This window comes from Harpegnathos saltator, unplaced genomic scaffold, assembly GCF_003227715.2.
Source record: "Harpegnathos saltator strain DR-91 unplaced genomic scaffold, Hsal_v8.6 scaffold343, whole genome shotgun sequence".
Lineage (NCBI taxonomy): Eukaryota > Metazoa > Arthropoda > Insecta > Hymenoptera > Formicidae > Harpegnathos > Harpegnathos saltator.
The window spans coordinates 798,419-852,890 of NW_020230143.1; the positions used below are offsets into that span (position 1 = coordinate 798,419).

The 54,472-nt window shown below is 49.3% G+C and overlaps 2 protein-coding genes across 4 annotated transcripts; both read left to right on the forward strand.

The window, feature by feature from the left end:
- The first annotated feature begins 14,577 nt into the window (after nucleotides 1–14,577).
- On the forward strand, nucleotides 14,578–38,745 carry net (atonal bHLH transcription factor 8-like protein net). 3 transcript variants are annotated; one of them, XR_003113117.1, is made up of 2 exons: nucleotides 14,578–15,047; nucleotides 37,597–38,745. XR_003113117.1 is itself a non-coding variant. In XM_025300263.1 (2 exons), exons 1-2 carry the CDS (start codon nucleotides 14,996–14,998, stop codon nucleotides 30,781–30,783), a joined length of 1,416 nt encoding a protein of 471 aa, XP_025156048.1. In that variant the 5' UTR covers nucleotides 14,578–14,995; the 3' UTR covers nucleotides 30,784–33,004. The 3 variants fall into 3 exon arrangements, 2 of the variants coding, with proteins under 2 accessions (XP_025156048.1, XP_025156049.1); XM_025300263.1 differs by lacking the exon at nucleotides 37,597–38,745 and adding an exon at nucleotides 29,420–33,004; XM_025300264.1 differs by lacking the exon at nucleotides 37,597–38,745 and adding an exon at nucleotides 29,420–33,004 and having other exon boundaries at nucleotides 14,578–15,017.
- A 5,906-nt stretch (nucleotides 38,746–44,651) lies between these two features.
- On the forward strand, nucleotides 44,652–47,843 carry LOC105181702 (ATP-binding cassette sub-family F member 1). Its single transcript, XM_011138695.3, has 5 exons — nucleotides 44,652–45,146; nucleotides 45,377–45,602; nucleotides 45,822–46,467; nucleotides 46,550–46,728; nucleotides 46,947–47,843. Exons 1-5 carry the CDS (start codon nucleotides 44,785–44,787, stop codon nucleotides 47,439–47,441), a joined length of 1,908 nt encoding a protein of 635 aa, XP_011136997.1. The 5' UTR covers nucleotides 44,652–44,784; the 3' UTR covers nucleotides 47,442–47,843.
- Nucleotides 47,844–54,472: the final 6,629 nt, after the last annotated feature.

Sequence of the window (54,472 nt, forward strand, 5' to 3'; positions counted from 1 at the left end):
GGGGCAGCGCATAACTTCTAAATGAAGATTTTACCGCGGCGATTCCACCTCGAAATAAAAAAAAGGACAGAGACGAGATTTCGCGTTTCACGAAACTTAATGCCGCTTAATAACACGGCGATTCGACAACCCCTTCAATCTCCAGCGGCTTCTCAGAGACCGCCGACAAGTGGACGCCGTTAAAACGCATACCTTTCTTCTCATCTCACCTCCGTTCGCTCGGTGCTTGGAGAATGCCGAATTCTTTCGGGACACCCCGTGCATGCCGACGCGGCGAATCCGACCGAAGCGCGCGCGATCGCGTTAGTATTCACGGTGATTTGTCGTTCGTGCGACGGATAGCGTAAACAAAGGGGAATGTCATCGCGCCGCGTTGACAATGACGACCATCGTCAATGGGCACCCCGACGTTTGTATGTACGTGATTGCAAACAACCGCTGGCCCCAGAGGTAAATTTGATGTCCCTCGCGTGTGCGATGCATCGTCCGCGCGGCGGTGTACACGGATGCGGCTTCTTCCGATTAATCGCCGCCCGGCGAATCCCGCCGCCGTTATCGAGCAACCCCCTGCTTGCCTCCCACCGCCAAACCATGCGACGGTTTCTCCATGCAGGTGACGCCTCGCAGGTTCGAACCTTTTTTGCGACTGCAAGACTTTCGTCCTCTCGCGACGGCGTCGTGTAGTTTGCGTTCACCTCGCGATTTCGACGTCTAATTCTAACGCAACAGCATTCTCACGACAAGCTATTGATCAAAAGCGTGCGAAAGTTCGTCGAGAATCTTCAGCCGTTTCCCTTACCGATAATAACGAAACAGTGTACACGCCATATTCATAGCACCACTGTCTCTTCATCATCTATTATTTTCCGCCACCGTTCGAATAATCGTCCAATTTCGCGTCGGTGCGATGACTCATCGACGCAAAGGGTTAACAAGGGCGTATCAAAGATCGCGCGTCGCGGACAAAAGAAAGAGACGAAGGGGTGCGCCGCACCACGTGAGTGATCGCGGATGTTACGTTACTCTCGGAGTAACACGCCGCGACATCGCATTCGCATTTTCGGATCGCCCTCGCGTAAAAATAACTGCAGCTGTTGACTTCGCCGGGACGAAGGAGTGCGAAACAAGTCTGGGCTCTCTCATCTCTTTCTCTTTCTCCTTAGGTTATCCCGACGAGAGGTCACCACGTGTCATTGTACCCGGCTGAAAAAGGGGGTTGTGAAACTCACCCTGCCTCTCTTACTACAGCCCCGACAAATCCCAGCCCTTACAGTGCTGTAATTGAAACAGCACGTGTCTCCCGACACGCGGCGAGCTAATGGCGGCATCGCGAGCTATCAAGGGCGAAGGAGAGCCGGCGGAGTTGGGGAAAACTCCGGGGAGAAGCAGGGCAGCAGAAACAGAGAGAGAGAGAGAGAGAGAGAGAGAGAGAGAGAGAGCGCAGGGAGGAGAGCGGGCGCTTCTCCCGTTGTACATTTCTGTTGCTCGTCTTTCTGCGGGTCGAGTCGATAATAATGGCTTCTCATTGCGGCGCCGGAATAAGGCAGTCGAAACATCGACCCCGCGTTAATCTCACGAATGACTGACTGTGATCCGAATGAAGTAGCTTTCATTGAAAACAATGGAAAGTGCAGACGAGCGCATATTTATATTATAATTTCGTGAGGCTTCGCTCAGCCATTAACAGGAGAATCCTTAAAATCCCTCCCCTCCCCCAACCTATCATGTGTCGAGATTGCAAGTGTCGGGGAAAACAATGATGCGCCAAAGGGAACAGGAGAGAGAGAGAGAGAGAGAGTTTTGCAAATGCACGTGAAAATCTCATACCAAGACTTCTATCGAACATCCGCACTGCGTTTTATCGACTTTCGAGGGCGTCGTATCGGCATGAAATCGATCTAATGCGCGATCTAATATCGGCGAGCTTATTTTTCTGGGTCGGCGAGATCTCTCTCTCTCTCTCTCTCTCTCTCTCTCTCTTTCTCAAGCGGCAAGACACGCGCGCAGCGGGCGGGTTATCGGAAGCCCGTCGTCGTTCGTCGCTATATCTACCGCGAGGTTCACAACCGATACCCACATATATCTGGATCGCAGATAACGAACGTGGCGTGGCGTGGTGTGGCGTGGCATGGCGTGGCGTGGCGTGGCCCCGTCGCGCGATACCCATCTCTTCGTTGTCGCAATCGCGCGCGAGCGCGCGGTCCTATCGCACGCGGATATCGCGTTACCCGAATTAAACAGCGACCGCATGTGCGGCTAGAGTACGGGTACGTGAGCACCATCCGATCCGACCGCGCGTCCGTTCGTCCATCCGTCCGTCTATCCATCAAATCCGATCATAATTACACGGCGTATAGTGATACAGTCGACCGGCCCGACCAAAGCGTATCCACTGTCACGCGAGCTGTCGGACGCTACCCTTCCCTCCTTCTCTCCACCTGTTTATCTATCTCTATCTACCTCTACCTCTACCTCTCTCTCTCTCTCTCTCTCTCTCTCTTTCTCTCCCCCCTCCCTCCCCTTCCGGCCCCTCCTCTCACTGCCGCAGCCCTGATTTACGAAATTTCGTGCACACACCATGAATCTGCCGGCCGCGGTACGTGCCACGCTGAATCGCGTTACACCCTCGATCGAGAACGGGGATGATAAAGAGATTTCGACCCGCCGCGATTTTCCGTCGTTATCCAGAGTGCGAACGTGTCCACGCGAGGTGGGTATTTCCGAGGTGAACGAGGTGGAGTAGCGCGCGGTAAAAATCGGTCGCCGGGAAAAATCGACCCTGCCGCCGCACTTGAGACTTCGCGACGGCGCGGCGCGGCGCGAGGGTAAAACCACGGAGATTCGTCGGACTCGCGTACGCAATCACGAGTACAATAATTTATCTACAATGACGACGCAACTCTTCGCGCGCTCGGCGAGAGAGGCGCATGCGCGATTGGCACTCGTGTCGATGCGTGAATGCTAATTAAGAGATCAATCTGCGAAGTGTAGAGATGGCAGATAATCGCAAATACAACAACAGAGACGTGCGCGCGATAACCTGATGGCGCTTGAGCAACGCTCGATTCAGCGTAATAGGACACTCTCGCGATTACACACAGCGTGTTCCAGAAGCGCCCCGGCGCTCCTTCGCTCGCCGCCTTCCGCGCCCACGCGAGTCCTCGGGGGAATCGCGAAGAAGGGAACGGCTGGCGGCAACGACGTAGTCGCGAACGCGCGGGTGAACGGCGCGGGCGAGGCGGAGATGAGAAAGGGTGAGGGGAACAGAGGCAGCGAGAGGGGGGGGATAGAGAGAGAGAGAGAGAGAGAGAGAGAGAGAGAGAGAGAGAGAGAGAGAGAGAGCGGGTCGGGTGTAGGACGGATTAGATACCCGGGAGAGGACATATGGCAGAGCTTTAATAATTGAAGCCGACACCGGCGCAGATGCGACCACCATTCGTCGGCGCTTGGGCGCGCTATCGCGCGCCCAAGCGCGGTCCGCCCATCAAATATTTAGAGATTATAAACTACACACGGCGGGTGTGCATGCACACACGCCGCGCCACCGCCTCCTGGCCGCCCGCCGCTCGCGTCGTCCTTTCCGCGTTTTCCGCCGCGCACATGTGCGCACGTCCTGTCGCGTCCTGCTCGGGAACGTTGCGCGCCCGCGCGACGGCAATGCCGATATGAGCAAGAATGCGCGAACAGCGCATTTTGCGAGAGCGTCTTGGAACCTGAACTTAAACTCTGAACGCAGGAGCGTAAGTACGCTCGCGCGAAGGAACGGATGTGTTCGATGAATAAACAGCGAGTATAATAATGAAATTAAATTAGCGGTAAAATTAGCGACGATTAACGCGTACTTCTCAGCCGGAGCTCTCGTCGAAAAGACAGGCTTTTAGGAAGTATATTTGCGAGAGCAAAAGTGTCGCTTCGTTTCCCTTATAGTTTTGTTGAACGTCCATTAAAGATATAAAATGATAATTGTATAAATTCAATTGAAATTCGCTTTCATAAGAGATTGCAAACCGCTCCTTCTCGACCGCTTTGGTGCTTCCAGTGCTGAGGAGTGTTTTCCAGCGTAAGATGTTATTTGGATTAGAATTAGAAGACAGACGTCGAATGGAAGTTTTCGTTGAAATCGGAACTGCGGATTGATGGTTTGAAGGTTACAGAAAATAACGACGATTGTTCGCTCGATGAAATCGGCCATTGATTTTCTCGTTTTCTCTTTAATGAGTGTCGGATTCAGCGTGGGAATTGCCGTCGAGTGCGCCGAATAACCACGAGAGACGCGGCGCGATCGAAATATGAGTCTCTGTATATTATAGCCTCGGAGAGAGGGACATAATGATACTCGGGAAGAATGCGTTAGAATGCCGATGTTACGGGGCCTAAGAGATTACGGTCGTTTCGAGGGCCCGCGGGTGAGCGACAAAATTTATTAAGGTAACGCGCGGGCAGATGAGAAGCGAGCAGGTGTGCCTCGACCATAGCAACCGCGGCTACCGGACGAATCACGACGCATCGGAGACGTAATACGTAAGCGAAATAGCATTGCGAGATCAGACGAATTCGTCATCGCGTAATTTAGACGAGTCGGCTGTACGAATAAGCGAAAGATATATGCGTTCGCGTCCGCGAACACGTTCGATGCTATCGGATTTGCGTTAGTCGTCGATCATGCCTTCGTGACATTCATCCTCGCTCTCATGCTCAATTTTAACTTTTCCTTTCCTTTATTTCTTTTCTTTTTTCAAATAACGCGACGTGTGAGCGCGATTTAGACTTTGACGACACGGCACGGTGTCTTTGAGATTTCTCTCGAGATCCGCGAAGTAAGCACGGCACTTTCGTCGAGAAGATAAAAAGGCAGCGACGAAGAGTTTCGAGCTGGCGAATAATTTCCTACGGACACGTCATTTGACGTAAGCTAATAAATCTGCTCAACTGCCGACCGAGCGTTCGAGAGAGGCCTATAATGAATATCCAGCCGCTCGGCCTGGCCAGAGACAGGTTGAGGGAAGAATACACGAAGCTGACGCTGAATGTCAAGCGGCTACGGGATTAGTCAATCGGCGTCGAGGAGTTGCCATCTGGTTACCCGAAGTTACCCGGTTGGATTAGCATGCCGTATCCTTCACGTGCCACTCGCAGGAGGGTCGTCCTGGCCGCCCGTTCTCGACGCAGGACGTCGCGAACGCGACGCGAATGGCGCAGAGGGTGGCGGGACAACGGGATAATAGAATACGAATGCCGCAGCGGGCGAGCGGCACCAACACGGCCGCGGAATGTCAACGTGATCGAACTTGTTAAAGTACAATACGTCTACTCGAAGCGTAGTCATCGCGGAGACCAAGTTATCTGAACATCCTTGTTCTCTCCGAAGACACGCAGAACTCTCGACGGTGACGACTATACGGCTAAATTGTTATCGGATAAAAACAACCAGGTACCAATGTATAAAAGAATAAATAGAGAATATCGGAGAGAGATTCAGGACCGAGCAAGTCTCACGATCACAAAACAGAACTCAGATGTGAAGCAGAGAGCGGTTTCTTTTCTTTTCTTTTTTTTGCGAATGTCAAGCAACGAAAAGGGTCCCGGGGAAAAAGACTCCTTGCTTCCTTTCTCTTTCCTCGGATGAAAACGAAGCCCGAATGCGCCGAAAATGTCCTCCAAAGGAGCCAACCGATGGAAGAAGGCGGAATTTCACGGATGCGATGTACCTATGATGAGCGCGAATGCCTCACGGGGCACGGCTTGGCCGGCGGCGGCGGCGGCGGCAGCGGCAGCAGCGGCGGCGGCGGCGGCGGCGGGAACGAGACGAGAACAGAACCCTTGGGAATTTCCTTGGCCCTTTTTCGGGAACATCTGGCTGGCACACATCGGGCCGCCGTGCCTTGCTTCCCTGATGGCTTCGGCGCACCCCTATCGATGCATATGTTTCGCAGATACCGCGCGCCGCGAGAAGGGATTCCCTCGCGAGAGCCCGCGCGCATACACGCATTATTGCGCCAACTGTCATTCGCAGCCCGTCGAAAAGGCCGCCTCCGCGCCGTCTAATCGCGCCTACAAAATTGGATTTCATTAAGCCTAGTCTAATTTCATCGGGACCAACGCACCGACAGCCGGTCGGTCGCCCGCAGCTCCGCCGTTCTGGCGAAAATATCGAGACGACTCGGAACAAATGTCTCTCTCCTCTCACAAGCGGAGCCCTCCAGTCCAGTCCAATTTCTCTAATATTCCGTCTCAAGCGGATGACTCGTGTCATCGATATCCTGTTAGTCGCGCTAAGGGACGAGAGAAACGAAGGATTGAAGAATCGCGGACGAACGGCTGCTGCGGATTTTTCCCTCAGCGGCCACCGTCGTCGACTTCCGCCTCCGACGGAGAGCGCCTATCGTCGGGGTTGGATTCGGAAGCGGAACAGCGGGGAGAGGCGCCGTACCAACGTACGTAGGAACGAGCGACATGGGACTATACCGAAAAGGAAGCGGATAAACGAGCGGACGAATGCAGGAAGCGCGTGTCGCGCTCGCGCGCCGCGCGCGACAGTTTCGCGGGGTGAATGCACGCACGCGCGCGCGCGCGCATCGTTACATTACGACACCGTAAATATAGAACGACACCCTGCTGCGGCCGGCTACGCCATAAGGCACCGACGTGGCTCTATATGGGGCCGAGGCCGGGCTGCTACCGCGCGATGACACGCTAACGACCCTCTGTCACGCCGAGTCGATCGCTCGATTGGCTCGTGATCGCGTAGGTCATGCGCGCAACCCCCATCGTCGAAAAACCAGCGGCGCCAATTAACATCGCCGCCACTGTCCGAGCGACCGGCGGACACCGGCGGTACTCTCCCGTAAATTTCACCGCGCGCACGCCGCCGAATAACATTCCGAATTGGTCAGCTTCGCGTCGAGAAATATCGCCCGCAAAGTAGACGCAACACGCACACGCACACACGCGCGCGAGCGCGCGCGTGGATCATCTCTCGAGGCTCTCGAGAAACGTTTAACATGTTCGACCGGAGGCCTGTGAAAGAGGGTTCAGTTCGGGGATAACGGGACAAGAGTCGAACAGAGGTATATCGAGTGCAATACCACGAGACGAGACTAAAAACGACGGGCAGACGGACGCGGCCGCGCGCGCTCCCCGTTAACAGTGATTCCTTTCATTTCGTCGTCACGCCACTCGTCTGGGAAAAGGGAAAACCCCTTAAAGCAGCCCAACTCTGCTCCAACTCTAATTTCTTTCTCTTCTCGGAACAGAAAGATGGATAGATAGAGAGAGAAGGAGAGAGAGAGAGAGAGAGAGAGAGAGAGAGAGAGAGAGAGAGAGAGAGAGAGAACACTGATTCAAGGTCGGCGCAATGTTCCCCCCGCGCTGTTTTCGAGCGGTTCGACATGTACAAATTGATCTAACCGATTTGTCACGATGCGTCACGATGATAACGTTTTACGACGGCAAATACTTTTCTACGATGTTTTCAGGGACCGTGCGGTATCATCGGCGGAGAGATAAGGAGAGACTAGAAATGATTCTGTAAAACGGCTGTAACACCGGCCGCGAGAGACCAAAACATCCTCCTCCCTCTCGAGCTTGACTTGACGCGATAGCGAACGCAAACAATCGGCGTCGATAACGTTTTCTGATCACGAGCGCGGATCGCCGTAATGAGAACAGATTAGGCGCTGGCGAAGGACAATGACGAGAGATCGTTATCCGCAACTCGCGTGTGGCACGCTCGCGTCCGAGAACGCCTGTACTCGCTCGCACGAATTGTACGTTTTTCCGATCGCCGTTGATACCGGTTATCACGTAATGCGTATCGAGCAGATTGTACGCGTCACGCTTCCACAATGATGACCTTATCGCGGACGCGTGTAAAAGAATTGACGCCGATAAGGATCGCCGGGAGAGATCGCTCCGCGCGAGGAAAAGACGCGCGCGATCGCGCGGCGACTTTCCACCGGTGCGTGCACGCACTCGCGTGAAAATGCGCGTCATTCGAATGCGGTGTTTTTCGGTGACAGGGGTAGCGCGTCAGGCACCCTACTCTTGTCCCTACGTCATTCTCTCTCTCTCTCTCTCTCTCTCTCTCTCTCTCTCTCTCTCTCTCTCTCTCTCTCTCTCTCTCTCTCTCTCTTTCGCTCCGTCTCCCCTTCGCGAAATATTATTGATCATTAATATGGAAATATTTTACATCCCGAAGGTTTACTCTGCGAGAATAAATTCGCGTCCACCGTATAAATATTCATCCGAATGTTACGTTATTTTTATCGATACATTTTATCAAGTATTTTATTGAAATTTTCGCCGACATGCACATATATTAAACGGGGATATTTATTTATCAAAGTGATACACGCGGGCTAACTTCCTGTAATGGCGCATGACCCAAAAAGAAAATACGTGGGGGCCACGGGAGATAAAAACGCCGCGGGCATCCCAGGAGCGATCGGTGACGCTCGACGATTAATACCGTTTCGTATTCGACAAAATGACGTCGCGCGGAGGCGGCAGGGCGGCGACAGCGACGGCGGCGGCGACGGCGGAGGAGTAAAGAGAGCCGCCTCTCGCCGAGCGCGTTCGCCTTCGTGTCGACTGCTAACGTAAATTACGCGGCACTCCCCAAGTTAGTACACCACCGCCGTGCCTTTAACGCGACCATCTTCGTCATCGTCGTCGTCGTTCTCTCTCTCTCTCTCTCTTTCTCTCTCTCTCTCGCCGTCCTCCCCCACAGTCGCCAGCTGTCGACCGACTTCCGTCCCCGAGTACGCGACTTCTCTCTCTCTCTCTCTCTACTTCGTAGCTGTTATTATTATTAGAAGGATGCTCGTCGCCGAGATTGAGGGGAGCGAGAAAAAGCCGCTGCTGCGGCGTTATTTTCCACAGTGGCACAGGTCAAAGCCTCAAACACGATAAATTCCCGTGAGATACGGCTGTCACGTTTTCTCTCCCCCTCGCCCCTCGGCCGGTCCTCTGTCCGCGGATCCGAATCAATTAACGTAAATTGTTCCTTCGAAAGAGTCGATGAAACACGTGCGCGCATTATAAAACCCCGACCGACCGACTCCAGCGCAGTTTGTTGCCGAAGTAACGCGCCCGAGGCCGCGACCCAGACGAGATTAACCTCATCTCCAATTAACAACAAGTGTCTCTCTCTCTCTCTCTCTCTCTCTCTCTCTCTCTCTCTCTCTCTCTCTCTCTCTCTCGACACTGGTGTTTTGCGCACGTCGAGTAAAGATGCAAATAAATCATCGTCGATTGAATTATTTCCGTTCGGGGCTCGCTGCTGCATCTGCACCGGCGGGCGGAACGTCGTTTCTTGCACGAATCGACGCCCGGCGCTCTTCGCAGCTTGAGCTTCATCGCGTTCGAGTCCGGCGCGAATTAAAAGGCGACTGCGCGCCGCACGGGCGTGTCTCCCGCGACGGGGTTATCCCGTGCGATTGCACGCGAAATTGCCGCTCGACCGAAATAACAGTTATTAATGCTCTCTTTTTGACGCGCGCGACCGATATTCGCCAAGATGACGCGCTCTTTTTACAGTCGCGGAGTGATAAACAACACACGCGCGCGCGCGCGCGCACACACACACACACACACACACACACACGTACACAAATGTCGCGAAGGAGTGAGATGTCCTTCCGGTGACGGAATTTATGTTGTTTATACCGCGGGAGAGATCTGATAGTGTCGAATTATCGCGGTGAGTTTCCGGTGACGGCGGATGATTGGCGGATTAGCGATCGATCACTTGACGTGATCGGTGAATCGACGAGAGAGAGAGAGAGAGAGAGAGAGAGAGAGAGAGAGAGAGAGAGAGAAAGAGAGACAAATTGTGACTCGTTATCGGCGTGTCTTCTCACTTCTTGGCTCCTATGCGGAACTAACGTGTGATTAATGAGGTCTGTAATTATGTAATTTAGAGAAGTAATTCAGATGTTAAGTTATAGATTCGAAAAGTGAGAGAAAGAACGCGAAGCGGAAGAGGCAACGTTTCAATCGGCGGGACAATTCGCAACTTATTCATAAAATATATGTCTACGTGTCGTGTCGACGAAAATATTTACACGGCACTCTCGTCGTCGTGCAGACCCCGTTCATGTCGATACTCGATCCGCGATTTTAATCAACGATGACTCGAGAATAAGTTAAGGCAAAATGATAGAACGATAAGGCCCTCGCGGACGACAGCTGACGGGTGGAATTTTATCTCGATTAACATATCTTATCACGGAAATCTCGATTGAAGTAATCTAGCTCTCTCTCTCTCTCTCTCTCTCTCTCTCTCTCTCTCTCTCTCTCTCTCTCAAGTATAATACATATACCGTAGATTACGCGTTTCTCGTAGGAACCGTCGCTCGCGCGTAAACAACTGTGCACCGGCGCGAAAGAAGCTCGGTGCATCTTAATCACCGGTGACGTCAAGTCGTACGAGGGAGCAACAATATGCGGAACGATATTTTTCACGTTCCAGATATCAGATCGAGAAATTTACCAGTGATAATCGCGCGATCGTACTTATTTCACTCGCGGCTGTCGTTCCCCCCGTTTTCCTCGCTCGGTATTTTCACGGATTTGGCATCTGCGTAGTCGCGGCGAGTCGCACGTGTGGACCCGAGGAAGGGTGGTGTAATCGTCGCTCGAAAGTGACTGCGTAATTTCGAAGCCTGGCTGATTCTGATGCGTCGTCGGGGAAGAGCGTGAATCACGCTCGGAGATTATCGCGGCCAGAACCCACGGTCGTTTCAGCGGCGCAGGTGTCGAGCATTCCTTCGCTCGTTGATTTCCATGCCGATGGGAAGTTGTCGGTGTTCGAAGAGGGGACTGACCAGAGCGCTGTGCAATAGTTGGGCGAATCTCACAAGTCAGAAACGCGAGCGAAAGCCGGATTTCGGGTGAGATTTTGTCTTGCGAAAAGAAAAAAAAAAAATTAACGAGTGCAGACAATCTTCGCGAAGCGATTAAGGGGTAAAAGTAGCAGTATCGGGACTACGTGTCCAACCTAATTTTGGAAATTTTTATTATTTTGGTTTTGAACGATTGATTTTTCAATTTTTAATTTTAATTTTTGAAATTTTCAAATTCAATTCAATATTTATTTAAATTCTTCTCGGCATAGAACACACATGTGTATACTTTCTATGTTGAATATCTAATTGAAAGACCAAAACAATACAGAACATTGAAAGTTAGTCATGTCCCGATATTAATATTTTTATCACAAATTCCTCCGCGAGGATGAAAACGCGTGTCAAATTAGTCGCTCGAGCAATCACCGAGTCGATCGCTATCAGAGACTGCGAGCCGATAAATGCCGTTGTCGTGTTATTTATTTTGTTTTCTCGTAGATACGTTACGAATACCAAACAGTTTCGCTTATCGCACTCGTGTGCTCACGACTCTCCCTTCGACTGGTGGAGGCAGATAAGTCGATATGCGCGTTTGTTTCGTATTTGTAAAACTCGGCAAACTGGACGAGGACTCACGGCTTTCGATCGAACAATCAACCGAGCGCGAGCTCGCCGCGCCGGTTGATTGTTCCACGGTAAGGCATCGTTTAACGATTCCGCGGGAGAAAATAATTGCGCACGGTTAAGTAAAAATCCCCGACGGCCTTGATCGGTAACGCTTCTTGATGCGCGGCCGATTTCTGGTTTGACAAGTCCGACTGCCTCTCGGACGCAACCGAGAGCGGGCAGCCTGACGAGCGTGCGACGCGCAGGAATCGTGCAGTCCGACTCGAAAACAGCCCGACGGAAGAGAAGCCCGCAGCACTTTCGAAACCACATGGACGGGCTTGTTGAGAGGGAACGAAATTGAAAAGGAAAACCTCTTTAATGGTCTTTCCCGTCTGGTAAGTCTCCGCTCGCGCGCGCCCCAACTTCGCAAAGCGAGACCCTGTGATTGACTTCCCGGAGCGGAGGGAGGGGGGAGTGTTAGTCGAGTAACACGCATTGAGAGACCAAAGTCAATTTGCTAATTTTGCTTTGAGCATTTCCCAAACAATGGCGACAGTCGTCCGTGATTTTCCGCCGTGAAGCTGGCGATTCTTTCGCAAGAAGCACGAACGTGCGAAATGCGAAGAACACACATCTTGGAACATCCAGTACAGATGCTCGCCAAGAGAATACGAAGAAATCAGGAGTTCATACGACCTCTCGAAACTTTCGAGAGACACTATTTGTTTAGCCTACAGTAATCCTAGTCGTGCAACATAAGGTACGTTTAGCCGAGGCAGATTGGCGACCGCTCGGGACACGACTATCTCTTTCTTTCTCTCTCGCTCGCGAGAAATCGGAGTATACGGTCGTGTGCAGCGCAGATGGCTACCAGCGAACAGCACGTGGCGACTGCGTAGGTGGACCGAGAGCCCGACGAAATGTTTTCAGAGTCGTAAATCGTGCCCGAAACGGGACTCGTCTTGCACGGTTAGCTGTTACTTGACCCGCATGTGCTTCGAGCGTACACGTGACGAGCCGTGGTCGGGCTCAGCTGGCCGTTTGGCAAATTTTGACGCAATAAAACCGACGTTTCCCCGAGACGAGAGACGCGGCGGCGTGTGTCGGTCCTGCGTCGTCAATGTGCAGTTTAGCGTCCCGCTTAAATGAAGCGATTATGGATGACCCGCTGCGGCTCAACAGTCACCGAAGACGTTTCACAGCCGCGATGAGGAAAGCTGCTTGACTGAAAACTCGTACCGACCGTTCGACGCGTCGGATCCATAATAAGACGAGAGTCGAACGATACGTCGAATAGGCGAGTCCTACTCTAAACTGTAACACCAGGCTCTTCCTGCGCAATTATCCTGCGCGCCCGTAACTGGCAACTGGTCACGCGGTGCGAGCTGTCGTTGCGTTCGCACGGAGCCGCAAGTATTTACGATTCGGCGGGCTCCGATATTAGCGGTCGCTTCGCCGCCCCCGAGTGCCTCTAATTCCCGGGCGAATGCACGCCCCCGGGTGGTTCCCATGGTTTTGGCGTAGTGAGAACATTCTTCCAGGAGACAGGGACGTTGCACCGCGGCGCGGCGCGGCGCGGCGCGGCATACGGCGAGAAGAAGCGCCCTGACGGATCGCGGCGCGGGAGGAGTGCAGGACGATGCAAGGGCGAGAAGCAGGGAGTTTTGGTCGGTTGGTCGGTCGGAAGCGACGGCTTGGTAAAAAGAAGAAAAATTCGGGAGGTCGAGTCTCCCGGAGATCAACGCCGGTAAACGGCCTCCTCGAGACCAAGGAAAGACTCCCGCGGTGGTCAGTGAGTCCCATAAACTCGCGATTCCTCTCGTCCGCCCTCGGCTCCTTCGCACGCACACACGCACACACACATATTTACGGACGAATACAGACGCTCGTGTATTCGCACACGTGCGAGAACGCGCTACCACCACTAGTGGGTGGGCAGAGAGCGGCTATAAAGCACGACGAAAGAGAGACGAATGAAGAGAGAAGAGTGTATAGGGTCAGCAGAGAGGAGACGAAGTGGAGAGAAGGCACGAGGGAGAGAGAGAGAGAGAGAGAGAGGGGGGGGTAGGAAAGAGAGACCAAGGGGAGAGCAGGGAAGAGAAGGAGCGGGCGACTGGTACAGAGAAACTGTGAGCTAAACTCTCGGCCGGCTGGCGCCGCTCTGTCGGCCCCCGCTGACTCCCGCCGCCAACAATGCGTGCACCTCGTCTCCTTCTTCCCGCCGCAACCGTCGACGCCAACGCGCGCGCTGCGTCGCTTAACATCGGCTACCAATACCAGTGGACGCCGCGACACCAGTACGATTTAGCGGCGCCAACGCTGCGTCACCCAATGACGGACACCAACGTCGATCATCAATGTTCCTCCGCGAGCATTCGAAGCGCGTCGGGGCGCTGCTGATCGGGGCGCATCGGGAAATTCAAAATCAATAAGAAGAACGAGGCATCAAGAGTCGTTGAGTCGTTCGAGCCGCAGCGTCGACTACCAATCATTATCGATGACATCGTGCAGCAGCTAGCTAGTTAGCTAGTCGACTAGACCGCCGACAACAACACTGCTACTGTTACGCGTCGCGTAACGTCAGCCAGCGCCGTCCATCAGGAGCAAACGGGCAATACTGCCGATTCCACCACCACCACCACCACCATCGTCGTAGTTCGCGTTCTGTCTGTCTGTCTGTCTATCTATCTATCTATCTAGCATCGGCCATCAGTACCAGTGCCGGACAACATACCACTACCACCAACGAGCGCGAGCGCCAACGCCAACGCCAACGCCAACGTCGCTCTCTGTCACGGGATCTTTTCCGGCGGTCCCCACCACACATACCGGTGCTCTCGCATGCTGTTTCGAGTTGGGGCTTGTTGGTGGGCGAGAGAGAGAGAGAGAGAGAGAGAGAGAGAGAGAGAGAGGGGGGGGGGGAGAGCGAGAGAAGCAACGTCAGGCCGTACGCTGGTGGTAGTAGTAGCTGGTGATATGGCGGCGGTAGTAGTTCAGTAGTACTACTAGTGTTGCTGCGCTGATGGTAGTGGTGGTAGGTTGGACGGTACTGGCGGCAGCAACAGCATAGCTGACGTAGCTGGTGGAAGTGGTGGTGGTGCTCGTCGAGGTGGTGGTAGTGGTGTCGGGTTGGTGGTGGTGGAGTGCGGACCAGTCGAGACTCCCTCGCACACGTAAGGGCATGAAACGGAGCCGGGAGTACACGAGGCGAGTCAGTGCGCTATCGACTGCGATCGGAGGAGGACGACGTGCGTCGAGCCGAGTCGACGAGTCCTCCGTCGAGTGCCCGAACTGAACTTTGCCGAAGTTCCTCCAAACGTCGCCGATGACACGGAGGAATACGTAATCTCCGTGGCGGTGAACGGAGTTCTGGGATTATATCGAGCAACGGATCTCTCAATTACACGTGCCCGGACGAGCGGATTTGTGGATTATACCTGTCCCGTTCAGGGAAATACAAGTGTATTTTGTCGTTGAGTGCGTGCGGGGGTGCGTGAATCGACGGGGAGAGTGAGCCGGTGGTGGTCCATGAGGGGAAGATGAGCGACCACGTGGTGAAAAGTACGTGCGAGCTTTCAGCCTACGTGACAGGTGAATTTTAGCGTCCGTGGCTCGGACTCGGACGGACGACAATAACTCGCCGGGAGACCCGGCGAGAAGAAGGCTCCGAGTCGGCGCGAGCCTCGTCAACATTTGACGTTTGACGTTAATTCGCATTATTAGCCCGGTCTCCCGTCTTAGTCTCCGTAAAGCGCCGAAAACGACGTCGAGAGCTGTGAAGGCGCGTTCGCAAAAGTTCTCCTCGCAAAACTGATAATAACTCGCATTGATTTGCTTGTTGCGGCATCGCGAGCGACCGTGTTGTTTGCACGGAAGGAGTAACTCGCAGGCATTGATGCTGCCGGATTAACTCGATTTCTTGCGAGCACAGCTCTCCTCTCGTCGTTTTCAACGCTTCCACTATAGATAAGACCTCGACATCGACTCTGGACCCTGAAATTGTCGATTCCAACTCCCATTTCCATACGAAAAAGTGTCTTTTCCCACTCGTTCTCTCTCTCTCTCTCTCTCTCTCTCTCTCTCTCTCTCGCTCTCTCTCTCTCTCGCTCTAGCTCTACCGCTCGATGACATAGAATGCAGACTCATTAGCAGTTGGACTGAAAATTGATGTCTTATCGCGGCGCGAAAGACTCGTTTCTCTCTATCGATTCATCCGGTCGTCACTTTACTTCGCGTTAGCCCGAGAGATACAACCGTAATCCTCCTCCTGCCACCCGCGGCTTGTACGTACATCACGAACCGCATCGCATTCGCATTTTCTCACGTAGTTCTGCTCTAAGGATCCCGTGGCATCACGAAATGATACTCCGAGGATCCGCAAGCAGCGACTCGACCGGATATCTCGGAGCTGGCGTGCTCCAAATTCGTTCTGCCGTAATCTCGATTAAACGCGGCGATATCGCGATTGACATCTCGACACGCGTAGCGGGCACGAGAGCACGAGAGAGATTCGCGCGGCACGTGGACGCAAAAATGCGCTCACGTGCATCGGTGCGCGAAATACTTCGCGATTGTGCAGCTCCTGATGCATCGTGAATCGCGTATGTGGTCGCGTCCGTAGCGCTGGCCCGATTGACGCGCTCTTCAGCCGGGAACAATAATTATCGTTATCGAGCGGCGCCAGCCGCGAAATGAAAGATCCCGCGCGACCGGTCGGGATCGCCCGGAGGCGATCGTGATGGACGTATGAACTGATGTTGAGGATTAGGCAAGCGGACGCACGCCGCGTAAATGAAGCGCGAGAAGATCGCTGCCTTCATTAGCCGCGTTTTCCGCTCTTTCTCTCTTTTTTCCCTCGCCGCGTCGCCTTGTCTTTCGCTCAGAACGAGAGACGTCTCGCGAGAGTGACGTTTCATTCTGTGCTTAATTGGGGATCGAGTCGAAATATTCGACTCGCCGACAGGGCGATATTTTCAGATTCGAAGCGATACGCGCTATTCGAGCGAAGAGGTCGAAAGTTTTGCGACATATACGGTTGCGATGCTCGGCGAAGCTTGTCCGCTGGGAAATCGTCGTTCTCGGAAAAAGTTTACGGAAGAATCCGTGAGTTGAAAAGTCACGGCCGCGGGCCATCGTGTACGCAATCTCTCGGTTTTCTGCGCGATGCGAGATAGCGATTTATCTCGCACGCAATTAAACAGTTGTATGGGTCCGATGAGAGGCTCGATGCGCAGGACGAGAGACTAGGAAGTCGAGTGAGGCGGGAGGAATTCGGCTCGATCTCGAGCATGTTTGCATCAATGATGCGAGTCATCGGATGGGATCGACGTAGCTTGCATTATTAAAGACCTACTGCGGCGACGACAATCGGAGGTCGCACAATGCGATCTTTCATTCGTCGGAACAGTCGTCGGGATGCAGCAAGCTTACCTGCCTACCAACCAATTTAATTTCTGCTAACCGAAAAACTACACGCGCTCCATTGTTGTTCACGTATAGTTGAACGCCGGCGACATCAAATGTCGGACAATAGTCGGCATTTTTGCCAGACACGGCCACCGAAGGTGATACAGCGACTCAATCCAACTGAGGCATGGGGAAAGAACGTAGGAAAGAGAGAACGAGACAGAAGGCGGCGGCAACGACGATGGCGGTGGCGGCGGCTGCGGCTACGACGGCGCCAGCGTGGGTCGCCGGTACGCACACAAATCCACACACACATACACACACGCAGTAGCCAGGCATCGGGCACATACATGCGAGGAGCAGGCGACCCTCTTTGACCGTGCTTGAAATCGGTGCTGGGCATCTCTACGCGTAAACAACAATGCTCGCCACGGCGGAAATCGCCGCCGCGCAATTTAAACCTTAGGCGTCAGCAGGTCCAGACTGACCTATAACATGCGGACAGAGATCCCGCCTGTGAACTGTGAATCATCCACCGCAAAGAACGCGTCCTTTCGATTTGGGGATGCCACCGTGTGTGCGAGCCAACGACGATGATTCATTGGTCGCGAAGCGATACCGCGTGACCGTGGTTGTCCAACGATGTTGGGAATCAATAAGGCCGATTTCTCGCGACGATTTCGGCTAGTGACTAATTTTCCAATCAACTAATGCCGCAGCATGAATAATCAATTATCGGCATTTTACGCACGAACACTTGCGCGTTCGACGTAAGTAGCGTCGATAATTAATATCTCATCGGCGACACCTCAGTAATGATCAGAAGTGAATCATACCTGAGCGCCGCCGATCGTTCGCGCGGTTGGTACCACGCCGGCTATCCACGAGGACACGGACAACATACACAGAGAGAGAGAGATAGAGAGAGAGAGCGCGGCTCTCCCGGCAAATGCAACGTTTATCGAGCTCGCAAACAGCAATCGTCAAGTCCGGCAATCGGACGAGACGAAGCGTTGCGGTTCCAGCTTCATCCGGCTATCGTAATCGGCCGATTGATTCGACACGAAAGCGTGCAGACAACGAGCGTTTTAATTAGATCGTTCCCTCGGACGCGCGATAAGTGTAATCGAGAAGGCTACCTATCGACGACGAGACCACGAGGCCGCCGCCGCCGTCGCCGCCGCTACCTACGTCTACTCGCTCATTTACATATCTCATCCTCGCCCGACCACTTTTACTCTCGAACCTGCCCGCCAGCGAGCGTCCAACGCGCGCTGCATCCAATCTCGAGACCGAGGATGGTCAGATGGACAGACGATGGAACGGCAACGTGGAAAACCGTTCCTCGCGCGATTTCCATCGAGAGCGCGCACGGTCGCTGCGGAGATCACGAGTTCGCAATCCTTATCGCGTCCCGCCGTCGCTCTATTATCGCATGCCACCAGCGAGTATTTTTATGTGTCGCGACTCGCGCGTCATTCTAGTTTCCCGACGTCATCTCGAGGCGACGCGACACGACGCGTCGCGTCGCATGTCTCTTTCACCACTGGCCTCTGTCACGCGCTCGCTCGCGCGATCTCGCACTCTTGAAATAACCGCGACGTTTATGCACGCGCGCGTCAACAGCAAAATAGACAGCCACGCAAAACATCTTTGAAGTATCCGGCGCCCGAGAGGGAGAGAGAGAGAGAGAGAGAGATATGAAGGGTCAACATCCGTTTCCTTGCACTCGGAGGAGTCTAATCACGCGAGAATTAGAATGCGAGAGTTAAAACCGGCGCGTCGGGGAAGAGGCACAGCGAGCTACGCTTGGAAACTGATCGGCACACGGTCTCGACGACTCCGTGGAAATGTCGCCCCGGTCGCAGTCGCGAGCGCAATGTTCGGTAGAAATGTCGGCGCGTGTTTGTTCGTTGCTTTACCCCGGCTTTGACCTCGCTCGAGAGCGGTACGATTGACACACACGGCCACTTCACCGATACAAAGGGTGTCACTGGGCGAAAGCTCGCTCGTCACCCACTTGCGCCTTACGCAGTAACCCGCACCTGCGCTACCTGCGAGGCTCATATCCTGCCGATGAACCTGCCGAGGCGACGGAGCGTGTTATCTTTCGACAAGCAGCCGCGCGCGATCACCGTCGTCTCTTTTTCCGGAAACCACGTCCCGTTCGGCTGTTCCGCAGCTACTAACTCGCGATAGCCGCATAAATCTGAATAATTCGCGCAATTACACGGTGAGAGGGCCAGAAAGGACGTCCTCGACTCACCAGCGCGACCGTGACAATTAAAATTAACAAACTTAATTAAAAACGATTAAATAAGTCTGTCCTCGCTAATACCTCCTTTAGTCGGTTAACGTCGTTTTTTCTCTCAATTGTTTTAAAAATTGTATTACATATTTATAAAGTAACGATGGACGTTGCATCGTTTCAAAACTGTAATATTTTACATGTCTGTGTCATATTATCTTAATATTGTTTTAAAAACTGATCCAGATATACATCATCCGACAATTTCGAAACAGGCTACGTGCGCGCGCGCGCGTATGTGTGTATGTGCAATCAATAATACACAATGAGAGCGCGTCGCGCGATGTACGCGACAGCGAGCCACTTGTCCCCCGCGTTCTCGATCGTCGAGCGCGCGCGGTTGACGCGATTAAACCGGCCGGATCGCTCGTCGGCCAAGGGATGCTGCTCCTGTCTGAAATAGTGGCGGGGCGGAAATTCCTCGCTCGCGAGAAGGGAGCACAGCGTAATGTAGACGCTATAATTAAAAAGCGGACGAACACACTTGCTGCCTGCTCGCCTGCGTGCGTGCGCGCACGCGTTTTTGGAACGCGCCGCATGCTTTTTCGCACGGAGCTTACCGGAAAAGAGTGCGCATCTCGTCGAGAGGATACGCACAACGACACACACACACACACACACACACACACGCATGTACACGCGTCGACTCGCGATTACACATTATTGCTCGCGATTTTATATTGATTTAAGTACACATGGATAAATACGCGCGAGGTCCCGTCGGGAACGAGTGTGCGTGCGCGCGCCCGCTGCGGCACGTGGAGCGCTTACACGTGTTTATTACCGGATTGATACGCGCCGTTGCACACGCGTAAAAAGAGAAGCAAATATTGAATCGCTAAATACATCGGTAGTCTCGAAGCTATGCTGGACGTCCCGAAAGCGCACCGTATATTTTAAACTCCGACCGGCGTGCACTGAACATCAAGAGGAAAAAGAGAAGGAACATGGAATGAGAGGCGAAAAAGAGAAAAAATAGCAATTCGCTTCGATATCGAACTAATGATATTTTTGGAATTACAAACAACTGCGAATATCGAGCTTGAATGTAATTTTCGGAAACCATATATTTAATTGTTACGATTAAATTCGCAGAATTTTCGATGCGTAGCGAGCCGGTGGATAACGAAGCCTTTGGCTTTCAGAGAGTTTCACGATTCGGCAGAATTTTAATTATTAAAGTGTGTCTGACATTAAAACTGAAAAAAAATGAAAAAAAAAAAAAAAAAAAAAAAGACTTAAGCAAATGCCAGGATTCACCAAAATCGTCGGTGCGGAACTCGCGCTTGTCTTACAGCTTTGTGTGCTAATCTGTGACAATAATTCGCGAGCTGTTAATAACTGAGAAAATGAACGTTAAGCAGGAATTGTAATCGGCAAATATTTGCGACGTCGGAAACACGATAAGCAATTCGAAAGTTATTTTGATCGTCGTGCGAAACACGTAAGGCCGCCGAGGAATGTCATCAGACAAGTTCATTCTCAAGTTGAATAACTTAGAAAGCGCAGTCTCCGATGTCGTAATGATTTTTTGCAGTTCATTCTTTATCGTCTCTTGTCGACAAAGAGAGAAAGAGAAGGGAGGGGAGGACTGTGCCCAGACGCAGTGCACACACACACGTACGCGTAGATAAGCATGCGAAACCTAATATATAACTCTTAATTAAACATATCTCGTTATCACATGACTGGTCTTACCGCAAATTATAAGGGCATTAATTAAGGTTAATACGCGGAGAAATTTCAATAATGAAATATGGACTTCTGTCGTACATCTCGCGGCGAATTGTCGCGAAAATTTCACGAGCGACCTGTCGTCGAAATTATTAATAGTCAAAACTCTGGCGTGCCCGAGAATCAATACTTTGAAGTTCGATATCGGTGTTGCCGGCCGGGGACGTACTGACAAAGGTCAAGACACAAGGTCAATGAGAGAGGAAGAGAGAGAGAAAGAGAGAGGGGGGGGAGAGAGAGAGAGCAAGAAAGAATTCTTTTATTGTGTATGTCCGATCGATATCTCTTTTTGATGCTATTAGTGCTAGTGTACTCGGTTGTTGACGCTACGCATTAAGAGGCCCTCCTCCCCTCCTCCCCTGCTCACGGCTCTTTATCATTTCTTCAAAAAGAAAGCATGCGGAGAACGCGGGATTCGAGATGGCCGAACGGAATAAAAATGTCAAATATTAGAAGTTTGTCGGCATGTATTAGTGTGACGAAACAATTGTGCAAGGATTCGAGCTTGAACGATTTCCTCGTCGTAATTATTCGCCGCGTGACCTCTTCTTGCCCCCGACAAAACGTAATTCACACATATGTACACACTCGCTCAGCCGAAGCGATGACTCGTGCGAAGCAAGAAAAGAATAAAGAAATAGAGAAAAACAAGCGAAAGAGGAAGTGAACGAGCGGGAAAGTCGCGCGAAACGTCATCCGCGTAGGTCATGTGCGCAAAAGGACGTCGCAAACAGATTACGCATTCAGCTTGTTTAGCATTGTGTTTACGCGAGACCGCCCAACGTCTCGGCCGTACCTCGCCCGTAGAACAGTCATGTGCGTCGCACAACGCGCGAAGCGGCGGCGACGGCGACGGCGGCGGCGGCGGAAGAAGCGCGAGAGAGAGACGGACTCGCGCGTTCTCGCGAACCGGAGAGCCGTGCAAACGGCGAACCGACTCGATGCATCGAGTCACGCTCGCTCTCACGACCATCTGGCTAGCGCCATCCATCGCGCGCCTCCTTCTCTCTTGCTCGTCTTCTAGCCTCCTCCGACTCGCCGCGAAAACGTGCCTTCCCGTCGTCGCTTTCTCTTATCGCGCCAACATTGTCGGAGTCGCGTCGCAGCGCAAGTTCCGCACCAACGCGCGTCCATCGACAATTACACCATTTCCGTTCGACGATCGATAATAAACTTCTCCTTCCCCGCGATCCCCGGATCCCCGCAGAAGCAGCGCGGCGAAGGAGTTTCGGCGGAAATTCGACGGAAAGGAGGAAAATATTGATGACGTTTTGCAAATGTTCATTCCCGGAACCTGCCTAATCGCGCCTCTGAGAAATAAGCGAGATAAGAACTGTAATCCTCGAAAGAAAGGGGGAAATGTGCGAAAGACCGGAAGGGCGAAGAGACACCGAGAGGAAGAGGGGAAGAGAAAGAGGAGAAGCGAGGAACCGCGCGCGTCACGACGAAGAGAGCTCTATCCCTCGGCGCGCTATTATATTCCACTCTCGTGTGGCGGCGCGTCGCATTTCCGCCGGAGGCTTTCCGCGAAGCGGGCCCGCGGAAGAGAGAAGGAAAGGAAAGGGGAATAAAAGAAGGAAAAAACGAACGAGACTCGCCGATAAATCTCGCCGGCGCGACGCCGCGCCGCGCCACGTCGTGGATGCGCGCCGTTTCCTGTCCTGATCCTACGAGCCGCGGCATTTATCGCCGCTGCCAATATACTGCCACCGCTTCCGACGAAGGAGCCGGCCGCGTTCCTTCCGACATAAATAAATCGCGAACCAGCTCGTCGTCATCGTCGTCGTCGTCGTCCTTCTTGGCCATTTCGATCGAGATAATAAAGCGACATTAATACTTCAGCGGTTTCGATCTCCGGGACCCGACCGTTGCTCACGTCGCGAGCGAAATATCGCTCCCCGCGAAGCGGACGTGTGATTCACCGATGCCCGCAATTGTGCGACGACGCGGTCGTTCAGTTGTCCTTAGTCGGGCCGCAAACTGGCCGATGAAAAATCGCTCGCTCCGGGGAAAAGACCGCCGAGAGCATCCCCCCTTTTCCCCGAGAATATTTATCTTGTCGATTATATCCAAACATTGTAATTCTGACCGCGACACGACGCCCACCTGAGCAGTCTCGCTGCGAACCGGTCGCGTTGCTCCGAGACGCCGGCTATTTTTGCGCGCCACGAGTCGCCACGAGGGGGCCCGTGAGAGAGCCTCTCGTTCCGTAAAAGAAGGAGAGGATAGGAGGATGGAGGAGAGAATAATCAGACGGTTAATTCGGCCGACGTACGCTTTCGCGCCCACGTACGCGGTCTTAAATCAACGCACGACTCGCATAATTCTCCCAATAACATTCGAGCCACGAACGCTCGAGTGCGCCTTTACGGTAAACGCCCACGAGCGGCTGCGAAACGCGCTGCGGCGCGACTTTGGCCGACCCTAACGCGCGCGCGTTGACACGCGTGAAACGGTAATCAACGGGCGCGGAGAGACCGCTCGTTAGGCAATCGTTAAGTGCGCGGTATCGGCGTCATTAGGCATTCGTATCGGCCGATCTAAGTCATCGCTGGCCCGATCGAACCTCTCGTATTACGTCGCCATTACGGCGCGTAACAGGTGATTACCGGGGCCCTGGCGTCGGCGCCGGATGCAATTGACGTCGCAATTACACGAGCGCTACACAACCGATACACCGGCCGATGTTTTATAATAACCACGAGAGGCGGCCCTCCGCGCGCGCGCGCGCGCGACGGAAATCGTTGGCGAGTGATCGACGATCGAGCAACCTCCGACCTCATTCTCCTCATTTAGCCCGAGAGATCCACTTTGCTCAGCCGAGCCGAGTCGAAGCAGCGATGAGAGAAGAGAAAGTGACGTAGAAACTCGCCGAGAAATGACGAGTCGCAACCCCTCGGGTGCGAACGCGGAGTCGCTCCCAGGTCATCCCGCGACGCGTCGTCGTCACGTGCCCCTCTACCTTCTGTTTGAATCGCAAATCTTTCGTAATACTAGGGCCATAGATCACGTTCGAGTGTCGGTTATCAGCTGCCGCGATTTTCGACGAGGAAGAAGCCGGGCGGTCCGTTTCGCGCTTTCGCGACGACGGTGATTCGAATCACGACTGTACCTTCGAAAGCCGTCGCGCGGCTGATCAGATTTCGTTGGCGCTACAGGGAGAGGAAGAGAAAAGAGAGAGAGAGAGAGAGAGAGAGAGAGAGAGAGAGAGAGAAGCGCCCGCGTATTCTATACTTAGCCACTTGAGTTCTATACAAAGCTCTCGGAAGTTTCCCGACACGTCCCACGTGTTCTCGTCTTTGCCTCCCCTTCGGCACTCCACGTGGGAGGCTCTCTCCCTTAACGCAGCCTGTTTTCCCGATCGCGGAAAAAAGGAAGCGAGTTTCTCGGCGTGCTTCTATTTTCACGTTATCTTGCTCTCTTATTTTTATCGACGAAAGCCCTTATCTTTTGTAAATAAGAGAGAAGAGCCGCGGGGAATCTAGCACTTCGTCACTCGGTGCACGTAAAATATTCCGATTCTCTTGAAACGTCTCGAGTCTGTCGAATTGGTCGAGCTCTATTGCTTTCTTCTCCTGATTCATAATAATTGATTGATAATAATTCGCTGTAACTATTAAGATCTTTGCCGGAGCGATTGGCATTGTTTGCCATAAGAGAGAGAGAGAGAGAGAGAGAGAGAGAGAGAGAGAGAGAGAGAGAGAGAGAGAGAGAGGGAGAGAGAGAGAGAGAGAGAGAGAGAGAGAGAGAGAGAGAGAGAGAGAGAGAGAGAGAGAGAGCGAGAGTCAATCGACGAGAAGCACTCGGCCTGTCCGCGCCAAAACGATGATACATTAATACATGATGATTTCGGTGGACAAATACAACTGTGCGTCAGCAGACACGTAACGTTCGCGAATAAAAAAAGGAAAAAGCCACCATCTACCACGCAAAAGAGCGCACACGTGGAGAGGACGCATCCGCTGACAGAAGAATGGCGGAAAGTCGCGTACAAGCCGTTACGCCTCGTCTCTCTCTCTCTCTCTCTCTCTCTCTCTGTCTGTCTCTCTCAATCTCTCCCTCTTCTTCTCCCTCTCTTTCTCTTTATCCCTCGTGCGGGAGTTTGCACAGATGTCCCCAGTTATTTCGGTATGTTTGAACAATTGCCGAGCGAGACGGCGGTGGCGAGTCCCCGAGATATTCGCGATTATATCCGCTCCGAAACGACACGTGAACGAACGCGACTTCACGTGATGAGCGGAAAAGCTGCTGGCTGTGTCACATTACGCGCCGGGACCGTAGCCACGCCGCGATCCGTCCTGCCTCGGCGAAATATTATTATTTAATTACCCGTCCGCAAAATTTGCAAGTCCCCTTGGCCTTACGCAGTCGGCCGCAGTCGCGCGGTAATCTAAACTTCTACAATCTGATTTGAATTTCGTACGAACGCGTTTCGTGTCGCGTCTCGGCTCGCTTCCTCCTCTCGTTTTCACGCGTTAACGTTCGAAACAGCCGAACGCTGCCGCGCAAATGTGAACGGCTTGCGCCGTGAAATAAATCGTCGTTCGAATTTCCCGATTAGAATTTCTCGCTCGACAGCATTCTCGCGCTGATACTCGACGACTAGCAGTTTCGCAAGTCCCGCGCGATAACGCCGCATGCCGATGTACATCCTTGCTGATAAGATTGCTCAAGCGTTCCAATTCAAATTCGCGACGCACTTTCTTCATTCACTCGATCACTGCTTTGACTATCGAGCGCGCGTTTTTAATTCATCTACGACGTATGAATGACATGAATTTGCGCCTCGCCTCGAGACCGACACGACACCCATCCCCGATCGCGACCGGCCGAAGCGTCGCCACCAATCGCGCGCGAGTCGCGGAATCAGCGTGACCTCCTTCATTCGTGTTTCTTTCGTTCGGTCGATGTTTATGAATCGACCGATGATCGAGCATGTGTCCGACGGCGCCTGCTGATGACCTCGGGGACCTCTCACCTCCTCCCGGCAACGCGCTACGATAATTTCCTTCTCGCTACATTTTCCTTCTACACGCGCGCGCGTTCGTGCGATAAGGTGATTACCATACGATATCGCAACAAACTTCTGTGCTCGCATATGTACGTGCATACGTGTGTGAGAATGCATGAATTTGACCTCTGTACTTGTCGTTGTTAACAATACGGCACAGAACAATACGGTACAGAAAAGATATGTTTCGGCTGCGATGACTTGCGAGTATCGATGCCCGAAATATCCGGTATTGGAGTTCCGGTGCGAGTAAACATCCGTTACGATTACGGACGAGAGACTTTGCCTCTTCGTTCGTTAAACAATAATAAGTATCGTCATGGTCGTCATCATCGTCGTCGGTGGCGACGGCGGTGGCAGCGGCAGATGGCCGTTATCGAAAGTGCGGCCTTGTTATCGGTGCGATAACGCCTCTAAACACCCGACGAGCACCGACGATGCCAGGTGGCCTGGAATATTATCTTACGCGAACAGTTTCGCCTCGCCCGCCCTCCTCCTTCTCTCTCTCTCTCTCTCTCTCTCTCTCTCTCTCTCTCTCGCTCTCCCGGTTCTATATTGTGTAACTTCTCCGTTTTACAACCACAAGTAGCCGGCAAACGAGAAACTCTACTCGATGTAACACGAAGAGGCTTTAATCGCTCCCTCTTTCCGATCTCCCTCACCCCTTTCTCTCTCTCTCTCTCTCTCTCTCTCTCTCTCTCTCTCTCTCTCTCTCTCTCTCCCCAGCTCGAAAATCGCTCGCTGGAATTTGTCGAAGTCTAGATTGACAACGAATGCGAGAGAGATCAGCGGTCTGTGTGACCGCGAGATTAAAGAGTCACGCGCGTCTGGCGAATGCGCCGATCGTGAGTGGCGATCGGTGATTTAATTTTGCAAAACCGCGGTGTGCTCCCGACCGGAAAGCCTCGGCTAGTGTCGCAAACAAATGGCAGCCGTATTATCGCCTCGTCGGATTTACATTACGTAGCCGTCAATGGCGATTAAAACGCTATTAGAGGCGTTTATATTTATACTTCTAGGCGATCACACAGAGAAGCTGACGCGAACGTGCGTGTGCTCGTGACGGGAAAATCATGGCTCTCGCTCGCTCGCACGTCGAAACGCTGCGGGAAATCTATGTTTGGCTTCGGTCACCGAGTGTACTTATCGCGCTCGAAGGGATCACAGACCTACCGCGAGGAAGAGCCCTTCCTCCTAGCTTGGGAGGCTGGACAGCTTCCAAGGTGAACGGATTCGCAAAAAGTTCTCGGGGAAAGCTGGCGTCGCGCGATCACGCCGCGCCGCGCCATGGCGTGGCGTGGCGTCGCGTCGCGTCGAGGTCAGCGCGATCGCCGACCAGAAAGGAAAGACGATCCCGCGCGTAAGCGCGATCGCGATGACTCCTCTCGGAAAGGCAATAAAAGGAGAGCAACGAACAGACGAGGTTGGCGCCAGCGCCATGTGGCGGCCGTGCTTTGCTTCCCGTCTTGCCTCGAGAGGACACGAGAAAAAGAAGGCGAGAGGCGGAGACCCGGCGCGTTTATTAATACCGCGAGATCGAACAAAATCAAGCGCGAGCTCAATTTGACCCTTGACTTTCCTAACGGGGGAACTTACTCGCACGTAGCCGCGATGTGTTACGTTTCGTGTGCGAAATAATAATCGGTCGCTCGGGTCATCGAGCGCCTCGAGCGGTGCGAACTCGATTGCGCGTGTGTTGGAAGCACACCGACGAAGCCGGAATTCGGAGAGCCGAAGAGAGAAACGTGAAGCGAAGGAGATTCATAAAGACGAAGAGGGGAATTTAGTAGAACTTGATGGAATTAAATTTCAGTAGAAGGGGAATTTAGAACTTGATGGAATTAAATTTCAGTAGAAATGGGATTAGAATTTAGTAGAAGTTCATTCAACGGAAAAAAGAGAGCGTAGCTGAGGGAGGACAGCTTAAAGGACGTAGAGAGTGTGTGAGGGAGGGAAGGAGAGAAGAATGAAAGCAGCGATGAAATATTTGAGCAAGCCGTTAGAAGCTAATTAGAAGGCGAAGGAGAGAGCTAATAAACGCAACCGTATGCTCGAGTTGGAGTAAGTACGACGCCAGACGCCTCTTAAGGATGTTAACTGATTCCGATTCAGTAATCTCATTCGGGGGGAGAACACCGCGGCGGCGAGACGAGCAGGGAGGGACGTAAGAATGAGAGACTCGAGAGAGGAGAGGAGGATAAGAGTCGGCGGCGGCGGTCGTGGCGCCGGCGATCCGCCGATCGAGAAATCCGACGCGTTGCATCTGCATCTGCAACGCGTAGGTTGCGTACGTCGCATGTACACACACGCCCGACCGATCCATGGGTCCGAATGAATTATTACACAGCTGATCGATCGTTGTAGGAAAGCCACGTCGCCGATCGATCGCTCTCGCTTTCGCGCTCGTCGACCGCGCGGAACTCCGCGGTTACGATTTGCATAACCGCGCGCGCGCGCGCGCGAGACAGCGCGAGAGAGGAGTACCGCTTTGGTGGAGATTTAAAAAACCGCGAGAGACACACACACACACAGAGAGAGAGAAAGAGAGAGAGAGAGAGAGAGAGAGAGAGAGAGAGAGAGAGAGAGAGAATCCTTCCCCGGACTACTTGCCGCGGCTGCGCGCGATGAAAGCGAGCTGGATACGTCGGAGGCACACATCGGTCTCTCGACGGGTCTGCCATCCTATCGGCTGGGAATTACACACGTCGTCGTGCATATTTGCGCACGCAATTGTTGTACAAACGGAGCGTTACGTCAGCTCGTTTGATAATTCCTGCGTCGCGCAGATGGTCTCGCGTTTCTCGACACGCGCGTGCGAGCGCGTGTCAAGCTTCTCCGGATCTTTTTCCACGTGAGCGCGCTCGTAGGCCGAGCGGAGAACGTCGGGACGACGCACGGGTGGGTGTTGCGAGCAGCCGCGCGATGACAAGCGTCTTCGCTGGTGATACTAAAATCAGCGAAATTAGTCCCCGCCTCGGAATCCGACTCGGCGAACGACGGGAAGAAAAGAGAGAGAAAGAGGAACAGGAGCGAAGGCAACGCGGGTGTATTATAATCCTATTTCTCTCTCTCTCTCTCTCTCTCTCTCTCTCTCTCTCTCTCTCTTTCGTTCGGACCCCGTGCGCGCCAGATGGTACCAGCTGGGTGACGCATCAAAGCAGAAAACCTCCAGTGTCCGAGGCGAAGCGCGCGCGGTTCCGCCCACGGAATCGCGAGGAAAACACGTGCGCCGCGCCGTATTCGTCACGTTGCGTCCGTGCGTGAATGCAGCAGAATCGTGCGTGCGCGCGCCTACGTAGCGTCGCGGCGATCTTATTTATCCGCGCGAAGGTACACCCCGAGTATTTCCACCGTCCGTGATTTCAGAGACTCGAGTGACTAACGATAATTGATATCTCCTACGTCCTCCTTTTGCTTCTTCTTGTTCTTCTCCTTCAGTCTCTCCACCTACCGCACACGCAGCACCGTCAATCTGACGCGCCCTGTTCTATTTTTCGTTTACAGCCGGCGTCATGGCGGATTCCGAAAGAGACAGCGCGTCCTGCAGCGGCGGCGACGAGGACAGCAGATCGGGCCTGCACTCGCCCAGCGCGTCGGAGGACAGCGTGGAAGTGCAGGTGACGCCGATCTCCTTGCGGAACAAGCGGAAACTGGCGGAACCGCGCAAGATCCAAGAGCCTAGCACCGCGCCGTTGAAGAAGAGGCGATTCCACCAGATCGAGGAGACAGTCGTGGACGAGGAGAGCAGATCGATGAGCACACCGAGTCCCTTCAGACCTTGGATTATTCCCCACACGAGCAACGAAACGTCCAAGACGTCCACGACGACGTCGACGACGACGTCGACGACGACGATGACGACGACGTCGATGGAGTCCAGTACGACAACGACTACGGCGACGACCACATCGACGACCCCGTCGACGAATACGGAACCTGAGGTCAACGGTCAAACGCTCGCGGAAGCGGAGAGAATAAATTACGAAGATGATCAAAATGTGGATCAGAGGATATGGAGGCTACAACAGACTCTGCAAATGCTGACACAAGACACCGCTCACAATCAAACAGCCGTGCTATCTCGACGAGAGTCTTGTAACAGGCTCGAGTCACCACCGCCGCCGCCGCCACCGGTACCGTCCGCGCCGCCGATGTCCTTGAAACATCCTAGGCTGCAGGAGGAGCCATTATCCTTGGTCATGCGAGACGAAGCGCCCCGAGTGCCGTCGCACCCCGCAGTGAGCGGCAGCTACGAGAAGACGCCGTCGTACATGATGGAGCATCTTCTGGCGTCGTCATCGTCGACATCGACAACGACGACGACGACGACGACGGCGACGGCATCGCTCCAGTCCCATCGCAATCACCGAGGCCACTTGAGTTCTCCGCAAGGAGGAGAGCCTCATCAGCGTCACCACACAGCGCCCACCGCCGTCATCAGCAGCGCTTCCTCTTCGTCGTCGCCGTCGCACGCCTCCTCCTCGAGGCATCAGCATCAGAACAACGGCGGCGGCGGCGGCGGCGGCGGCGGCGGCGGCGGCGGCGGCGGAAGTGGCCAGCAGAGGAATTACAAGAACATGACGAGGGAAAGACGGATAGAAGCAAACGCCCGGGAACGCACCCGGGTGCACACCATCAGCGCAGCCTTCGACACCCTGAGACGCGCCATACCCGCATACTCGCACAACCAGAAGCTGTCGAAGCTGTCGGTGCTGAGAATCGCTTGCAGCTACATCGTCACGCTCACCAAGATCCGTAAGACACTTGACGGTGACGCGACGAGCGGCGCTTCCCTCGCTACCTGCGTGGATCAGGTCTCCAGGACCATCCAGACGGAGGGTAAGCTCAGGAAGCGGAAGGACGACTGAACTGTCTCAAAGTGAGCATCTGTTGAACAATGTCTGTTGGAACGATACGCGGAAACGAGATTACGAGGTGGAGGATAAACGACAACCTGGAGTTTGGCTCACGAGCGGACGTACAAGGATAATTCCCTCGATGCAGGACGGATTCTGTTCTCCATGTTGTCCATGTTCGCGCTAGTTCGTCCTTTATTCTCGATGTCTTTCGCTTCGACGAAGGGAAAGAGGGAAGAGAAAGGAAAGTGGCGACTAAAATTAATGAAGCTGTTAGCTTAAGTAATTGACTACCGCAGCTGACGCGACGACGCTGTTGCCGATGAAGTACACGCGCGATTGTCTCGAGCGATTTGGTAGTGAACGAACGGAAGGGTTCGGCCGTTTCACGATTTCAGGGGTGCTCATGGGTGAATTATGGGCGCAGTGGAAATATTTGCGGAAAGAGAGGAGAGGCGGGGGGTGGCAGGGCAGGCGTTCGATGTGAAGCGATATAAGCGGTTTTCATCGTTCACGTGTAAAACGTTATGGGATAATTACGTGCTACGTCTACGTTAACGCGCTGTACATATATACAACTGTAAAGTACGCTCTGCGGAATTGTAATAAGCGGACCTTTTAGATCTTAATAGATTCTCATAAGCGACGGAGAGAAGAGAAGGAGAGGGGATTTCTGGCGGCGCCCGATGAGGCCACCTACGTTTTCCGATATAGCAGCTGCGCAACCAGACAATAAATCTTTAGGAAGATCTTCATACTTAGAGCGACGGCGTTTAGTGCGGTGTAGGTAACCTCGCCTCGCTCGCTCGCGCGTTCGCTCGCTCGTTTCGCTGCATCGCAGGAATTACGGCGCGGCGCGCGAATGTTTATGCGGGGCTCGAAGAATTCACGGTAGTGGAAGCTAGTCTGAGGCCCGGCTCAACCCTTTCAGGACGCCCGCGACGTTCGCCTCGCCCAAAATTTGCCGATGAAACCCCGCGACGAGACACGCGCGAATCTTCGTTTCGCCGGGAACGCGTGGCTCGAGATTCCACCGAGCGATTTCTCAATCACGATCGCGAATTCTTTTCCAAATGTTCTCAAGTCTCTCCCTTCGGGACGACGGAGCGAGAAGCGAGAGCGCGACGGGAAGCGTTGCAGCTTGCCGTCGGCGTCGTGGAGGAGCTCGAGCCGACTCCGCGAGAGCCGGTCTCGCCTCTCGCAGAGGTTAAAAGCGCGAGGCACGCGAACGCGCCGCCGCAAGAGCGAATTCGCGTCGCCCGCAGCGGCGATTTCCAAACTACGCGGTCCGCGAGGTGCATACTTATCCTGACGGTCGAAAGGGATCGGTCGAGACTGCAATTTGTTGCACCGGTATCGCGTTCACGCGTTTTACGAAAGCGCGCGCACGTTCGAGCGAAAAGGGACGACAAAAGCGAAGACAATAATAGAGTTGCTTTGCGGCTTACTTGCGCGGCGAGAAACGGAGTTGACGAAGTTACATTACACGTAGCCTAATGACTAAGTGATCCGCCACTATCGAAGCTACAAACAAACGGGATATCGTCTTCCCACGAGAAAGTGCGACAGTCAGATAAGGGACACGCGTTCGGGGAGAAAAATATTGGGTCGTGATAGGAGAGTGACTGGCTCTTCAGATTGCGAGAATAGCCGATAAATCGGCGATCGAGGACATCGAACTCAAGGTCAATAGTTTGTTCGTTAACGGGGGAAAGGGGAATGATAGCAATTTTATCTATCTCTGAAATATGTAGACTCTCCGGTTGATAAAATTCGCGGTGTCGGTCGCAGAAGATTTATCGATCGAACGCGCCGCGATCGCGCTGGCGGCAGGAAGGCGTTATCCTGCAAATCCTAAAGAAGCTTCGCCTAAAAGCTGATCGGGGAGGGGGGGGGGGAGAAGTTAGCGTGTGTTCACATTGTCTTTTCGCGCGGTTTCTCGCCTACGACCGCGTTGAAGCTTGTAAATAGATGATAATGATAACGACGTTACGACGTTAGGAATTAAGTAATTACGTTATAGTAATCGGACACGTGTTATGCGCGAGCACATTTCTACGGCCTTACGCGGCGATGCATCTCGAAGATACGACGTTCACGAGATAACCGAGATATGTACCTTTCTACGCTATATAAGGCGACTTCAAGTAAAGATGAAACGAACGTTCTGCAGGACGAATTGCGTCTTTTCTTTCCGCGTCGACTTTCCCCGTCCTTCCCTTCCCTCGTTTCCTTCCACCCTCCCGTTCGTTTTTCTCGCCGAGGAGTACGACAGCGCGTCGATCTCACCCGGACGCGAAGATCGAGAAGAAGTCCCAAGTTGCAAGGAGAGACTCGACGAGCGCGAGGGAACGAACCAGTCGCAGCCAGATTTCGCGAGTTCGCCTACATGGCCGAGCTGGAGTCGCGAGTTGTGTTATCGCAGCGACGAGCTAAAAGTGGATCTAACAGCGGATCTCGTAAAAACATACATGCGTGTGCACGCATGCAAAAAGCGCGCGCGCGCGCGCGATCTGTTCAGGTGTAACGACACCGAACGCGCCGTCGACGCGACACCAGGCCGTCCTGCTCCTCCGTTCCCGCCAACTCCCCCCGCGAACCGGCACATCTGGTTGGCAGATAACGATATCGAGCGACAAATCCAATCGCGTTACCTGCAACGATACGCGTCGTGCGCGCGGTGAGAACGACCACCACGACCACCACCACCATCACCACCACACACCGCCGCTCTCGATGGGCCGCCGTTCGCTCCGCAGCGGCAAGTGTAGTCGTCGCGAAACCGCGTGCGATCTCGCGCTCGACATACCTTTATTTACGACAGTTATATGCGCGGCGTCTCTCTCCGCGAAATTGCGCCCGCTCTCATTCTCCCGGTGGATTCTCGTGTTTCTTTATCGATCTCGATCTCGAGGATCACGATTTCGTTTTTGCTCGCGCCGTTTTATTCGCCGGGCTCCGGCGCGCGTTTTGCGAGTGAAATCGTCGGGGAAGAAATAGGAGCGCTTTCGCGTATCGCCCGTTGTGCGCGCAAATTAACCGGCCGACGGTGCGTACTCGTTATAAAACGGCAGGATGTGAAAAAAATGTATCCTCTTTCCACGTCCCGTCGGCATTTGGTCCCGGCTGCGATTTTGCCCGTATTACTCGGCCGGTGCTTTCATGAGCGCGAATTATTAGCGACGACGAGAGACGACGACGGATCGATGTTGTCGTAGCCGCGCTCAAAGCCGGTATCCGGTCTGGCAGCTGTTTAGCATAAGGGCAAATTGCTCAAGGAAATAATGATTCTCCTGCACCGTCGCGCAGTCGCCGCCGCCGCCGCCGTCGTCGTCGTCGTCGTCGTCTCGCGCGCGATCCGCGCCTTCTTCCTCCATTATCCCGAGAGATGCCCCGATACGGCAGATGGCGATGACGTTCTCTCGCGGCCCGACTACCTGCCCGTCTCGAAAACGGGCACCCGGCCGCGGTTTTGCCTCGCCACGCCAGCATCTCACGCTCATTCTGCGCAACACGCGTCCCACCACGCGCTAATAAACCGCCGAGTGCGTGTAACACGGACGTTAAAGGAGTAACTCGGGCAGGTTGACGCGGTCGCGGCGAGAAAGACTCGCGTAAGGACGTAAGGACGCACACATGCAGCGAGATGCACGATTATGGCCACAGGATGAGCTCGGCGACTGCAGTCGCCTCGAATCTAACACGCCGGCTTTCTTCTTCGTAGCCATTTGGCAACTACGTACATTCGTTTCCGACGTGTATGTCCGAGAGACTGGTCTGCGGCATTGACCGTCGTGATATTAATTAAATTGAAGAATTAAGAATTTTTTATTTCATTCGAAGCAAAAATTACATTCCGTCCTTGTTCTTTGAGACATCCTTGAGGCCCGTGTTTAAACAGTCGTTATTTGAAACTTATCTCGCGTGAGATACTCAGAAGTCACTTTGGATGTTAGAATTGAATATAAGTGCTTGAGTTGAATTACATAACATGTGCCACGTTATATTCGTAATTGCGATTCGAGTAAAAAAACGCACGTCTAACTTTAAATTAGTATTTTGCTCGATACAAATTTCAACGATAGTCTGAGACAAAATAAAAGCTAATCCCTAGGAGAATAACCGCTATTGCTAAAAAAAAATTCGAAAAGATCCGGGGAGCTAAAATCGAGTCGAATGAATCTTGATGGACCAATCCCGGATTCCGTAAAACTTTGCAAGGACCGGCCAACGCTTCATTCCGTTCCACTTCGTGCCCGTTATACCGCACAGCCCGCAAGCTTACAGCCGTAAGAGTGGCTAGCGATAGCGCGATCCACCGAATTTAGAAGCAATTTAGGAGAAGCGAGAGAGAGAGAGAGAGAGAGAAAGAGAGTGAGCTGAGCTACGAGAGAAACGGCACCGCGTGCTTTTCCGCGAGCAGGTGCGCCTCCGTGAATGTGACGAACGACTCTGATCGACCGCGAACCTCATAATCCCGCCGAAGTGGACGTAAACGTGCGGTGTAGCGCCACACGAAATCGATTATGGCTGGCCGGAACGGCATTTCCTTCGGCAAAGGAGCAACCGAGCGGGAACGCTGGTTCTCCCGAAAAGGCGATTCCCGGTCTCGCGCGAAGGAAAAGCGGCGAGTCGCGAATAGCCGGTAAACTCGACTAATCGATCTACCGCGGGACCGCGGGAAATGGCGGCTGCGCGGTTACAAATGCGAGAGTGAATCAATGAGGTGCGTGCTGAAGTGAAACTGTCCCGTTATAGATCATCACACTTAAACGATAGCGGGTGCTATTTATAACACGATGAGCGAGCGAGCAGAACCGATTTGAGCGTTAATCGATTTCAGAGCCGCGACCGCGATCGAGAGAGAGAGAGAGAGAGAGAGAGAGAAAGAGAGAGAAAGAGGGAGAGAGATACGCTATTTACGACGTCTACTTTGCGCATTTGCAATTAGAGCGTCTCTATGCGCGATCGGAATGGCAGTTTCGTTGCCTGCAGATGAAACGAAAGAATGCCGACCGGGCGAGCAGGTGCTCGGAACAGAACATCGCGATACGAGCTCTTCTCGCTCTTCCCCTCTCTCTCTCTCTCTCTCTCTCTCTCTCTCTCTCCTCTCCTCTCCTGCTTACTCCTCCCTTTCGATCTCCTTCCTCCCGCTGCGTCCGCGTTACTCTCGATCTTTCTCTCGAATATCGTTCTCAAGCGTATCTGTTCCGCGTATCTTAGAACACACGCTGCGGGACGAACCGCGCGAATGAATCGCGCGGATGATAGGGGCCGGACGAGAACGAGCGCCCGGGCGATTAACAATCCGGTTGTTTTGATCCGAATGAAAAGGGAAGGCAAGAAAAGAGAGAAAAGAATAAAACGCGGGAATCCCAACATCGCGAAATCGCCAAGATCCTCGCGCGCCGAGTATCCGATTGAATCGAGTCGGGGCGATTGATCGATCGCGAGACATCACGCTTCTTTTAGCGCGAGCAGGTATTTGGCGGGAAACGAAACGGTTCCCGGATAATTGCAAAGGTAAGAAAACGAAGGGCGAGATCGCGAACGTTACCGTCGCCGGTAGGCAGGATAAAGATCGCCCGGGACGTCGTAACCTTTGTGAGAAGGCGCAACAATGCGAACGCGACGGCGAAAACCGCGAACGCTCGCACATTAGCGCGCGCGCGCGCACACGCGAGCACGGGCGCGCATTTGTGAGAGGCTGATTATGCGTTTGCCGGCGCAAGGACACGCGAGCCGGACTCACGATACGCCGCTCCAGGCCTCTTATTTTTTCGAACGGACCCGAGAGGCGAAACACCGTGGGTACGCACCTGCTAAGAGAGGCGCGCAGGTGCGTTTACCCGCCTTCATAAGCATTACTTAATTTTCGACGGTTACATAGCGCGAGTAGTAATTGACTCGGTGCACCCGACTCCAAAAAACGGGATAAAAGAGCGACCCACCTCGAGCGGTCGTGCTCGCGTCGCGTTCGATGTCGCGGGACTTCCCTCCTTCCCCGCCCCACCCGCAGTGATCGCTGCTTCTGCTCGGCGCTTTTATCGTCGGTATATTTTATTTTAATCCGAATTCCCCGCGGGGACGCGCATCTGATTTTGAAAATCGTAAAATCCACGGCTGGGGGAGGGGGAGGAACTACAAGCCCGATCGAAGAGCCTCGCCGTGAGATCGCGACACAGAAAGCGAGCGAGGGAAATAAAAAAGGAAAAGGAAACTTCCCGTTCGCCTTGATACCACGGCAGTACCACGGACGCCACGCATTGCTTTTTTTTCCTCCTGTACTCTTATTTTTAAATATACTAAATTCACAATCCTCTCTCCTCTCTCTCTCTCTCTCTCTTTCTCACACGCATACGCGCACATGCACATATTCAAGCGCGAGATAATTTATTAGAGAACACTGTTGCAGAGGAGAGCCATAGACATACTTCATATTTCCGGATATGGCTGGGATTCGCGAGGTGCCCTCCGCGAGCTTTAATGTCTGTTTGGCGCACTCTCGGCATCGACCGGATCGATTTTACGAGCGTTTCGTTATGGAGCTCGTTCCATTTAGTATCTCGCGAAACGGAACGCATTGCGGACCCCGGCGATTTGTCTACCGCGTCCGACGTGCGTTGCTGCTGTCTTTTTTGCCCTCCCCTCTCCTGCTCCCCTCTTATTTGTTCGTTTTCTCCTTAATTTCCTGCCGAGATCCGCGCTCGCGTTTTCGGCACGTCAGCCACTACGACGAGACGATCACGACGGCCACGGCGCGGGCGCGGTGCGTCATTTTTCAAGGATGACTAAGGATCGACGGAATTCGAACGGTTGTTTTAGGAGCGGCGAACCGACGCGTCGGGAGAAATCGCAAGGAGCGCGGACGAGGGAGCCGAGGGACTTAGGTGCAACAGCGGCCATAAAGCAAGATTAATGAGGCGAAGTGCGCTCTGGTAGGAAGCTGTCAGGGTCCTGGCGCCAGCTGACCAGACGACTCGGCTCGCACAGCCGTATCGACCACACGTACACCCGTTACACCCACACGCACATTCGCCAACTATGATCCAAATCCTCTCTCTTTCTTCCGCGCCGTTCGCGTCGGAACGAGCGAGTCCGCTCGATCCGCGTTCTCGAGGAGCGAGAAAGGAGAGAGACCGCGCGAGAGAGCGTAATTTAACAACAATTAATGGACCGGCGTAACGATAAGGATGCCGGGAAAGAAATTAGAGGGAAGCACGGCGGAGAAATAAAGAGCACATCCGACAAAGGGACGAACGAGTAATGAGGATTCGCGAGGCGCACTCTCGCCGGAAACGGGGAAATTTAATACAGCAATATCTCATATTAATATTAATTATCTGATACTTTAGACTCTCGTGGTGTGCGAAATGAGTGATATCCCGCGGAGCATATCGTGCCTGCTTGCCCTGCTTGCATTCGCGTATCGACACGTTTCATCTCGGGTGTCGATCGCGATCGGAAAATGCCCGCCTCTTATTATCGTCTATAATTATCGCTTATAATTAGACCGGCAATTAAAACCGACCGGCTCGTGTCGTTCGCGACGCGAACAGGAAGATTCGTTGCGCGATCAATCGTCGCTACACTATTATTATTACACATTATCGACATGTATCCCTGCCTTTTTTCCTCACCTCTCCCACTGCCTCCTACCCGGCCGATAATTCCCGCCGCGATCGAGAGACTGATCGATCTCTTTGTCGGCGAGCGAGAGGACGTGACATTCAAGAAGCGGCGCTCTCTTCCAGGTTGCGGCCAAAGAAAACGCGGACGCGCGTCCGCACGCACGGCGGTGTGCGTGCGGTTGCCATCTCGTCGCGGCCTTCCGCGTCGTCTTCTTCCCAGGCTGCCATCGACGCGCTCGCGGACCATCTCTCGGCATCGAGAGAGCAGCCGCGTTCGGGACACCTGTCTCCGACGGTTATCCCACGTTAAGTACATAACCAGTTTCGCAACGCGAGCTCGAAACCCCGGATATACCGATCGGCTCGCCACACGCACACACACGCGTCGAGCAAGAATCGCGCGCGCGCAGGATCTCTCTGTCGCACGTGTGCGCGCATAAGATCGCGCGCGAGCACGCAAGGGCGGCCGGGCGAATTAGGCGAGCGACGACGCGAGTGGAGTCGCGCGGGGGAGTCCGATCGCCTAATTGTGATACTGGGTGTCCTGGAAGCACGGCGGTTCCCGCCGTCGGCAGGACGAGGACACGATAGACGAGAGAACTCGATTGCTCATTGCGCTTGATGTTCTCATCGAGCCGAAGAGTCACCGCGAGGAAACGCGAGTGAGTGACGCTCTGTGAAATGTCTCCCCCCCAGGGACTGGACGATGTAATATTTTAATGACGTTAGGCGATGATGAGAGCGTCGTAACGTTAGCGCACACGAATAGCTCGTCCCGCGAAGAAGTTCGGCGCGGATGAGGTGTCTAGGAATTTCCGCGAACCACCGCGCTTTCTCCCAGCTGCGAACTCCTCAATCAATTTGGCGCCGATTTCTCCTCAGCGAAAGTTTAATTGGACGTCACATTTTTTCGCGCTTTCTTTATTCCCCGCGTTCGAGCGGTAATTAAACGGCACTTCGCGCCGTTTAAAGCGAGTCTCCCACTTGAGCTCCCGCCGAAGCGCGAAGCCCGCCGTGTGGTGGAACCGTGCGCGAGCACGACTTTGCCGTTCGAGTTCGCGACCCTCGGTTTTTTCCGCTCCCCGACGTGACTTCTCTCGTTTCGCGAGCCTGTTTTTTTCACGACTCGAGGATATTTTTATTGAATTACGGCGGGTGTATGTGTGAGACGCGACTTCCGAGACACCCCTTGCACACGAAACGTATGTCGGATGTACCGCGCTGGCCGGACGAGCACAAACGCGAATGCGAATGGCAAATGGCGGGTGACAAGGCATCGGCATCTGCGCTTAATTAATGCAACACCGGCCGCAACGATACAGGAGGAGCCCATGAGAATGCTGCGGGACGATCACTATGCCGGCCGCCGACAACGGCGACAGAGAGATCGTGCCTCTCGACGGAACGACCCGCGAACGGTGCCCAAACCAGTCCAGGGTGTTCAATTATGCGCGTCATCGACCGGCGCGCGTCTCCGAATCGACGTCGAGTCGCGCACGATGAAAAAGAAAACGCGTCCGGGAAACCGATTCTTATTCCGCGTAGAAGCATCGACCGTATCCGCACGGTAAAATCTGATCGACCCTTGCCCACCGAGGACGATTAACGCGACACGGGATAATAAGAAATGAGGATAACACAGTCATTCAAGATTGCTTCGGAATGAGATAGAGAGATTTTGTGGCCTCCGTTGGCTTTCTTTCATGTTGTAATCTCCGAATCAAGTTTTAACTCGGAACAATTTGACTCGTTATTTTAAATTAACTGAAGCGCCACTTGATCCAATTGTGTGACATTGGAGATTTTTATTTAAAAAGTAAATTAAATTTTCTTCTAACTCGAGTGTACTAATTTAAGTTTTGGTGAACAAACGGACGTTCTTACGCAGTGGATTATTCTTTTTTGCCTTCCCTCGTCGGGGAACGCGATGCTCAAATGAAGATTTACGTAGGGCGACACTTGGGACCCCGCACAGGCGTTCTCATATGTTGCACTAATTGGTACGCTAATTAGAAAGCTGTCGCGATGTGAAATATCTAAATACTCGTCGTCGCTCATAATTGAAAATTAAACATTCGTGCATCCTAGCGGAGCACAAGTGACGCGTTTCCAGACTTCCATCCGAAAATTCAAAATTAGATTAATCGGTGGGAGCTTAGATACGTGATGCACATACGTGTATGCGACATGCGATTATACTCGTTATAATTTCTCACTGGCAATTTCTTTCTTTTACGAGGGAAATCAGGTCTCGAGTTCGCTCGAGGGACGAAGGGACGCGCTGATGCCGTCGGACAGTAACGCGCGGCCGCGCGTCATTGAGCGTCGGTATCTCGAGATAGGTACGGTAGTGTCCGATCTTTTTTCTCTTTATCTCTCCTCCGAACGGACACCCACGAGGACCCCGCGTGTGTCTCTGTGCGAAAGCGATCCTCTCTGTATAGGATGCGACAGCACGGCGCCAGCCGCGCGCACACAACCAGCCCCAGCCAGTCAGCTAGGTTCCGCCGTCGCTCGATTCCTGCTCGTCGCTTCGAGGAACGAGTGCAAGCACACTCGGTCCTCGACTTACGTAAGGCTCGACATACGTGATACCGCGGTCTCGACGAACAGGGTGCAAGGGGATGCGCACTCGCGCGGTGCTGCGGCTTCTCCAGAGGGAAAAACAAGGAAGGGAGAAGCGAGGGAAAATACCGTTTTGCAGCGCGAAATATTTCGTCTGAATCTTGACCTCTCTTCGAGATCCTTTCGAAATAAATAAGTAATCACCGAATCAAGTCTTCACTTCAAACAACTTGACTTCTTGTCTAAAGTTAACTGAAGCGCGGATCAGTCTGGTTAATATTGGAGATTCTAATTTAAGAAGTAAATTTAATTCACCTCTAATTTACTGGTGGTACGTTAATTTAAGTCTCGGTAAGCAAACGACCGGACTTCTTACGCAGTCGATTTTCCGGAATTCAAAAGGATAGGGATATCGAGTCGTTGGAATGCTGAGATTAAATAATTCCAGCGAGATTGGAGATTAATCGAGATGCAAGTCTTGTTTCAAGACAACGTGGTGCAAGTGGCGGTAAATAATCATTTGTAGCGTCAAGGTAAGATAACAGCTATAGTTTCATGTTCAGAATTCTCAATTTTTAAGTTCGACAGGATTCGCAAATTCAGTGCAAAACTGTAACTTCGACTCGGATACAAGAGCGTTGTTATACTTTAGTCGTGAAGGACAGGTAACTAAATTCTTTCTACGCGCTCGGCTTTCAGTGGGAAATTGATTAACATCGATTACAGGGATTAGGTTCTCGCGGTCGCTTCGGCGAATGTTAAATTATCGCGAAATGCAGAAGACTCACAGCCGCGCCACCCCGATAATTTTTTCCTTGCGCGCACGGCTACCGTAGAAGTTGCCGCAAAACTTTCCGGGTCCACCCCGAGCGAGTTTCCGCGAACGCGAGCGTACGCGGAAGTTTGTGGAATTTCCGCGTTAATAGAGAACTACCTGTGTGTCCGCTACTTAGAGGCGGACGGCACGTAGATGGGAGCGAGATCAGCGAGCAGGCAGATGCTCGTTGCGGGCTCCCTTTTCCTGTCCGGTCCCAAATAGGGCAGAGCCGACTCGGCGCCTGTGCGAGGGCCGAGACACGGAGCGACGGTAAACCTACCTACTCGTCTCTGTTACGACTTGATATACACGCTGAGGTATCTACGTACGCGCAGCGGCGGGTATGTATTCGCGGTAGCGCAGATAGATAGCGGGTATCGCGAAGCAACATCTCGAAGAAACTCGCCCGCTTGACTCGCAGAAACAGAACGACAGTGGCATCTCGCTGACCGCATTCGGTGTCCTGGTGCGACGAAATTTCACCGGCCGTTATGCGAGCACGAGGGAAACGCTACTCTCATCTTAAGAAAAAATCAGCCTGGCAAACAGTCCACTCCGGAAACTCTTCAAAGAGTGCTAACATCCTTTCGTAAGGATAAAAATACTTATATCTACAATAAAGTCATCCTTCGATCCTGTCAGTGGTGCAATTATGCACATTGTCCTTTTTTCAACCCGTGGTATACCATCAGAGCCCACTGAAACCAATCTTGGTTGGAGAGTTTGATTTTTTTATCAGTGCTAATTATTTGTAACATTTAATACTTTAGATCTATTATTTTTTCCTCAAAAAATCCTTGAAAGAATAAGGAAAAATTATATTCATTTTGCTTCCATTAAAATAATTTTTTAGTGGAAAACTTTCAATAGGATAATTTAATTTTCCTAAAAAAGTCTTTGAAAGAATAAAAAAAAATATATTTATTTTGCTTTCAATTAAATAATTTTTTAACAGAAAACTTTTAATAGGATAATTTAATCCTTTAATACAATAACAATACCTTTAATACCATAACAATATATAATAAATTACTATAGTAGAATAAATTAATTCTTTAATTTAATTGGTACCATGATAGCATACCAAGGATTAAACATGCAACATTTATATCCTTCGTCACCTTGCATATACATAGTACTGTCATGTAAAAGGCATCGCATGCATATGATGTAAACACGATATGTGCACCAACTACAACTACTATATATGACAAGCTCTTACCGATAATGTAGACGGACGAACATACACGAAGATCTGCCAATCTGCCAACGACACGTACTTCTCAGGCCATAATTCTCCGATTCACCTATGTTGCACCGATTTTCAGGGATTCGCCAACTTCAACTGCAGTTCCTACTCTTCCTGCTCTTCCTGTGCATAAAGTGAATGCGTTAGATGATTGCATGTAAAAGGTCGAGTCTCGAAAGTAGCAGTTTTACGGTACAATTTTACTACGTGTCGTGTTGGAATCGCGTGCAATTCCTCTTGCTAACCTATATTCTGGCGTTTGATGTTCTGGAGACTCTTAAAGCCACAGTGAATGTGATCTGCGTAATGTCGATCTGCTGCTCTAATGGCGAATGAGCGCCAAAAAGTTCAACATTCCGCCATATTGTGTCTACGTTCTTAACCCCTTTCGTGCCGAGATTTCCGACGCTCGCGATTGAGACGAAATCGCGGAGAGGCAGATGCTCATTTCATAAAACTCACAGAGCGCGTAGCTAAATTTATTCGGTCGTATACTTTGTTCCTTGAACGATTAACTAAAATCCCGCGGATACCGGATTGATATTTCACTCGCGACAAGAGGGAACACACTTCCCTCAGAAACGAAACACTAACTGCTGACCGTTAACGACAGGGTAAAGTAGAGAGCAATGCATTATTTAGACAAGTGCCGACATATCGCGCTGCACTTGTTTTTCTTTCGACGCACCGATCTTGATTATCGACATGTCTAATTTTGTCTAGATGGAGGCGCCTCTCATCGGAGTTCATTACGCGATAATGTGAACATTTACAGACGATAACAACCAGACAGAACAAAAGCATCGACATAAGTGTCTGCAAAAGATGGGAACACATCGATATTATCAATCATTTACACTCGTAAGCATATGTAGACGGTTCGTAAGAGAAACAAAGGAAGAGCAAAAGACAAATTGACAATGTTAAGAAATGATACTTCAACAAAATTATACGTACATATTTCATTTGACTCGTCTACATGTTCTGTTCGAATTTCCATTCCATGATAATAAAAGATTAAGTCGAAATGATTAATATTTTTTGTCGCCTGAGGTAAAAATTATCCCCTCTGTTGTGTTCGATCATATTACTAAAGAATAAAGTGTTTATCTGATATATGTCGTAGAATCATATCATTTATTTGCAAAAAAGAATTTATTTGAGAGATTTACCGTCGAGTCGTCCGAGTTGAAAATAAAAATCTTCCGATCTGCCTTCAAATCGTATTATTTGGAATAGTGGCGGCTCCTAGCAGAGTTTTTAGAACTAACTTTAGAGAGATAGCTAATCAGTTATAATAGACCTATTTGAAAATTGTTGACGGTCTACCTGGCGTCATCTAGCGGTACGCGGCAAACTATTACACTGAAAATATATTTCAGGTAAAAAGTGAACCTTAGCTAAATGACCCGTTATGATTAAACCCGGAAGATTTATCATTTTCAAGGATCTGAGTATATAATAAAAAAAATTCTATTAAAATGTAATAACAGCATTATAAAGTTAATAATGTGGAGATGAATCAAATTTGGAAGCGTCAAGAGTCGATGAGAAACAATCGACTCTTGAACAAAAGAGGAATCGAATATCGATACATCGGCCTACTTGCCCACTCTCCGAGTCAAGTGAACAGGGTGAGCAGAGCATGCGGAGAAAGTGAGGTTAAGCTAAGTTAGGTTAGATTAGATCGTGTGCTCTGTCTCAGAAGGAATTGACATCTGTAAGAAGTAGGATAAGAAAAATCTTCAACGATGTCAACGAAAGATACAAACGGAACGTCTAAAATTACGGACAAGATTGCGGATATGGAAATTGAGGAGACGAGCGGCAAGAAATTAACGCACAAGGAAAAGAAGAAGCTGAAGAAACAGCAGGAATATGAAAGAACGATGGAGATGCTGACAAAAACAGGTGGTCAAGGTCACAGTGAGCTGGAGACCAACTTCACGGTCTCGCAGAGTCAGACGCAACAACGTGGCAATCAACAGCTGGACAATGCGGTCGACATCAAAGTTGATAACTTCAGCATAGCAGCCAAGGGCAAGGAGCTCTTCACCAATGCTAGTCTGCTGATTGCGCAAGGTAGACGTTATGGTCTCGTCGGACCTAACGGGTAAGCTTATTTTTTGTATATCTTTGTTGTAATATCATAAATATTATTTCAATATAAGATAATAACTGATATTTTGAACTTTATTTTATTAGCTTACAAACCTTCTGATTGGCTATAAATTATTTTTTAGAACCATTGTTATCAATATAAAGAGAATTCAGAATACTGGTCCATGTCAGTTTCTTTTCTTCTTTCTTATTAGGAATATATTATATTTACTTCAATTACAGTCATGGCAAAACTACCTTGCTTCGTCATATAGCCAACAGAGCCTTCAATATCCCACCTACTATAGATGTTTTATACTGTGAACAAGAAGTTATAGCTGATGATACTCCTGCTGTTGAAGTTGTACTCAGTGCCGATGTGAAATGTAGAGAACTTCAGGCAGAATGTAAAAAGCTAGAGGAACTGACAGAGCAAGGGGATACTACTGTACAAAATAGACTTCAAGAGGTGATTTTTTAATTTTCTTTCATTGGTACTATAGTTTTTGTAGTTTACATTCTAATTTTCTTCCGATTAGGTTTTACTATTATATATATATATATATATATATGTATATATATATATATATTATTTCTATATGTATGTAATTGTTAAAAATCTGTATGTTATTTTTTATATTTGTAATTTAAAAAATTTAATTTAATATTTTATATGTTTTATCTTTAGGTTTATGAAGAGTTAAAAGCTATCGGCGCGGATTCGGCAGAGCCGCGAGCCAGGAGGATTTTAGCTGGTTTGGGTTTTAGTCGATCAATGCAAGACCGCGCGACAAAAAATTTTTCCGGTGGCTGGCGAATGCGCGTTTCGCTCGCCAGGGCGCTCTTTCTTGAGCCCACGTTGTTACTGTTAGACGAACCTACGAATCACCTGGATCTGAACGCGGTAATTTGGCTGGATAATTACTTGCAAGGCTGGAAGAAGACACTGCTGATCGTGTCGCACGACCAAAGTTTCTTGGATAACGTGTGTACGGACGTGATACATCTGGATCAGCAAAAGCTCTTCTATTATAAGGGTAACTACAGCATGTTCAAGAAAATGTACGAACAGAAGCGAAAAGAGATGATAAAGGCGTACGAGAAGCAAGAAAAACGGTTGAAGGACCTCAAAGCCTCTGGCCAGAGCAAGAAACAGGCTGAAAAGAAACAGAAGGAGGCGCTTACTAGGAAGCAAGAAAAGAATCGAACAAAGATGCAGAAACAAGAGGAAGACACCGGGCCTCAGGAACTGCTACAGAGACCAAAGGAATATGTGGTGAAGTTTAGCTTTCCAGACCCGCCGCCGCTTCAACCTCCAATTCTCGGTCTTCAAAGTACATATAATGAATATGGAAAATTCCGACATGAGACATATCACTCTTAAATAGATTACTTTAACGTTTAATTTTTTTCCAGACGTAACTTTCGCGTACGAAGGACAAAAACCGTTGTTCATTAACGCGGATTTCGGTATAGATCTGAGCTCTCGGATAGCTATAGTGGGTCCTAACGGCGTCGGCAAATCTACGTTCTTAAAATTGTTAATGAGTGATCTTACGTCTCAGAAGGGAGAAGTTACGAAGAACCACCGGCTGGTATGTACTAAATCGCTTGTTGAACAATCAACGATCTTATCACGTGGAAGATTCAAGCTTTTTAACTAACTTTATCGCTCAATATTTTTCTCTGTTTGTAATACAGATTTCATAATCGTAAAACCCTTCTGCCTTTTGAGTTACTTTGATTTCTTTGGTTATTTTTGAGATTTTTAATTATCATCGTGTCATCCTAAATTACGATGTATATGTTGCAGAGGATAGGAAGGTTCGACCAACATTCAGGCGAACATTTGACTGCGGAGGAAACGCCGACCGAATATCTCATGCGGCTGTTTGATCTTCCGTATGAGAAAGCACGCAAGCAGCTGGGTACCTTTGGTCTCAGCTCCCACGCACATACTATCAAGATGAAGGACCTATCGGGTGGGCAAAAAGCGCGCGTAGCGCTGGCCGAGTTGTGCCTGAACGCACCGGACGTGGTGATCCTGGACGAGCCGACCAACAATCTGGACATCGAATCCATCGACGCGCTCGCCGACGCCATCAACGACTACAAAGGTGGCGTCATTATCGTTTCTCACGACGAACGGTTGATCCGCGACACCGAGTGCTGCCTTTATGTAATCGAGAACCAGCAGATCAACGCGATCGACGGTGACTTCGACGACTACAGGAAAGAATTGTTAGAGAGCCTGGGCGAGGTCATCAACAATCCTAGTATAGCTGCGAACGCAGCTGTTTTACAATGATCGTAGACCAATTAGATTGCAATCGACTTCTTTCAATGTGGTTAAAACTCGATCGCGTTTGTCTTGGCGAAGACAACGAACTTGTGCATCCCGACGCAATCAGAGCCGAATTTTGTATTATAGAGATATCTCGATCGGGTAAAAACAAACCTAACCTAGGTAAAAACAAATTACTAGACAAAGTCGGTAGGGAATTGTCTTCGCTGATCCGTTCAGTTAATAAATTGGCAATGATTGATATCGATCGCTTGATTACATTAGTTCCTACTGTTAAATAGGAACTCGTGAATTCGGCAAAGTATTACGTTAAAATATATCTCAAAGCAACTTTTATTTTATTAATACAGCGGAAATAGGAAATGTTCAAACGGCTAATAAAAAATGCGCAATCGTTTTATTAAACGGATTATTGTTATATTCCCAATATCGATAAATTAAATCCCCAATAAATTTTTCCACAATGTTTTTTCTATTATTTCTTATTTTCTACGCGATTTAAGTTTATAAGTGTATAAAAAGTAAATGCTATGCAAAGAGGGCAAATGTAAGTGGCAACTGAAATTCCAGCCGATGAAATTCTAATAAAGTTCGTTACCTCGTCGGTGGCACCGACGAGATCCTATAAGCAGAGAGAAACCTGAGAACGGCCAACACGACATTTTCTGCAACACCAACTTTCCGCACTGGAAATGGGCGCCATCTGCATCCATTTTGAGAGGAGAACTATGATGCTACATCCACTTTTAGATCTTGGTAGTAAAATTTGCATGTGGTGGAAGTCCGTGCTACATCCGCTTTCAGGCGGTTTATGTCCGTGCTGCAACCATAGTTACTATCTCTATGCCAGACAATAGGCCTGTTCGTTTTGTCTGCACTGCTGAACTGGTGCAACAAGTTGAAGTGAGAAAATCTACGTTTGTTTCACTTTAACTTAATGCACTAATTCAGCAGTGCAGACAAAACAAACAGGCCTTATACCCGAAGGTCTAAAAAGAGGGGGGGGGGAGGGGAGCAGGAAAGATAAGTTTTTTACAGCTAGGTTTTCTTGAATATTTTGAATAACATAACTTTTAAAAAGATATTTTTTTTTTAATGTTGGACATTATTAACAAACGTGTTAAATTTTTATAACACGATATAATTTTTACTTTTAAAAGTTTATGTACATATATTATAAAAACTTATGTTATGTATATAATATATATCTTAAAGAAGAAAATAATTTGAATTTGAGATTCCTAAAAATATTAAATTAAGCATACAATAATCATATGACACAATAATCATTTGAGTTTGATACTTCTAAAAATAGCACAATACGTGTTGCGCTTGTACTTGGCGCCTTTTTTTTACCTTTTTGTTTAAAAAGGTAAGTTTTATATAATATTAAATATATGTACGTTTTACGTATAACGTGATTGACTTGGAGTACTCCGTGCCCACGCGTGTTAATCATAGCGACGCATTCATACTTTCCCTATGGTGGGATTCTTTAACTCGTTATTGGAGTTAATGATACTTTCGTTATCGTTGCGCAGCTTTTGTATACCGTAGAAAAGCTGCGCAACAATAACGGAACTGTCGTTAACTCCAATAACGAGTTACAGAATCGTGGTACTGATCTGTTACATCGAATTCGATAATCTGCAAGGCACCTGAAACATAAAATGCGATATTCTCGAACAGCGTTCCTCTCAGGATTTTCTTGTCCAAAGAAAGATCAATGATGCGATCGCAAATCTCGTATGTATGTCATGTCAATAGAGACAGTTTGAATTCGGTGTAATATAATTCTTGGAACAGACGTAAACAAGTATTGTGAAGTTTGAAGCGAATCTCTCACAGGCATGCTTTGAAAACACGAGTTGTTTTCATTTTCAGCTAACGGACGACGCAGGCATCAACACTGATCGGCAAGGTGGGGGGTAACCGTGCCTTCCCGATTGTTTGTTTTCGTACGTTTATATATGACTCCGTGATTGCGGAAAGGACATTGCGCCTCGGGCCGACGAACGACGCGCATACCGCGACGCAGAGTAATACGAGTATCGGTTAATACGCGTTTCTTTGTCCCCGAATCTTACTTGCGCGAGTGTTAGAGCTAGAGTCAGTGTCGTCGCCAGTGCTACGATGGAGTATCCGAGGGTGCTGCGACGGAGGACCAGAAGGAGGACGTCGGATCGAGAAGTCAGGATGGAGAGAGGACTCGGAGCGCACCGAGAGACGTAGCCGAGGACAGCGATACATCATATTTGGTATTTGAGGTACCTCGAGTTATTATTATTACGCATTATTATTTTTCTGACTTTAACGGACCTTACTCGAAGTAAGGACATACCCGAGTCGAAATTAGATCAGCATTCATAGTTTATCATCTGAAAAATGATAAAATAGCTAGAGATTTGATTATTTGTTAACCTAATTTCACGTAACATAAGTTCTACTTTTCTTTTCTCATAAAATATGAATATCTATTCAAGCAAGGTTGTCGAGGCAAGCTAAGGTTTATGAATACAAATTTTTAATTATGTTCTCAATAAAAAGTTGCACATAATTTAGAAAACTATGAATAATGATCTTAAAATCTGATATAAATTTTACAAGTGTTGATTTTTATTCGTCTAATAATGCTCAGATTGCTGTTTTCGTTTAGAATCTGCTAGAATGTCCGTTTCTCATTCTTGTTTATCTTTCTTATTGTACCGAATCTGAATTAAAATCTCTATTAGTGAAACAGCATTATTAGACATAACCGTTGTCTTTTTGCAGCTTCAGCTCTTTTAAGAGCTACAATTCTCATCATTCTCATTAGAAAAAAGAAAAGAAAAAAAAGAGAAGAAAAAAGAAAAAAATAACTTTAAGAATGATGAGAATTAAAAGTGTTTCTCATCTCCCCATTTCCTCTAATTCTAATATGATTATTTAATCCTTATATATTTATTTCACACGCAGTTCTAACAAAGGCGGTTCTATTTACGTTTTTATCTTTGTTCTCTTTCTTGCGCAGTTAAGCGAATATATAACCAACATCAACAAAAATTGCTCATTTAAATTAAATATATAAGGATTAAATACATATACATTATCGAGATAAACCAGTATTAAATAACTGCGGATACGTCGCTGTTGAAGATTCATCATGGGCGAGACTGCGAGAGTAGCCAGATGTAACGTTCAGGTAAGACAAAGCTTGTTCACTATTGCGCATCTAGATATTCTGCATTGATTTTTCAAATTGGATGCAATTTGCAGGATCAATGTAGAATTAATATTTCGACTCGGGAAAGACTTGGGAATGAGAACGAATTGTCATTGCACTTGGACAATTCTCTGACACTGATTTACGGTATTAATCGATATTCGATTTTCGGTACTGATTTAATCTTTCATTGCTCTATAAGAAAACAGAAAATTAATACGAATCGTTCATTTATCCGCGTTAATTTGATGGAAAAATTACGTATTGATCGGTCTTCGGTTTTCGGTACTGATTTATTCTCTCATTTCATTATAAGAAAAGAAAAATTGATACGGATCGTTCGTTTAACAGAGTTAATTTGTTAAGTAAATTAAAGGGGTAAGTACCTGAAAAATAAGAACAAATTGTCATTGCACTTGGACAATTCTCTGACACTGATTTACGGTATTAATCGATATTCGATTTTCGGTACTGATTTACTCTTTCATTTCTCTATAAGAAAACAGAAAATTAATACGAATCGTTCATTTATCCGCGTTAATTTGATGGAAAAATTACGTATTGACCGGTCTTCGGTTTTCGGTACTGATTTATTCTCTCATTTCTTTATAAGAAAAGAAAAATTGATACGGATCGTTCGTTTAATACAATTAATTTGTTAAGTAAATTAAAGGGGTAAGTACCTGAAAAATAAGAACAAATTGTCATTGCACTTGGACAATTCTCTGACACTGATTTACGGTATTAATCGATATTCGATTTTCGGTACTGATTTAATCTTTCATTTCTCTATAAGAAAACAGAAAATTAATACGAATCGTTCATTTATCCGCGTTAATTTGATGGAAAAATTACGTATTGATCGGTCTTCGGTTTTCGGTACTGATTTATTCTCTCATTTCTTTATAAGAAAAGAAAAATTGATACGGATCGTTCGTTTAACACAGTTAATTTGTTAAGTAAATTAAAGGGGTAAGTACCTGAAAAATAAGAACAAATTGTCATTGCACTTGGACAATTCTCTGACACTGATTTACGGTATTAATCGATATTCGATTTTCGGTACTGATTTACTCTTTCATTTCTCTATAAGAAAACAGAAAATTAATACGAATCGTTCATTTATCCGCGTTAATTTGATGGAAAAATTACGTATTGACCGGTCTTCGGTTTTCGGTACTGATTTATTCTCTCATTTCTTTATAAGAAAAGAAAAATTGATACGGATCGTTCGTTTAACACAGTTAATTTGTTAAGTAAATTAAAGGGGTAAGTACCTGAAAAATAAGAACAAATTGTCATTGCACTTGGACAATTCTCTGACACTGATTTACGGTATTAATCGATATTCGATTTTCGGTACTGATTTAATCTTTCATTGCTCTATAAGAAAACAGAAAATTAATACGAATCGTTCATTTATCCGCGTTAATTTGATGGAAAAATTACGTATTGATCGGTCTTCGGTTTTCGGTACTGATTTATTCTCTCATTTCATTATAAGAAAAGAAAAATTGATACGGATCGTTCGTTTAACACAGTTAATTTGTTAAGTAAATTAAAGGGGTAAGTACCTGAAAAATAAGAACAAATTGTCATTGCACTTGGACAATTCTCTGACACTGATTTACGGTATTAATCGATATTCGATTTTCGGTACTGATTTACTCTTTCATTTCTCTATAAGAAAACAGAAAATTAATACGAATCGTTCATTTATCCGCGTTAATTTGATGGAAAAATTACGTATTGATCGGTCTTCGGTTTTCGGTACTGATTTATTCTCTCATTTCTTTATAAGAAAAGAAAAATTGATACGGATCGTTCGTTTAACACAGTTAATTTGTTAAGTAAATTAAAGGGGTAAGTACCTGAAAAATAAGAACAAGTTGTCATTGCACTTGGACAATTCTCTGACACTGATTTACGGTATTAATCGATATTCGATTTTCGGTACTGATTTAATCTTTCATTGCTCTATAAGAAAACAGAAAATTAATACGAATCGTTCATTTATCCGCTTTAATTTGATGGAAAAATTACGTATTGATCGGTCTTCGGTTTTCGGTACTGATTTATTCTCTCATTTCTTTATAAGAAAAAAAAAATTGATACGAATCGTTCGTTTAACAGAATTAATTTGTTAAGTAAATTAGAGGGGTAAGTACCTGAAAAATAAGAACAAATTGTCATTGCACTTGGACAATTTTCTTGACATTGATTTATGGTATTGATCAGTCTTCGGTTATCGGTACTGATTTACTCTTTCATTTTTCTATAAGAAAACAGAAAATTAATACGAATCGTTCATTTATCCGCGTTAATTTGATGGAAAAATTACGTATTGATCGGTCTTCGGTTTTCGGTACTGATTTATTCTCTCATTTCTTTATAAGAAAAGAAAAATTGATACGGATCGTTCGTTTAACACAGTTAATTTGTTAAGTAAATTAAAGGGGTAAGTACCTGAAAAATAAGAACAAATTGTCATTGCACTTGGACAATTCTCTGACACTGATTTACGGTATTAATCGATATTCGATTTTCGGTACTGATTTACTCTTTCATTTCTCTATAAGAAAACAGAAAATTAATACGAATCGTTCATTTATCCGCGTTAATTTGATGGAAAAATTAGATATTGAACGGTCTTCGATTTTCAGTACTGATTTATTTTCTCATTTTTTTTTTGATAAGAAAAATTGATACGAATCGTTTATCTGAGTTAATTTGTTGAATAAGATTAGAGGGGTATGTACCTGAAAAATAAGGACAAATTGTCATTGCACGTGTGCAATTTTTTGACACTGATTTATGGTATTAATCGATATTCGATTATCGGTACTGATTTCCTCTTTCATTTTTCTATAAGAAAACAGAAAATTAATACGAATCGTGCATTAATCCGCGTTTATTTGATGAATAAATTAGGTATTGATCTGCCTTCGATTTTCGGTATTTATTTATTCTCTCATTTCTTGGTAAGAGAAGAAAAATTGGTACGAATTGTTCGTTTAACCGAGTTAATTTATTGTTTAAATTTGTTGTGAAGAATGGGAACAAATTGTCATTGGACAATTTTCTGACACTGGTTTATGGTATTAATCGGTATTCGATTTTCTAAACTGATTTACTCTTTCATTGCTCTATAAGAAAAGGAAAAATTAATACGAATCGTTCATTTATCCGCGTTAATTTTTTCTTTTATTATATATAAGTGGTCCATGGACGATTAAATATTCGAATACATGTTGCCGTATCAAAGTCCCTCTATAATAAACGATTTGACATTATATCAAGACACATGATGTATCGTTGTCCGCATCCCATTCCCTTCGTCCTGTTTCCCTGTATAAAATGTCGTATTGAAACGTATTATAAAGTATTGATATTTTGAATATGTCTGAATTCTGAATCTTTTTGACACGAAGAAAAGGATTGAAAAAGTATTAGTTTCCATTAAATTTTACTGCGCTAAATGCGAGACGGTCTCTTTCGCCCGGATGCCTCACCAGGGAAATTTCTCTGGTACGCTAAATCCCGTAAGGCCATCAGTCTTTGAGTATATCTCGTCGGTGGATAAGGTTTAATAGTACCAAACATATTTTGAAAATATTTTTCTTTGGATATTATATCAAACGAATTTTGCGTTCAGTAATATCTTCGGACTACACGGACATTATTATTTTGGTCATTTGATTCTTTTGATATTTATTGAATTATTCAGAACGGCGCAACTGCCACGTTGAATGACTCAATTGTCGTGTGAAATGTTCGATTTTCACAAATTCATAATAAAATTTTTCATTTTTCACTGATTCACAGAAGTCTT

Bases quoted from the DNA above. Each gene is read 5' to 3' on its own strand.
- net (XM_025300263.1), top strand. From the start codon at position 14,996: ATGAGCGACCACGTGGTGAAAAGTACGTGCGAGCTTTCAGCCTACGTG. The intron at 15,048-29,419 runs GTGAATTTTAGC...TTTCGTTTACAG, and splicing joins GCTTTCAGCCTACGTGACAG to CCGGCGTCATGGCGGATTCC.
- LOC105181702 (XM_011138695.3), top strand. From the start codon at position 44,785: ATGTCAACGAAAGATACAAACGGAACGTCTAAAATTACGGACAAGATT. The intron at 45,147-45,376 runs GTAAGCTTATTT...CTTCAATTACAG, and splicing joins GGTCTCGTCGGACCTAACGG to TCATGGCAAAACTACCTTGC. The intron at 45,603-45,821 runs GTGATTTTTTAA...TTTTATCTTTAG, and splicing joins TACAAAATAGACTTCAAGAG to GTTTATGAAGAGTTAAAAGC.